The following is a 72,089-nucleotide window of genomic DNA, read 5'->3' as shown; positions in this document are numbered from 1 at the left end:
CTCTTCAGGAAGCGTTTATGGTAGCCACAGGCCACTGACCGGCCCGGCTAGGGGCACTAAGGGTTAACAGTATTTTTATTACAGATCAGGACAGGAAGGATCTGGAGAGAATCCCCTCAGGTAACATGCAGGGGGAGAGGCCTGATGTTTTGGCTATTTGCCATTAAAGCTCATTAAAACGACTCCATGGCTATGTCTAATTCTAATGAATAATTAATGCTAAAACGTTAAGGGCTTCGGAATCTTAATAGTGACGGTGACAGAAGGCATGGGGACCAGACTCTATGGCTGTCCAGTCAGTCCTGTTCTTGGCTCCCTTTAGCTTCTTGCCCTCAACCGTGGGGCTCAACCTCCCTCTCTCACGCGGCAGTCCGTGACACTCTCTCAGACTCACGGTGAAAATAACCACGGAGGGGGAAGAAGGCAGTAGCACAGGCTCATTGTACAAAGACCGTACTCCAGCTTCCACGATGACTCAATAACGTAAGTAGAACTTGCACTCGAGCCTTTGGGTATCCCCCAGAGGACACCTCAGTGAGTCGGGATTTAGAAACAGAATCCAAATGGACATAACTTCCGGGTCAATTCTATAATAACGGGAGTCTCTGTTTTTCTACTTCCGTATCAGTCCTATATCACCAAAATCAGTAATTACTAGAGCTGTGGAAGAATTTTCGGAACGCTTCTAACTCGAAGAGGCATTGGCACGCTTACCCCAGTTTCCACAACTCCTCAGTTGGCGGCAGTGACATCTCATTCCCCTTCTAGCGGGGTGGCAAAGCTTAGCTCACACTGCAACGCCTGTGTTCATGGGGAATATATCTGTGTTGATGAGGTTGAGCCCTCTCTCCCTCCTCCTCCCCTGCCATCCCCCCCTTTCTACAATGCCCTGAGCTGGAAAAACCGTGGGCTTTTACTTGACTTTTCCTATGTTATATTTTCTTACCACTGTGGAGCCCTGGAGTAGGCTCACCTGACACTGGGAGATAAGGGAATTTAGCAAATCTGCTCTCAAGACAACAGCCTGACTTGTGAGGCTTTAGTCGGACTTACTTTGAATTTCAAAAGCTGAATACTGCCTACACTCACCTTTACATTCCTCCAGTAAATGTTATAATCTATCCCCCCAAAGATGGTTGTCTGATGGAGAAAAATCCTGCGTCTGGAAAGGTAAAGAGGAAAGCAACAGTATTTAAAAACCAATTAACCCTCTTACACACATATTGATATAAGACGACTTGCATGCCCTTCCATTAAAAAATGCACAATGTAGCACTGGGATTTGGTATGGAGATGCACTGGAAAATGATCATTAATTTCTCTTTTTCAGGGAGACTTTAGATGACCTATATCTGGCATTCTACATAAGAAGTAGAGAAGCAAGGCAGGAATACAAGAGGTGTTTTACAATTCTGTAGACTGGAAATACCAACATCTTTTTCAGCAACCACACACACACACATACAGACACACAGACACACAGACACACTGGCCCCAGGCAACAGTAAAGCCTAATTATGATACCCACCCCCATTTTACAGTAAGCGCCATGGAGCAAGAAATAATTCTTTCTTTTTTTTATGATTTTATGTATTTATTTGAGAGTGAGAGAGCATGCGAGCTGGGGGAAGAGCAGAGGGAGAGGGACAAGCAGACTCCTTGCTGAGTGCGTCCTGACACGGGTCTCGATCCCAGCGACCCGGAGATCATGACCTGAGCCGAAATCAAGAGTCTCACTTAACTAACTGAGGCACCCATGGGGCCCTGAGCAAGAAATTATTCTAAAGAGGCAATAAGACAAATGAGAAAAAAAGAGTTTCGAGATTTAGGAAAATTTTTTGGATGTCATTTTTTTGATAGCCTCTGAATCTTTACTTAAAATTCTTCCTATGTTTTTATTGCAATATTGTATGAAAAAGTTTTAATCCAAAACTTTATACATGTCATTTGTATACATTGATATATCATAGCATATATAATCATATCATATATATCATATACACACATAGTATATTATGTATTATATAAATATATATCATATGTGTGTAATATATGTAATCTATTTTTATATATATTAATTAGGTTATATATCATATATATTATACTACATTATATATATATAAATCTCCCAGCAGGCAGACTTTCAGAAAGCCACTTCTGAACCAGACTTGTGCTCCTTTAGTTAAAAAGTGAACTTAAACTTCACATTTTAGCTAATTAAGCAAAACCTGGTCATGTGATCTCTGTTAGGCTGGGAAAACCTGGAGACACTTCTTCAAACAGCAGAGAAACCATCATTCATTTCCAAATAAAAATCACCTCATTACTGCTTCTCTCCAGTGACTGCCAAGTGACGGTGGTGTCTGTCCATCTGTTTCTGTGCAGGAACAGACAGGAACAGGAAAAGACAGCGGGAACCCCTTCATTTAGACTCCTGGGTCTCTCTAGATAAGTCTATAACAGGGAGGGTGGGAGGCTTTTGACAAGCAAGACTACAAGGGGTTTACTATCCAGCAACACTAAAACCCCCAAGTGGTGGAATCCTTCACATGTTTTACCAAGTTTATTGGGTCCGAAGACCCTCTCTGGCTCACCTGTAGACCTTCTGAGAGAAGCGTGCTGAGTCACAGGTGTGAGCTTTGCCTGAAGGGAGAGGGCGTACCTTCCACCAGATCCTTGAAGAGTGTGAACCCACCTCTGAAAGATTAAGAACACTTCTTCAGGATAAAGACTTGGGTATATTAGGAAGGTAATAGGGGTCACTGACAGTTGTTGACTCTTCACTGTGTCTCAGCACCCTGCAGAGCCCACAGCCCCCAAAGTGGTCTGTCCGTATCCCAAGGATCAGCAAGACTACCCGTTGAGATAGGCACAGAAAACATGGAACTTCTATTTATATTTATTTTTATCATGACAAAGAGAAAACTTAGCATGACAGGTATTTAATATATGGATTTATGCCAGCACCCTCTCTCAATCCATGCGTTAGGTTAAGGGTCCTGAAGAGGGGTGGGGTTCCACACCATGTAGGGGTTCTTGGCAGTGCCCCATCATTTTCTAGTTTATTGTGACTTATAATTTCCATGAACCAAGTGGATTTACAGGCTGTATTTTTTAAAGACTAGACTTTTTTTTTTTAAGGTTTTATTTATTTATTTGTCAGAGAGAGAGAGAGAGCACAAGCAGGGGGAGTGGCAGGCAGAGGGAGAAGCAGGCTCCCCGATGAGCAAGGAGCCCGATGCGGGGCTCAATCCCAGCACCCTGAGATCATGACCTGAGCTGAAGACAGATGCTTAACCAGCTGAGCCACCCGGGTGTCCCAAGAGTAGATGCTTTATACTTTGTCATGACATATGCATGTGACTGAAACGGTTGGAATCACACAGAGGTTCTCACATTATCTCCAGGAAATGTGTGGTAAGAGTTACTGAGCTTAGCAATGAATTACACATTTTTTTTTCTAAACATCATCCTTTATTTAAATGTATATAAGATAGTTTTCATTTTTTTATTAAGGATTTGAAGATAATCAATGCTTAATAATTATTGTTGTGAAAACAAAAAAAACCCCAAGTATTTACAAAAATTTATCCTAACCAAGCTAAATTGCACTCTAAACCATACATACCACTTAATGCAAAAATGTTTCAGGTTTTATATCCAATATGCTTATTTTATTTTGACGAATTACACATTTTTAAACAAAGATATATGTCTCAAATGTGCCACTTTTTTTTCTGTAATAAAATGTGGTTGTCTGTCAATAATATGCTATGTAGATCTTTTTTTTTAATTTTTTTCAAATCAGCACATTTTGTCGGCACCTAGCAGATAAATGTGACCAAACAATGAGAGAGAAAATAGGTGTTTTGCAAAAAAAATCTCTGGTATAGAAAAAGTGTTTTTAAAAAGGATGTTAGATGTGTTTTCATTGTTATAATTTTTTTTTTTTTGCTAAAAATGTTATCTGTTACCTACCAAAGTTTTTCAGTCTAGAAACAAACCCAGAAACAAAATATTCTTATCCATTTATAAATCTTTCAAATAAAGAGATTCACAGTATTTTGAACCTGTTCAGTAAAACAGAATGATTTCTGATTATTTTCAAAAATAACTGACTGAAACCAGAGAAGATAGACATTTCCTAACTGAATTTCAACAAGCTTTTCCATAATTGATGTATAGTTTGCAAGTTTTAGTAAGTGGTAGCCAGAAATTTATCTTTCATTTGGATATCTATAAATTAGTGAAATATATATAAAGCTGTGTTGGTCCCTAAAACAAAGTAGAAACAGACCTGCCAATGAATTACAACACTGTGTGAAAGCAAGATTTTTTTAGAAAAATGAAGCATTTTCACCACATTACTCTCATAAAAATATTAGTTCAATAAATAATAGAACATGTTATTTAAGTAATAATTTTCTGAGTGCAAAAATGTGTTCTGTATTACTCATGAAACAGAATGGAAGTATTTTTAAATATTATTTATTTTAATCATTTAAAATCGTGTATGCTTTATAATGTGTATAATAGTTTAGTGGCATGCAATTTACTTCACAAATGTAGAAATACTTTACACACATATTAAGATAGGCAGGCTCAAATGTTTTTGCTGATAAGGAACAATACCGAAGAGATCGGGACTAATGCTGTAAGCCCTTGACATATATTTTCCTAATTAATCCTCGTATTAGCTCTGTGGATGGTATAGTATTATCCCAACTCTACAGATGAGAAAAGGGGACCGGAGACCTTCAGAGATTGTGGATGCTTGACTGGAAATTTGAAGACCTAGAATGTGACCCATGTTCTAGACCCATGTTCTAACTACTCTACTTAGAGAAATGTCTTAGTAGTGGCAGGCTTAAGACCCCGGAAAGACTCAAAGTTAAGTCTAGAGGAAGTTGACAATGGTTACGCCGCACAGGGGTCCAGTTTTATTTAAGGGCCTGTTTCTTCACATCTTATTCTAATTGTGTATCAATATTGATTTCAGGTTAAGGTTGAGGCTATGGGTTGGAAGGTAGGCTAATTATTTTGGCTGTTACCCTCTCCTATGGGAAAACCTATAGTTTGGAACTCAAGGCACTAACCAAAGCAGCCCACATCAGCCGCCGGCAGGGTGTCATAATAGCAAGCAAAGAACTTCAGAGAAAATAGTTACTTCATTACTGCCCATATAAATTTAAGCCCCCCCCAAAACGATAGCCATATGACACCTACAAATTCTATAGCCAACTACAGAACTGACTGGGGAGCGCCTGATTGGATCTTCGCTCTATCAAAAACAGTTCCAGAACCTTTTATCCAGTCAATTTATGTGGGATGTATAGGAACTTCTGAAACGTGGGTTACTCTGTGATGGGCAGTGATGACTGCAATGGGGCCATTATTGTCCATCATGTCAACGAGTGCTCTTTAACAAGGAGATTACTGACAAGACGGAGCGTAATGACAACGAGGAAAATGTTAAAATGTTACTATCTATCATGTCAGCTCACTGTCCACCGCCCGGCTAAGGTCGGCTTGTTACAGAACCCTCATAGGCTAGCAAGCTGAGGCCACATATCTCAATGAAATAACCCCGTCATTTTTATTTTATTCTTATTTTCAAAATATACCCAAAGGCCGCGAGCGCTCTAACGTGTCAAGGTTTCAGGCAGCAGTGAATTTCCGTGGCAGTTATAAGCCTCCGAAACCGGGTCCTATAATGGAAAAACTGACAGACCCTTAACTATAGCAGCACTAACAGGAGTCACTAGGATAAAAGCTAGCTGAACAAACCACGATTTGGCCCAATTATGAGAGGCTGCCACAAGCTCCAATAAGCCTGATGTTCATTCCGACCTAATAATTTGTGCACTTCAGGCTGAAGGTATTGGCAGTTTCTAAGTGGGTTCCTTCTCCCCTGAATGTCGGCTGCGGGGTGCGTCCAGGTGCCTGGTTTTGACAGCCAGGTCCCCATGCCTGGGAGATGGAACCCGCGAGTACGCAGTAGGACTTGTCAGAGAAGGAGAAAAGGGTAAGTGGTGGATCGTGGGTGACAAGTGAGTGCTTCACTGGCATGGCCAGGGGACAGTCATGGTCGGCAGGTATACAAAGGCCGTCAGAGAGTGGCTGATAGAGAGGAATGGAAGCCAGAGTATGCAATCGATGACCATCCATTTCCACAGCCTGGGGTCAGGCATGGAGCCAGTTTCCAGGGGAACGATCTAATTATTTCCTTTAAGGAACTGCTAGTTTAGCGAGAGATAAAAATGTCAAGAAATAAACACAAATTGTGTGTGTGTGTTGCTCTCCCCTGGGCCAAGATCGGATGGGAGCACAGAGTACCTTGACTTCCCCACACCACTTACCACCATATCATCCGTCTAGCCATCCACGCGTCCACCTGCCCATCTATCTGTGCATTCATTTGACATTGACTGATGGTCTTACGTGTGGAGCCCACTTTCTTCTAGGACTCAACACCTTCTCCTTCCCGTCTCTTCTCCCTACTTTCCTATTCCTGTTTGAAGTCTTGGAATTCTTCCATTCACCCTTCATGTCTGCCACCTCCACATGCTGAATCTTCCTTCCCAGTCCTGGTTGCTTCCATTCCCTCCTTCCCGTTCCCATAGTTACCACCCCGTCCAGGCTCTCAGGTGATGAGTGTCTTGTGCGTATGTGTGCTCAGTGTCTGCCTTGGGATAGGATTAGCTCACACACTGACCATTAGTAATCTGGTCTTCCATGCTTCCTGTCACTCTTTATCATATCATCCCACTTCATTTGTCTACGTTCTCCTTTTGATGGTTTAGTAACTAGTTCCATGTGTTTAGAAACCTTGTCTTGTCCACTGCTGACAAATGAACTCCATGCCTAGATGAATTGTATGCTTTATTACTCATGCCAGGAAATATTGAATGGATGAATGAATGAATGAATGAATGTTTCCTCCAAATTCAGCCCAGCCTCATCTCCTACATAAAACTTTCCATGACCTCCCCTTCAAAGCTCTGAATATTTTATGCACATTTCCTGTGTGTTCCAAGAATACCTATAACATAACTCTATCAAAATGCTCACAAAAGCACATTCTAAACATGATTTACTTGTCAATCTGCCACACTTGTCCTGAGAACCTGAGGGTGGGGTTGTCCTCTCCCATTTGACTCTGTATCCCTAGGGCCTCTCACAGACTGAAGTACATATTTGTTGAATGACTTCTTAAATAAGCAAAAAACACAAATGGGTAAAAGGAATAACCATGAGCTGCCATCATATGTACAAACTTTGGCTACCAGGATAGTCAAAGAGGAAAAAAATGTCATCACTTAAGACAAAAGAATTTTCGATCAATTTGGCTGTCATAACTATGAAACTACTTTGAATATAGATTTGATGTTTTCAATAGAAGAAACACAGTTATCTGGATTGACAACTGTTTTGATTCAAGCCAAGAATAAGCCTGAGACCCAGAGTGTAATAAATCATCTGCATCACTGTATACCAAAGGCCTTTCAAGCAAGGATACATATGAGCCATTCACAGACCCTCGGGCTCAAGGATGCTCTTGAGAAATCACTGGCACAAGGAAGAAAGGAGGGATCTGTGGGAGCACGTGGTTCCTTGAGAACAACGTAGTTGACTAAAATGGCACAGACTTGAGTGAACGTTCACAGTTTATTAGATTGGTATCTCTGGCTTTTGGGTTCTACATGGCTCATGAAATTGGCTATTGATTTGGTTAGACATGAGTCAGTAACCAGAGGCATAATCTTCCAAGACAGGATCTCAAGGACCTTCATGTGATTTGTACTTATGTGAAAGCTGCTCTTCCTCCTGTCTTTCTTTCTTTAGTCATTCCCTTCCTTCCTCTCAATCTCTTTCTTGTGATACTCCATTATTGAATACCCAAATATACTTTGGGCTCAGAGCCTGGTCTTTAAAGAAAACAGTATGAATATTTGCTCCCAAGAAATGTATGATCCAGTTGGAGAACTAATTAAGTACACATACAATAATAATTCAAATATGTACCATTCGAGCGGTTCTGAAGAGCGATCATTCAGTTCACAGATATCTCTTAAGCATGCACCGGAAGAAGGCATATGATGGGCATCAAGAACATAATGATAAATAAGGCACCATCCCTGGTCACCAAACAGTTTCCAGCCTATCGAGGAAGATTGGCATATAAATATATTATTATACAATTAGCAGTATTAAGAAAAATGCTCTAGAATGACAGATGAGTAGCAGGTTACTCAACTGGGAATTCAGAAATGGCTTCCTGAAGAGACGGCTCCTGAGTGGAGCCATTGTTGTTTTGTTCATTTGTTTGTTTTGAAGTTTTTATTTTAACTCCAGTTTGTTAAAATATAGTGTTATCTTAGTTTCAGATGTACAATATAGTGATTCAACAATGCCATACAACACCATACAACAATTCTATACAGCACGTGCTCATCACGACATGTGCCCTCCTTAATCCCCATCACCTATTTGACCCATCCTCTACCCACCTCCCTTCTGGTAACCATCAGATTGTTCTCTAGAGTTAAGGGTCTGTTCCTAGGTTTGTCTCTCTTTTTCCCTTTGCTCATTTGTTTTGTTTCTTAAATTCCACATATGAATGGAGTCGTATGGTATTTGTCTTTCTCTGACTGACTTATTTCTCTTAGCTTTATATTCTCTAGCTCCATCCATGTCATTGCACACACACACACACACACACACACACACACACACAATGGAATATTGCTCAAGCATAAGAGTGAAAGCTTGTCCTTTGCATTATGTGTGTGTATCTATCTATCTATCTATCTATCTATCTATCTATCATCTATCTATATCTTCTTTAACTTTCCCATCTTCTTTATTTATCAATGGGTACTTGGACTGCATCCATAATTTGACTATTAAAAATAATGCTGCAATAAACATAGGGGTGCATGTATCCTTTTGAATTAGTGTTTTTGTATTTCTTGGGTAAATACCCAGTAGTGCAATTGCTGGGTCATAAGGTAGTTCTATTTTTTAAGTTTTGAGGAACCTTTATACCGTTTTCCACAATGGCTGCTCCGGTTTGCATTCCCACCAATAGCGCACGAGGGTTCCTTTTTCTCCACATCCTCGCCGACACACGTTGTTTCTTGTGTGATTGATTTTGGCCGCTCTGACAGGTGTGAGGTGATATCTCGTGGTGGTTTTGACTTGTATTTCCCTGATGATGGGTGATGTTGTGTATCTTTTCATGTGTCTGTTGGCCATCTCTGTGTCTTCTTTGGGGAAATCTCTGTTCATGTCTTCTGCCCATTTCGTAATTGGGTTATTTGTTTTCTGGGTGTTGAGTTTCATAAGTTCTTTATATATTTTGGGTATTAACCCTTTAATGAGGAACCATTGTTAATGTAACTCAGCTATCAAGAGCACTTAATATGTGCCAAACATTGTTCTAGACACTGTCGATATATTAGCTCATTTAATCCTCACAACTATCCCGTAAGGTAGGTACTATTATTACTTCCATTTTATTAACAAGAAAACTGAGGTACAAAGTGGTTAAGCAACTTGTTCAAGGTTACACAGCTTATAAGCGTTGGAATTCGGATTCAAGTCCAGACAGTTTGGTTATTGAGCCTGGTGATTGTGCTACACAGCTAACGGCATTCAAAAACACCTCGAATAAAAATGGGAGGTGAACAATAATCTGGCAAAATATTTTCATCACCCAACTTTGTTAACGCTATAAAAGTTTTTCAGATTACTTTTAAGGAGTTAAGCATTCCAGTAGAACAATGGAAAGAACATCAAAAGGAAATTCCAGAAGAAGAGATAGAAATGATCATCAAATACATGGAAATGTTTACTCTCACCTAAAAGAAACACAAAATAAAATGAGATCTCTACTTTGCCCACAAAATTGGGAAGTATCATGTAATTATTGCTATAGTCTTTCCAGAAAAAAAAAAATTGACCATGCATCAAAAGCCTTAAAGTGTATATCTTTTGGTTCAGTAAACACACCTTAAAGAATTTATATAAAGGAAATTAAAATTCATGTTCATACAATTTTATCAATAAGGCTGTTCATCACAGTAAAATTTATGACTATGTAAAATTGGGAATAATGTACAACCCAACAATGGGGGATCGATTAGATATATTGTAGTATTGCCACACGATAGACTGCTATGTAGCCTCCACAATGTAATCCTGAAGCAGAATATTAAATGACATAGGAAGTAATTCATGATTTATGATTAAGTAAAAACAATCACGTTCTAAAGTAATAGGTAGAAATATTCCCACTTTTATAAAAGCTACATTTAATTATAGAAAAAATGTCAGTATTGTTCATCTCTGGGTAATGATAAAATGGAAGATTTTTATGTTCTTCATTTCGTTTATCTGAATTTCCTAATTAAAATGTATTGTCTTTGTAATAAGGGGAAATGAGCAGACAACTCTTTTTGAGGTGAGTTATGTGATGAGAGCAGGGAAGACATCTAGGCAGAGGAAATCGTACAAACAGTACGGCTTGGGGTGTGTGACAGGAGAGGGGAATAAACGCATTTTTTGAGAAAAGGTAAGAGAGATAGCAGTGACCCTGTGTGCCAAATGAGGAACATGGCTTAGTTCTGAAAACAATGCGACAGTGATAGGTATTGAGCAGAGAGGTGGAGGGAGATGGCCAGAGCTCCATTCCAGGACAAGCGCTCTGCAGCAGCGTGGTGAGGGAAAGCTTGGCGGGAGCCCAGGGGTATGGCTTTGCCACGGTAAGGAAGGGATGGCAGAGGGTTGACCAGGATCAGTAAGAGTAATAGAGGAGAAGCAATGCATTTGGAGAAACGAAATGTTTAGGAGATCATTTAGGTAGTTTAGGAGATGAATTCAAGACTGTGAGTGATTAGGGACCCCAATCAATGCTTGCATTTTCATTCTAGATACATTGAACTTGAGGTTCCTTTGACACGCCAGATGGCAGAATGAACAGTGCAGACCAAGAAGAGAGACTTCCGACATGGGTGACCATGGGGAGTTTTATCTGGGAGGTGAAGAATGGTAGATAAGAAAGAAAATGCAGGAGGAGTAGAATTGCTAGGGGTCTAGATGCTACATGCTAGTGAAGACAGAGAGAGGCACAGGATCCCGGATTCCCTTAGCTCGTGAGGCAGAGTCATCAAAGGTAAATCCAGAAAATCGAGAGCCTGATCAAAAATGCTGGGGCTCTTGGGTTGTTGTTATTGTTGGTTGTTTTTTTTTTTTTTTTACTGTGTATGTCTGTATGTGTGTAATGCTACAGAAAATAAAGCCCTTTTGAGGTTTTTTGGGCCACAGAAGTTTCACATTAGAAGTAGTACTAATTACACTGGCAATTGTGTCAACAAAATAAAAATATTTATACTCACCGTTTTAAAAACACTTCCTGTTTTAACACATTGTACGCTTACTGTGAGTCAGGCATTGGTCTCGTTTATGATTTAGAATAATTCTCTGAGGAAGGCTTCCTCACCCTCATTTGCAGATGAGGAAACTGAGGTCCTGACAGGTTAATAAATTTGCCCAGAGTTACATAGCTAGCAAGTGGCAGAGACTGGTTTCAAACTCCGGTCAGTTAAACACCTAAGTTTATAGAAGTGACGGGTAGTGATGAGGAAATCTAAGAAGGCCTCTCTGAGACATAAAATTTGAGCTGGAAAGCAGACTAGTGTCGTGGGAGCAGAAAGGGCATGGAGGGAATGGGGTGTGAAAGGAGGCCACGGAGGAAGGCAGGGCTGGATGCTGTGGGACATTCAACTGATGTTGAGTTCAGATTTGACTCAGAGGGCAACAGGAACCCAGCAGCAGGGCTTAGACACGTGACATGTGTGTGTGATGTGGTCTGGTTTATGATTTTAAAAGATTAGTACTAGGAATTAGCCAGACAAATGGGGATGGGGTGCAAGAAGGGAATTTTATGAAAAGGAATAGCACATGTGAAGGCACAACATTGAAAAGAACTCTGAATGCGTAGAATCAAAGTTTCAAGTAAAAGAAGAGGACAATGAGGCTGATGACCAGGATTTTCCAAGATCTTAGCTAAGAGTTTTGAGCTTTACTCAAGGAAGGGAACTGACGAATTTTCAGCAGAGCAACGACATGATCAGATCTGCATTCTAGAATCTTCCTTCAGCAGCTACGTAAAGAACAGCAGGCCAACTGGAGAATGGGAGACCAATAAGCTGGACAGGAAGTGATGAGAGCCTGAGAAGACAGGGTCAACAAGGAGGTCCAGAGGGACAGTATTTCAGAGAGATTAAGATGGGAGAATCCTCAAGATGTCAACAGGTATATAAAGAGAAAGTTTCACTGAGTCATAGAAACTGTAGGCCACACGTTCTAAGTGCTTTCCTAGGACGGGAAGCATATGGAATGGAGGCTAGAAGAATGTGGAATCCAGGAAAGATGTTTTTCAAAGAAGCAGAAATGATAAGTGTGATTTTGTCTTTTAGGCCAGAGCTAACACAGAGGAAAGGGCTGAATATATAGCCCTTTGATTGACGAGTGCGGCTCTCCAGAGGGAGGGGGATGGGCGTCCTGCCACTGCCCGCGAGCCAAGGCATGGTGCCTTCTCAATCATCCCTGTTCCATGAGCAGCTTCTCCTAGGCTTGCAGTTTTGGTCACCAATTCTGTATTCTGACATTTTAACTTCATTTACTAATACTAACTTCGGTTTCTCTGTCTCTGTCTCCCTTTCCTCCTTACGCAACTTGCTCCCAGCCCAATCAGCTGTAACCCACTGGGGTCACCTCAAACATGGTGCTTCTCTTTTCAACACCTGTGGGTGGGGCAGGGTCTCCAGAAGAGGCCAACTGCTGAGCTGGTTTTCATAGATGTGGCTGAAATGTGCATCTTATCTCTAATCCTTACTTCCTGTGGTTTAAGTACTCTTATCTCTGCTTTTCAGATGAAGAAACTGAGGCTCAGAAAAGTTTACTAATTTACCCAAGTTCATGCATTCGGTAAGGTAATTGAGCTGGGATTAAAGCTCTGGAATGTATGACTTAAGCCCACTTACTACGTGGTGGAGGTCATGGTCCAGTGGATTGGGGGGCTGAGGCTGGAAGCAAGGAAGCCTGTGGAGAGGTTTTGCGGAAACCAGTCCTAAGTGGGTAAAGGAGTAGTGGCAATGGGAATAGAGAGACAAGGATGGAGCTGCACTGGGAAGCACACTTTAGGTGGAATGTACCAGACTGTCCTGGAGAGTTGTAAGGCAAACATCTCGAAGACTCTGTCCAAAAATGGCATTATCTATGTCCCAGATCTTGGTTTCTAAGTAACATTCCAGCCTTGGCTGATTCCAGGGCTGGGACAGAGAAAGTACAAGGTGAACCTGGGATGTCTTACTGTGCCAGAAAGTGATGAAGTGCTCAAAGATTAATGAGATCATGTCCAAAGGACACAGGAACCCACGGGCTAGGAGGGATCTTCACTGGCCGAATTGGAAACGATTTGAGCAACAATCAAAAATAAGGGGTAAATAAAACAAAGAGAGTCCATGTACCCATGATGAAATGAGGGGAGGGAGAAGAAAAAGGAGGGGCAGCTATTCTTTATAATAAATGTAGAAGATTGATAGAATTAGAAAATCAGCATTTTGCAATTTCTAAAGTAATAAGTGATTTTAGGTAGGCATTGTCAAAGGATGCTAAAACTTTTGGGTGGGTGTTTGTTGGGGAATAGAATATTCACACAGACTGAAAGTACCACCACAGAATACCTATTAACTACAAAGGTGAACATGTATTTTTACGCAAGTATCACATTGTAAAAAGACAAAATGGTCACTATATATCTCTTTATGTGATGCAATGGGAAGGATAAAATATCATTTATGCAATATTCTTGCCATATACTTAACCTATGTCTAAGCGTAAGGAAATAAATCCAGGATATGGGTTAATCTGCAACGCAATTGGCCTGGACTCTTAAAGTTTCAGTATCTTAAAGACAACCAAAAAAAAAAAAAAATTCAAGAAGGGAGGGTGAATATTCTAGGTTAAAGGAAACTAAGGAGACGTGACAACTAAATACAAAGAGAGACTTAATTGGATCCCAGATTTGTGAGACCATAAAAGGTCACTTGGGGATAACTGGATAAATTTGTATATAGATGACATTTTAAAATCAATGTTTGGAACTTCTAGATTTGTTTGGTATGTAAGGAGCTTGGAAGTCACCACTCCATTCCAACAACAAGGGAAAAGCTGAACAAACTGAAACGTTAACACATTTTCTTAGATCTGTAAATGAAGGGAGATCAAAGTGCCGCCCCCACACTGGACAGGCAGACAGGTGGATACAGAGAATCGCAACTTAGCAGAGCAGGAAACCCATGTGTAGAAACCTCTGCAGAAACCAGGGCCGGAGCAGGCAAACCTGAACGATAATTGACAAATTGCTGGAGGCTCAATGTGGACAAGTCTGAGAGCCAAAAACTCCAGGGAGCCCTTACACTTTCTGAGTTTTACCTGTAGGAGTTCAACCAGGCTCTCACAATGAATATCAGAGAAAAATCCCTTCTTGCTTCCAGCAAGGGAAGGAGAAAAGTAACCATTTTGAAATATGTCAGAGCATTCTGTTTTTTTTCTTTTACTAATACTATCGTTATTTTAATTTTATTAATTTTTTTTATTTGAGCGTAGCTGACACACAAGTTTACATTAGTTTCATGGGTACAACATAGTGATTTGACAAGTTTATATGTTATTCTGGGCTCACCACAAGTGTAGCTACCAGAGGTCCACATACGATGCAGTTACAATACCATTGACTATATTTCTTAATGCTGCGCCTTTTATTTCTGTGACTTATTCATTCTGTTCTTCTTAACAAAGTTTGCCCCCAGAAGAAACTAGTGAACCAGAGACTAACATGCTTGGGTTTTATCAGAGCCTAATAGCTAGAGAAAGGGAAACATTCCACTCCAGCCTGATCTAGCCATTCTGTTTCAGCTGGTGGGGTGGGTGGGTGGGGAGTAGTACTCAGGAGCTCTTGTGAAGTTCACAGTGCAGAGACACAGACTCACTAAAGGACTGAGACCTAATCAAAGGATTATAGGATGCTTCCCTCCCACACCCCACTACCACATTATTAAAGGCCTATTTATAGCAGTTCCTTTTACTCAGTACCTCATATCTGGCTAGCAGGAAGAAAAAGTTACAAGACATACTAAAAGGTAAAAATCACAGGTGAAAGAGACAGAGCAAGATTCAGAACAAAGCAGATACGGCAGGGATGTTGACATTATCAGACTAGAGACTTAAAACAGCTCTGATCGATACCCTAAGGCCTCTAGTGGATAAAGCAGAGAACAGATGAGAAATGTAAACAGAGAGATAAAAATTCTAGAAATCAAAAAGAAATACTAGAGTTCAAAATCACTCTAACAGAAGTGAAGAATACATTTGATGGGCTCATTGGTAGACTGGACACCGTTGAGGAAAGACTCTCTGAGGTAGAGGATATCTCAATAAAATTTTCAAAAACTGAAAAGCAAAGGGAACAAAGACAAAAAACAAACAAACAAAAACAAAACAAAACAAACAAAAACAAAACAACAACAACAAAAACCAGGACAGAATATCCAGGAACTGTGGGAAAGCTGCAAGAAGTATAACATACGCACAGTGGGAATATCAGGAGGAGAAGGGAGAAAGAAGTAGAAGAGATATTGGAAGCAAGAATGGCTGAGAATTCCCCCAAATTCACGTCAGACACCCAACCACAGATCCAGGAAGCTCAGAGAACACCAAGCAGGATAAATGCCAAAAAACTACACCTACACATATAATTTTCAAACTACAGAAGATCAATGATAAAGAAAAAATCTGGAAGAAGGCGGAGGAAAGAAATACCTTACCCACAAAAGAGCAAAGATAAGGATCACGTCCAACTTCTCAGACACCGTGCAAACAAGAAGAAAGTGGAATAAAATATTTAAAGTGTTGGAAGAAAAAAGCCCACCAACCTAAAACCAATCTTATGCTTCCTGGATGTGATATTGGTATTATCATTACATAGAGGAACGTCCAGTTCTTAGGAGACAGATGCTGAACTAGTTAGGGATGCAGCATAATGATGTCTGCAACGCTCCTTTCAAATATGTATAGGGATATTTTCAATTAGTAAATTTTAAAAACATGTCTATTATGTTAATAATAATTATAGTAGAAAATTACCTACTTCATAAGAACAAAAGAAGTTAAGTTACAAGAATGGTATCTTCTGATCTGAGGATCGTAAGAGCATTTCCATCTCACCAAAATCCTAAGCTCTGCCTATCCTAAGAGGGAAATAGTTTATTGATCAAGATAGTGTAGACTGTAATGCTAGACGGATTTATAGAAATAGTTTAGACCCCGAGGAATCCCACTCCTACATATTTATCCCGATGAAATGGAAACTCTATTCGCACAAACACGTACATACAAGTGTTTATAGCTCTATTTATAATCATCCAATCTAGCTGCATCCCCAAAGTCTTCCAGTGGGTGAATGGATAAACTGTGTAACATCCTTACAATGGAGTACTACTCATCAGTAAAAATGATGAACTACTTATATATGTAACAAGATGGGTAAATTGGAAAAAGCAAAGTAAAAGAAGCCAGATTCAAAAGGTTACATGCTGTATGATAGTCTTTAAAAGACAGAACTATAAGACAGAGAACAAATTAATGGCTGCCAGCAGTCAACTACAAAGATATGGCATGAGGGAGATTTTTGGGGTGATGGAACCATTCCGTGTCCTGATAGTGGTAGTGGTTATAGAGCTCTATCAGGTGGTAAAATTCTTGGAAATATACCCTAAAAAAAGATAAAATTTACTGTATATTAACTTAAAAAAGGAAAAGGAATAATAATTCTGTAACACTTGAATCTAAAATTTCAAGATAACATTCAAAGACCAAAAAAGTTAGCCTATTATAACTATATTTAAATAACATTAAGGGGCGTCTGGGTGGCTCAGTCGGTTAAGGGTCTGCCTTTAGCTCAGGTCATGATCCCGGGGTCCTGGGATCGAGTTCCGTGTTGGGCTCACTGCTCAGTGGGGAGTCTTTCCCTCTCTTCCCCGCTCATGTCCTCTCTTGCTATCTGTGTGTGTGTGTCTCTCTCTCAAATTAATGAATAAAATCTTTATAATAAATAAATACATACATACATAAAATTAAAATATTATATCATTAACATCTGTAAAAATTCATCAAGCTATACTCTTATGATTTGTGTACTTTTCTGAATGTGTGTTATACTTCAATATGAAATGTTTAAAAATATAAAGAATAAAATCCATAGTTTGTTTGCTCTGGCAGATGTGCCATTTTACAAGTGAAAATACTGTTTGGGTTGATTGAGTAATATGTTAGAAACATCCCCTGCAGATCCAGACTTACGACATGATTTCAAACAACTAGAATCCTCTTTTTGTTACTTCAGACTTTCCTTCACTTCAAGGGAGAGTAAAGGGGCAACACTCCACCTAACTAAATTTATGGCATGAAGGAATAGATGATTCAAATACTCTGGTCGTCTCAGCTGTTTATCACTTAAACTATCACATGACATCTGTGTGTCTACTGATATTGCCGATAGAACAAACTACCACTTCCCCTCGCCCTTTGGAAAGTTACGTTATTATTTCGTGCAAATTGAACTGCAAGTGCTGATCTGGCCAAGTAATCGAGCCTCGCTGAAATGCCTGGCAATATGCAGATTCTAGAGTTGAATAATAATACAATATGTCTTACATTTATGTCATGTCTTACATGTCTGTGGGGTGGAATGAAGGACGAGGAGATTTACTGAGTGTTTAGTAAATGTCAGTCACTGTGTTTGGTTGTCTTATATTTGTTCGTTTATTCAATTCTCAGAATTACCAATTTAGCTCAGGATATGTAACCTCTTTCTATAAATGTGGAAAGTGACGCTAGACTTTTCCAATTGAAAATGAATGGTGTTAACTAGCACCCCACTTGAGAGCCTCAGAACCAGAATGAGCAAGGCAGTCTTCAACGTACCCCCACCGCTGGTATCAGGAGGCCTCCCAGACCAAGAGTGCTCTCTGCTCAGAAGACAGCTTCACATGGAGGTTAGGCGCCATTTATAGGGTTGACAATACTTTTCGCTGTATGGCTGGGTCCACGGAGCTCCTGAAATATGTGTTTGTCTGAGGAATGTAGGGTATTTTTCTCCCAGGAAGTGATTCCATCAGTGGTTGCCTGAGGCCATTAGTGTCGCTATCCTCCTATCTCGGCCTCAGGAACACCAGGCCCCATAAAAATCCTATTGCTTCAGTTACTCAGCCTAAATTCCACAACGTGAAGGAAATTTATCCTCAAGTGACAACCTCCTTACCACAGGACTTATGGACCCACATACTTGGATTTCTTCCATGGACCAATTCCAGCTGTCCCACCTTTTGATGATTTATTTCAGATACCTTCCAGGCTTTCGCTAGGAACTCTACCATGAAAAGACAGCAGGAATTCTAGGGAGTTGTCATGGCAACCTCTAGACATCATCTTCAGAATGCCCCATGGCTGTTGAGCCCAGATTTATCACAATTATGTTTATATATGGAAGGCAAGCTCTTGCATAGGCAACCAGACCCCAGTAAATGGATCTAATTTGTAATTATATGGATCACTCCAACACTGCTGGCAGCAAGATCTTAGGAACCGCTGTTGAACGTTGGCTTCTTGGGGGCTGCTTGTCATATTTACATGGGGCTACACCTCAAAAACCAATGGGGACAAAAAGGCTATCCAATCTTCGCATTTTGTCAAAGAAACACTTCAGAGGTAAGCTTTACGAAGGCGTGTGATGGGAAATTTGTCTTGGCTACCCTCTCCTGCCTGAAGTGAAGAGAGTAGCCTGAGTATTTTGGAGAGGCTCATTTTTATTTCCTCTTTGTCTCATAATCCATGCTTAAAACAATGGCAGCCCAGAGCCCAGTTACAGGGTCTGTGCTTCCCTGCAGGATGGCACGGGATCGGCCCAGCGTCTTGTGCGGTGGGTGTTTGTCTAGCATTGTCATCACAATTTTTATTGCACCCCATGATGTGCACAGATGTGCTTGCTAAGCATCCCAAGAGGAAAAGAGATTCTGCTCAATATCCCCGTTCCCAAACGGCACTACCTTATAGAATCGCTTTCTGGGCTACCTCCTTTGGGATGCTGTAACCATTTAAAGTCTCTGGATTTTGGTGTTTTAACAAGGGTTTAATTACTAAGGTAAGTGTATGCACCTGCTAGGGCATTCCTAATTATTTGATAATGGTGCAATCTTTCTCAATACAGCCAGTTCTGTGGTGTAAGCTACACTAATGAAGCACGCGGAGAAAACACATTCCCCCGATGTTGGGAAAGCTGATTTAAATTAAATACATTTGCAAAGGACTGAGTTTTTACCAGTGGCCTCAACAATTATGCATCGGTATTTCATGCTGGAAGCCAGGATGCCCGGAGCCAGAATGAGGCATTTCCTAGAACTTTTGTTCTTCCTAGTGTCTTTAAGTGAAATAGTGTCACTCTTAAAATTTTATCTTTTCCACATTGCTTCGCCTACCCCTTCTTGTTCCACTCTTTCTTTTTCTTTCTTTCTTTCTTTCTTTCTTTCTTTCTTTCTTTCTTTCTTTCTTTCTTTCTTTCTTTCTTTCTTTCTTTCTTTCCTTCAAGAAAAACCAGCTTATCTCTTTTGTTATTCACTTGGCAACAACTGATAGCCGCACTGTTTTGACAATGCTGAAAGTTTTTTTTCTTTTCCACCTGATTCTTACCATTGCCACATGTGGTCTGTGGTGGTTTAGTAATAAGATCTTCACTAGAACATCTGCAAATTAGCACCTTGCATTGCAACGTCTCTGGAAACTTGCTGATGGTTTGCAATTGTAGTAAGTCAGAGTTGACACTATATCCAAGTGTTTCAAACTTTGTTGCTTTGGACTAAAAACAGAAGATTCCAATGGGCAGATGGCTTCCAAATCGCTGTTAGGAGCTACATTAGCGAAAGGCAGCATCTCCTTTCTCAAGCGCACACATTCACTTTAGCACGCAACGTTACTTTGGGAAGAAATATGCACCATTCTAAACGGATTCCAGCTATTCTTCTCTATTCCTAGTCACTTGCTTTTTTGTCCAAAATGTTTTGGTGAATCGGGCCAGTTCACCAGTTTTCAGAAGGCCATCACTAACACTGTTTTCCACATAAGGATAAAAGAACACCCTTACTCATTTAATCTTCTGGAATTTTTATACAAACCAAATTGATTTTTCATCATTTCCCAATAAAACAAGAACATTCCTTTAAATACACCAATGACCCCTCTACTGAGGTTTTAAACTACTTAAAAATGACAGCCAAGACAAATGAGCGATGGGTAAGAACACATGCAAGTGAAAAACTTGCAAATTAGGGTCAAAGGACTCATAGAGTGTCCAGAACCCAACTTGGAGGGCTCTGAAGGACAGTTTTCAATTGTGCCAAGGTTCAGATGCTTCACATGCCACCATAGTTACGTGGAGCTTAAATCACACAGGTCTAGATTATGCCGTCCTTGTTTTATCACATCATCAAACAGGGCTAGAGAATGTAGCAACCGGGGACCCGTAAGAACAAGCAGAGGCCTGATGGGAAGGGCCTGGGTAGTAACAGAGAGCATAACTTGCAGTGCCAGGCAAATCAAAAGGCGGAGGGGGCCTCCCAGCTGATTCCTCAGTGTCCTAGAGATTTCTGTTATTAATGTGGCTTGGGGCATGTACTGCTGATAATTACTGCTAGCTGGAATAATTAATAAGAATAATTGCTCGGCATGGAAAGGGAAAGGGAAGCTCTGGGAGGAGGAAGAAGCAGGCTGGAGGAGCAAGAGACTCCCGGAGCGCATTTATATAGACAGGAAGTTCAGCAGCAAGCATCCTGAGAATCGAAGCGTTGTCTGGATGCCAAGGGCAAAAGTTAAGAGATAGCCAGTAAGGCTGAATTTGATTGTCTTACCTTGGAATGCAATGGATAAGAAACCTGTCATGGCTTCAGTGAGAGGGACTCCCTTAGGAAATAATAGGTGGAGATTGTGTAAAAAAAAAAACCAACCAAACAAAACAAAACAAACAAACAAAAAAAACCCAGTGTGAAGGGAATTAAGAAGTGGCCTAAAATGAACAGACAGGTCTGTGTATCTGGTATAAACCCCATAAAGACAGCAGGAGAGCAGCAAAACGGAAGGAAAGTAAGAAATGGTGCCCCAATGAGAGCTTGGGAGAGTTCCTCCCAGCTTAAAGGAAGAAAAACATCCATTAGAAACCAAGCATTGGTGTTGACAGTGTGTAAAAATAGCCACAATTTTAACGTAATAGGGTGAATTTTCTCAACACCACGTGGAGTTGCCAACACAGTTCTTGATATTGTAGCTTTCTATATATTACACTTAAATATTCCCCCAAAGGCAGGGCAAGCAGATGCTTGGCAAAACTTAAAGAGGTGAGGAAACTGAATGTGAAAATGTAGTTGTGAGCAACACAGGGAATCTGGCAGCCAGAGGTCTGATAATGACGTATGAGCCCAAGCGCTGGGTGTTCCCCCCGACCCTCCCCAGGAGACAGGGCACCATGTGCAGTGTTGTGTTAGGAGATAAGAAGAGCTCATAAAGGCAAGGGGTGACGATTTATGATTCCTTTTTCCTATAGGAATCATACAGGAAGATCAATTAAAGCCAAAAAAGATGCATTTACCCAATTATCTCCTACCCAACATTTGATGTTAGGTACTGCGTTTTAATAGATAATGACCTTAACCCCCTCTTCATCAATGTCACATAAATGGATTATGATTGTAAGGCCGAAGAAGAGATGCTTCTAGACAGCCAACGGCAAGTGTATGGTGCTGGGGCCTTTCTGAGATCATTTTGCTGCTCAGAGTGGGGGTGATACTCCCCTCACTAGGCCCCTAGCAGCTTGGGGTAGGAGTCCCTGCCAGGTAGGGGGCCTGCATGCTCAAGGACAGCTGTTGCTCATCTCGGGTTGAGTGGCTTTGTGTCTTCACAGCATTTACGGAATTCTGAAGGGCAGAATCCTAAAGGACCAATTCTTTTTAAAGGATGAGGCAGGAGGATGATAAATAAACCAGATATGAACTAGGGTCCCCGTTTTAGGCAAGGAGACAAGGCCAGGTAGTGCCACTATGTGCTGGGAGGGCTGAAAGGTTCTAGAGGAAGCCCAACTGCTGTTTGAGGAAGTTTTGCCCACCTGCATGTGGCACTTCATGGCAAACAAGAAACTGAACTAGACCTTGAAGTTGCCCCCAGATCTCCAACTAATGGCACTAAAGAGTGTGGAGACCAGACACGAGATGGGGTTGGAGGTATTTATTAATGGCTATGACAGAGTTAACAGAATCCGGAGCAAACCCTGAGCATGTCTTGGAACCCGAGGAAATGCTGCTGGTTAAAAATGCATTCAGTGTTTGTTTTTCTCACAGCTTTGAAAAAATATAGTTGAAAAGTGTGTGTAATTACTGGCACAAACAGCTGAATTGGAGTATGTGGACCCATGCAGGCTAGGGAGTAGGGCAATGGTGGGAAGCAAGGAGGGGGCTTGAGAAGGAACCTAGCTTTGGAGAAGTCATGATTCTATCCTTAACGAAAAGCAGAGAAGACACTCAGCACCCTTACCATCCGATCTAGTTATAGAATATCCAGAATCCCCAACTCAAGATTCTAGTTTATGCTGAAGAATTGAGAGAAAACTTAGCAAAATGCAGCAGAAAGTTTGAAGGCTTCAAGGTCAAATACACATGGAACTAAGTCTTGGCTGTGAAGCTCACCAGAGAGTGACCTTGGACAAGTAGATACATCACTTCCATTGAGTGCAGACAATATACCCACCTGGCAAGACTGGCATCAGAATTAAAATAAAATATGTAATCCATCTAGCTCATTGCCTGCTATGTAATAGCTACTCAGTTTATATCAGCTCCCAATTCCTTTACCCTTCCTAGATGTTCAGGGCCTTGCTCCCCTAGTCTTCCTATCACACTCTTCCCAGGCCTCCACAAGGGAATAAAGAACAACTGTAATTATAAGAGGTTTAAGGAAGAGGATCCCTGACTCTCCTACCTTTCAAGGTTTGAGCATGAAGTCATTCCTCTCTCCTGGTTATGGTTTCACCAATTCTCACTCATGTTCCACCAGGATAAGGCCCTGGTGTATCCAACAAATATTTACTGAATGTCTCCTAGGGGTCAGGAAGTATGCCTGCCTCCAGCATGACCAATACCTTCATCTTCTCAAGATACCAAGACTAAAGCTGTCACAGGGAGAAATATATTCAGGTGATCCCTTGGCCACATGCTTCTGAAAGGAGGCCTGCCCAGTGCCACAGAAGGGTGCTAACTTCCGGAGGTAGTGGTAGGAGGAGATCTCCAGTTGGTTTGGAAAAAAAGATCTTATCCCTTAAGTCCAACAGTTCTACTGTGCTTCTTATATGCCTGGCATTGTTGTAAGTGCTTTCTGTGTACTAACTCATTTAATCCGCTTAACAGCTTTTAAAGAGAGAGATAATCATCACTCTACTTTAGAGAGGATGGAACTGAGCAATACAGGTGCTAGGGACCTTGTCTAGGTCACAAAGATAGTTTGTGGCCTAGCAGTCTGGTTCCAGAGTCTTACCTCTTAACCCCTACAGCATGCAGTCATGCCATCGTGGGCCCCTATCTACTTCCGTCTGAGTCTACAAAGCAAGCCAGGTGTGTTGTGTCTTCCCCATCACTATAGTCAGACTTTTCTTTTTAAAGATGCTCTTCATGTTTGTTTTCATCTAATTTAATCCCTATTAAAGTGTTCGCTTGGGAGCAGACGGTGCTATATGCTATTTTGCAGGGTACTGGAGCTGGAAAAACACGTGACCTTTGTTAAGGTTTTAGGCTAGTTAGATGTCTTTTCTGAATTCTCAATAGAGAGGCCCAAGAAGGCAGTAATAAGTTCCTGAGTTATCAGGAGACCAGATTCAGCCAAAGGAAAACTGTCAATTTTCAAGAAGGGTCTTTTTGTTGAGACCAATCCTGGGTCTGAAATGGTATCAAGCAATGTTAAGGCGGTACCCAGTCCTTCTAGCCTAGTAGAGAGGGGAATGTGAGTTTCCCAGATGCTTTAGGATACATTCCACCCATGAATGGAGTTGCAGGGCAATCTGAAGTCCCAAGGGAACCAGTTCCCAAATATAAGTTTTAACTTGTTTACCTTGAACTTGGAGCCTATTACAATAGTGCCCTTGGGATTCTGCCACTGGCATTCAATCTATCCTCATCTTCTAGGGATTGGGGCATGTCTCTTCCCAGCTTTGCTTAAGCCTGCATTATTTCCCAAATGCTTCAAAACTGAGCCAAATTAACCTTGTCCCAGAGGAACAAACAAAACCCTGGCAGGGAAAGGCAACTTTCAAATCTCTTCTCCCCATGGTCCCTCAGGGAAAAAGCCACATCAGAGGGGACCAGTTCTTTAGCCTTCTTGTCTCCCCATTCTAATGTCTGGCTCACACCAAATAGCTTTTACTCTCTCTCCTTAGCTGTTGGTCCTTTCTTCTCTCATTTCTGTTTGCTGACCTTGAGATCCCTCTCTCCTTTCAGAAGGAAGGCTCAACTTTGTAGAAACAGAAAGAGAATAGTGATGTTTTAAGTTTAGGCACATGAGGGCCAGAATGAAGTCTGTTTAATCCATTGTATTATCTCTAGTGTTTAGCAAACTATGTGTTACAATGAATTAATGGAATCGGAAGGCAGAACATATTCTAAGAAATAGGGGAATAAACATTTCTATACACCCAACTACAGAGATATTGAGTGGCTTAGTTATCTAAAAATATCTTCCCTCTGAACATATCTTGTGTTCCTGACCTAAGTTAAGTGTCCTCCATCAGTACCTGTGAAAATTTTTCTTAGAGACGTAGGAAACCTGCAGCCATCTACCACAGAAATAGATATGGCGTAATGTGGTGAGAAATAGTCTGGCCATTATTTTGTTCATGGCTCCCTATCCATGGAGCTAAGAATAAGTCTCTCAGCCCATTGGGATCTCAGTTTCCTTTTCTTTAAAATAGAATGTTTGGGCTAGATGACCTCTAACCGTGTATCGGTTAGGATGCTCTGAGGTACAAATGCCAAATGAATCAAGGAGAAGTGACTTCAATAAATAATGAGAAGTCCAGAGGCAAGATGGTTCCAGGGCTGGTTGGTTCAACTACAACTTCCAGGGTGAATGCCCTCTCTCTTTCTCTTTTTGCCATTTCCTTACATTTATATATTTTCCTTGTAAGCTGGTTCCTTTAGAGGCCGAATACGACTGCTACAGGTCTTATATGCAGGTGGCAACATTCAGAGTCAAAAATAGGAAGGACTCTATCTTGTCTCCCTTCTTAAGAACAGACCTTCCTTTATGTCTAATCAGAGAGATTGTATCACAATCACTTGGTAGAAATCCACAAGGACTTAGATCGCTCTCTACTCACTGCCTTGGGCTCGGGAAGGGCTGAGCCTTCTGTGAAGGGCAGACCAGCTCCAAGAAGCTGAATAACATGGAGGTCTGGCAGCAAGGAAAAGTACAGGACGACCGTTGGCTGGGAGGCCAAGAGGTATCTGCCACAAATGTCATGTGATGCAAAGCAAATAAGAAAGATGAGAAGCAAAGTTTGATAGAGGTAAAGAAGGGTGGAAGACAACAGAAAGGCTAGGCCCCCACATAAGGAATCCTTGAAGGCAGGACTGCCACATGCCACGAATGTTCATCTGAAGCCGGCCTAGGTCTGAGTCACCTAGCCTTATTTTTAACTATCCAAGCTGTGGGTGGAAGAAGCCTTATACCATTGTGTTGGGAGCGAGGAGGTTTTCACTCTGGCATTTCAGTGGATTCCACTGAATTAGATGGATTATGTTGCCTTCTTCTCTACCACGGCAGAAGTGACAGTGCCACACCCCCTTGGTAGACCAGTTCCCTTGAGCGTCTCACAGTGGCTTCCCACTTTCCTCCATGTCATGCTCTTGTCTCCTTCTGGGCATTTGTATGTGTCATTCCACCTGCTTGAACTCCTTTTCCTCCACCTCTGGCTTATCCTTTTCATCCTTTAAATCTCAGCTTAAGTGTTCCCTTCTCTGGGAAGCTGTCTCTGATCCCCAAGATTCGGGGTCACTCTGACCTCTTGCATTTATGCCTTTGAGCTACTAATTGTACTTTTCATAATTGCCTGTTTCCTGGTCTGTCCTCCCCACCAGGTAGCATACTTCTTGAGAGCAAAAAACCATGCCATGCGTGTTTACTCCTGGCACACAGTACAGAGTTACAACGTGTTTGTTGAAATAATGAGAAAATGCTCAAAAGGAATTGGCATAAAAATAAGTTAGAATTGGCGGTCAAGATTTCGGAATCACCAGTATCATTGAACTTATTAATGGGAACATGAAATAATTTGGTTGTAAAGACCATCACGTCTCCCCTCGGATGGCAGCTCCGTGTCTATCGTGGAACATAGGAACAATACCTCCTATGGTATTAGTGTAGAGAAGACTCTATTGTCTTTGTTTTTCTCAAATTCTCTTTATTTTTCTTTGTTAGATTTAATACAGCCCTCCCTATCTTCTTTTCTTAAATTCCAAATTGATCTATACTGGTAGTACTCCTGACGGTGGTAGTGAGTATGGGGTGAAGAAATGTTGTCTTCTGTCTTTCCTTAATCCCCCCTTTTCCTTTTTTTTTTTTTTTTTTTTTTTAATTTCCTTCCCTCCTTCCACTCATAAACTATTGCAGCTACTGTATGACAAGCACTCTGCTAGGTTCGGAGGTGCAGTGGGGAAAAGACATGCTCTCTGCCTTCATGGAGTTGACAGTGAGTTTGTATTTTACTTCTGCAACAGCTCAGAGAAGGAGGGGAGAAGGCACTTCCCACAAAGGGTAGGAAATTCCCGCATGGCAGGAGAGATTCGAAGGTGTATCACTGGCCCTTCTCTTATGCTTCCCCCAGGGGCACAGGAGTTTCCTGTCTGCTCAGTGAAAGGGGAAGAAGGAACTGAGCATGCCCTGTGCAGTCTCTCTCCCTCCCCGCCCCTCCTCTCTCTAACTGGCCTCACCCAGACCCACACTCTCCACCGCCCTGCAGAAATCAGCCCAACCCCCTCACCCCGCCCTCTGAGAGTGATGCTGTGTTGCTGGGACGTGGGGGCACCATGGGAGTGTAGATAAAGTGACAGACCACACTTACTTTAGAGCATCAGAGAGAACCTTCTTGAGGAAGTGACTTTTAAGTTGAGACTGGAAAATGAACAGGAGAGAATAAGGTGAAGAGGGAGGGTTTGCCTGGGAGACTATGTGGTTGGGAGGAGCGTTCTGAGCTTGGAGAACTCGTGTGAGGAGTGGAGGTAGTGCAGTTCGATCTCCTGCAGTTCCAGTCTTCTTGCTGATGTCTTACTTCGTGTTATAAAGATCTCTGTTTGCGATAGAGGAGGCATTTATGTGCTTACTCATTCATTCATTCAACTCACAGCCCCTCTCCTAGGTGAAGGGAATATAATTCTAAGTTAGACACGGTCTCTAACCTCGGGCCGCTTATCATCAACTGGGGATGCTGATACACAAATAAGTTTGTTCAGAAAACCACATAGGAGCTCTGCTTAGAAGACACAGGTAAGGATTTATGGGGCGGTGGAGAGAGGAATGTTACAAGAGTAGAGAAGAAATAACTCTCAAGTGTTGGAAAATGGATGTGTTTTTACTAAGTGGAAAAGAAATCCTCATGTCCATTTTTGATGTTTTCCTCCCCGCCCTTTCTGCCTCAGAGATCTGATGATTATATGGTGTCGTATTCTTCTGCCATAAACATTCTTCCATTTTTTTAGCCAGGGTGAGGTCACCATGAGACTATGTCTGGTGTAAATGGGATAGAATCCCAAGGCAAATCAGAATTGAAATGAGATCTCTTTAAGAAGAAGGAATTAGCTTCGACATAATAAAATAGTTACAAAGTTGCAACGTTGTGGGAGATATGTAAAGTGGTTTACATCACTGAACTGTCCCAGATGGTAAAACATAAGGCAAGCCTGTGTCTTAAAGGGGATGTACGGCGGATATGGTTACAAATGTACAGCATGTGCCCAGTGCATATGTGCGAAAGAAACTTAACTTTTCAAAGCCTGACTTGTTCTGGTCTCCCGGACCAGGAATGTTTATGATCATGGCAACTCAAATATACCCACCATTTCCAGGTTCCTAAGGGTAACAGAGCATCCAAAAACCGGGGACAGCTTAAAAGAAAATGTGGTCACTGGAAAAGAAAAAAAAAATGTTACCAAATAGGCAAAAGAAAGTAAAGCGCATTAGACTCAACACCATGCATCAGACAGCACCAATCCTAAAATGCCTGTAAAAATGTCCCTTCCAGAAGGGAGGCCAGTGGAAGGCTTCTGGTCTGCCCTCTCAGCATGGCAGGGCCGGGTCCCCTGGGGGAAAGGAGAGCACACAGTGGTGTGGGAAATGAAATCGAAGACGCCAGGGACCCTGATTTGGTTAGCCCAGTCACTCCACTGTGAACCTCGGGTCACACGCAGTTAAGGGCGGAAGGGGAAAGGCAGGAAGCATTCTAATGAGAATTCAATTAATTCAAGGAATCTCAGAAACCAGGTGTAAACTCTGCCGGATATTAAAAGATCCCTGAGAGGAGACAGGGTTTCGGAGCGCGTCAGATCAATTTGTGAGGAGCTGGCAAATTGGCAGCCGCCCCGCTGGAGCCCCAGCTCCCCCGACCGAGGGTCCAAGTCATTAGCATCTTTCCGCTCCGAGCAAGTGCGCGCCGGCGACCCCTCCGGAGGCTGGCGCAGCGCGGGCCCGCCCGGCTGCACCCGGCTACCGCGGGGATCCCCAGGATGCCCCCCCAACCCCACCCCCGAGCCCCGGAGCCCGAGCAGGGGCCGGCCGGCCGTGAAGCAGCCCCGACGGGCCCCGGGCCCCGCGGGAGGACCTGGTTTCCTGCGGGTGCTGGACCCACGGCCAGAACGCGACGCAGGACCGTCTGATGCCGGGGCTCGAGCAGCGGGAGCTTAATACCAACCGGGGCAGAGGCTGAAAACACAGCTGAAGAACAAAGTCCGGCCCAAGAGAAGTGCTGAGTGGGGCCCCCGCAGGGGCCACTCCGAGGGCCTTTAAGGGCTTTATGTCCGCATGATTAGCCGAGATGAAGGGGCCAGCTGCAAACTTTAATTTCCCGATGACACAAAGGAACCATGAACAATATACAGATAGGATTTGAATTTGTAATAAGCGGTGGCCTAATCCACAGCAAAGGATAGTCAGTGTAGACAAAAAAAAAAAAAGGCCAAAAAAAAAAAAAAAAAGCTCCTGAAGTTTCTTAGGTTCCCTATTCAGCCCTGAGAGTACTCTGCCCAGAGTTGTACTTGAAGTACTGGGGCTGGCGGTGGGAAAACAGCAGCACACTGTTGTGCTGGGACTCTGAATTCCTAACAAACCTCTCCGTTCTCCTAGCAAGAAGACAAACTAGAGTTTGTCTAACAATGTCGTGTGCACCTGGTCGGGAGAATGGTCTAGATAAAGGAATAGCGCCTTAGTCCACTGGGAATATTTTGTGGGGCACCAACCTTTTTTTTTTTTTTTTTTAATTGAACTCTTAACCTTCGGCCAGGGAGGGGAATTTTTAAAAAATGATCACCGCTTTCTTCATTCTAAGATAAAATACATTTGAGGGTTTTGTTTTGTTTTGTTCTCAAGTGCCATTGGAATCAAATTAACTGCTGGAGAAGAAAATCTCAACCTTCATCTTTGTTCTTACCCTTTCAGCTCTAATCATCTTGAAGTGTTAAGGTGAATTAAAAAAAAAAAAGTTTAGGTCAACAGGAAGTGTCTCGTGATGGGGACTGGCTTTAGCAGCACAGGGAAAGCCAAGGGACAAAAGGGGCCAGATGTTTTGACAGGGCACTGTGGAGCAAACAGAGTATGGGAAAGGGAAAGAAGCATTTCAACAATTCTCAGAACAGGGGGCTTTTTGTGTTTAACACATGGAGAGATCCTGCCGCAGAAGCTACCCTCTAAGAGGCAAAAGATGAGAAATTTGCATATGCATCAGTCTTGGGCATGCAACATGTTAATCTTATTAATTATGAAAACCCCCTACCGAGGGGGCATTTGCTCGGTGCTAGGAACTTTCCTTACATCATCTTACTTAGTCTTTGCACAAAGAGGCTGCAAAGTTGGCTTTATTAGTCCCATTTTACAGGTGAGTCAGTTTAGGCTAAAAGAAAATATTTTACATTCTTCCTGTTACATGTAGCAGCTAAAACTGCATGACTCCAGACCCAGGCTGCAGCCCCCTGGCAATACAGAAATCATAAGAAAGATACTTGGACCTCCGGATGACTGCCTCATTATCACCAGGATCTGACTCTACCTAGACATTGCTCCCATTGCTAAAAGCAAACCTGATGGAAGGGGGGGGCGGCGGCAGAGTGTATCCTGCTCTTCCTACTACCAAGACGGTCATCCCCACCCCAAGGCAAGTAACAATCACAAAGAACTTCCCAGTCACCGTTTTCAATTTGGACTTCTTGACAATGTTGACAGAATTCCTTAGTGTGGCTTCAGGGGAGGAATGCTGTAAGAGGGCTTTCAGTCCCCGAAGGAAGCATCGCAGAGAAACTCACAGCTGGTTTTTCTTCTTTCCTTCTGCAAACACAAAAGGAACGGGGGCAATGTGTTTGTTGGATAAAAAAGAAAACCCTTCTGTGTGAGATGTGTATACGTGTGAGTCAGTCTTTGGAAGCTGTGGTCAAGTCCTAACCCTCAGAAACCCTATCCTGCGCTCTTCTCTTTGGTACTGAAGGTACCTCGAGGCTGGAGCTGGCGGAGTGGAGCCTCACCAGCTGCCAGGATCTGGATCTGATGGCCTTCTGGGCACAGCTGTTGAGGAGATTGGGCACTGTTCCCGAGGGGAATGTGTCATCACCCAACTGCCTGGCCAGTGATGACGGGGGCCGGGAGGGGGGATGAGTGAGGTTTAAAGCTCAGAGGAGCCCATTCTCACGCATTCTCCTTTCACTGAATGTTCTTGTCTCTTTGTCCAGGAGCTCTGCCTGTCTTTAGCTTCTCCTCTGCTTTCTGTCCCCTCTTTGTCCTCAAGATTCTCTGTCTCAGAGCAGGCTGCTTGGTGATCCTACTGGGGAAAAGTGCTCTGAATAGACGACCAGCCCCAGAGTGCTTCCAATCCACGATACACCTCAGAGCGATGCCCGGAAAGGTCTGTGAGAGTCGAGGTGCACTGCAGGCCAGCTGCCAGAGCCCTGTGCCCTCCATCCAGCCTTCCTGTCTAGGACAATTGAGCTAATTAATGTGAGCAGAGAACAGTTGAGCTGCTCATGAGTGCCAAGAAAGTGTTGGGGGTCCAAGACAAATGACACTTGGCTCATATTGTAAACAGCTTAAGTTTCGGTGTTGAAAATTACTTTGGTTTTACTTAAATCATCTTCTGGGCCATGCAGCCGATTTTGAGAGTGGACGTACCACCAAGCCACCCCATCTGCAATGAATAGTCTCTCCACTTTATTGTACCCGTGGTATGAGGTAGAAGTGGCAGGATGGGGGTGGGAGTGCCCACAGCCCATCCAAGGCAAGGCATCGTGGAAGAAGGAGCGAGAGGGGGAACATGCGTAGGACAACTTTGGTTAGCCCAGGTAAGAAAGAGCAAAGTAATCAGGTTAAAACTGTATTTCAATTTCCTTCTCTGAAGGATGTGTTACTAAGTGGATTAATGTGTCTTTTCTTTTATCTGAAGATCTGTGGTAACTCCTATCTCCTGAAATGAGAAGAGTCCGCTGCGTTTCAACGGAAGTAAATGGCCTGGCATTATAGGAAAATGGTAAGGGAATTTGATAACATTTTAGGAGAAAATTTGTACCTGTGTATGTACTGTTTTAGTCCCTGAGATCATGCTCTTCATCACGCGAAAAGGCAGCCGAGGTAGACACGCTGGGGTCCGAACCCCCGTGCTGCCACTTGCTGGCTCTGACCCACCCATGGCTCAGTCGAAGCCTCAACTGCTTCCCTTGCCAGGGGAGGGCGATCTGAATACCTACCCCGAGGGGTTGTTAAAAGGAACCAATGAAATCATACGTGGTCTAATGTCGGTGTTCAGGAAGCAAATCCTAGCTCAGATAATTTCTTTCTTAGATCGTTGGAAAATTAAATAGGCCAATGTGTTAAGGGACCTGCACATAGTAGGTGTTGTAAATATTATTCCTCTTCCTCTCCCTCCAGGGCGGTTAGATTTGTTGAGACATTAACTTTAAGACGATGCTCACGTTTACTTTCTAGATTTTAGGTCATTTGTGGAATTATCTTGGGAATTTTAGTATCCCACCTACCTGCTGCCTTTAAATCAACGTGTCTCCTGAGGGACCAACTTCTGTTTCACACACAGAAAACAAGCAGACGCAACAACTACAAACAAATTCTACACGGAGTGACCATGTTGAGGACCACGTGTGAGGATCGTGCCCGGGTTCTCCCAGGCACCAAGTCATCCGGTCAACTTCCCACATGTCCGTCTGGTTCAGGGTCATAAACCAGAACTCCTCGGCTTGCCCCTCAGGCCTCGGAAATCTCTTAGAGCAAAGAGTGTATCTATAGGCCTGGCTCTATGATTTATCATCGTCCTCATGTATTCTAAGTCACAGGGAGAGGAAGAACGCACTAAATGCCAAGGTTTTAAAGACAGTGCCTCACAGAAATGACCATAAATAGCAGCTCAGGAGGCCACTTACATGAAGTTAGGCCCGTTTAGGACTAGGGGCTATTACAGTGTGAGCTTATCATAACTTGATTCAAGTGCAATAAGCAAGAAGTGGAGAAGATGACCAGTCAGTCTGAGAAAGCTGAGCGGAGATCAGATAACCACATTAAAAAGATTAAAATGTCCAGCCTGCTATAAATGCCTGCTAAAATCCTAAAAAGGAGTCTAGAGAGACCCATAAAATCATAACTAAGAAAGTAAGGGAGCCCTGAAGCTTTAACCAGATGTTCCTGTGATATGAATGACTATGTTAGTAAATTTTCATCCTAGCAATACAGCTTCGTATTGATCTTTTGCTTTTATTAGTCAGTGCTGCTATGAGATTAAATATTGTCTGGAAGGAAATACAGGCTTCCCTCTCTAGAAGTCTCTTCTCAGTAACCCAGTGTTTGTTATCGCAAAGCGCATGAGGGAGTTTATAATGAATTGCACAACAGAGCAGGGGCTTGAGTCTATAAAAAGAGTTATATAAGGGGTAGCCTTATAGAAAATAACCTTATTTGGGAAGCAAGCATCGTGTGCCCTCCTGAGCGGGAAACCTACGGAGAGCTGTCTGAAACAGAAATAGACACGAGTATTTATAACCAGGAGCACAATCGCAATATACAGTGCTAAACACTTAATCTATGGTTAGATTTTACTCCAGATCCGAGCTGAAGTCAGCAGAATTAAATCTTCAAGTGTATTTCAGCAGCCTTAAATCCTTCTGATACTGTTAGCGGTGGCAGGGTTCCAAAATGCAGTCTGTTAATAAGACAGTAAAGTATAAAATCAAGTTATCTCCTTCAAGGAGAAAAACACAGAGCAAAGGAAACGAGTCTTGTAAAATTACATTCCCAGCACTCAGGCCTTTTCTACCTGAGTTCCTTTCAATTTATTCTTTTACTACCAGACCATTCTCCTTGACAAATAACAGAAAAAGAGAAATCATCTCCCACCTTTTTTTTTTTTTAACTATGAAAGGAATAGTACCCCTGAAAAAAGGTTTAGGATTATTCCTTCTTATCTTTACAGGTCAGAGGAGGTTAAGATTTTGCCAATCAGCTTGCAATATGCAGTTTGAAGTCTCCTTGGGCTAGCAAAAAGAATTCAGCAGCTGTTACCTTTTCTTTCTCACTTAACGTAACTTTTGGTTTACCTGAAGCTAAAAAGAATTTATGCAGCATGCACAGGGGTATTGTTTAGGTCCCAAGACAACTGTTAGTTTTCCCAGGAGCAGTATCAAAAGCTTGTTACACTACCAAAAGGAGGGAAGGAGGGAAGGAAGGAAGGAAGGAAGGAAGGAAGGAAGGAAGGAAGGAAGGAAAGAAGGAAGGAAGGGAGGGAGAGAGGATGGGAGGGAGGGAGGGAGAGAGGGAGGGAGGGGAAGGGCAGGTACACCCACTACCAACACCCTTTGAACTCATGACATTGACCTGAAACACTAGACTTGCTCAAAATGAATAAAGTCTGAACGAAGCCTAAAACTCCTTCTCCATGCCTGCTCTCACAGCCTAGAGTTTGTGCACATCTGGAATGAGAGACCACCCACCGCGCTGAGATCCCTGCAGGGCGCGTTGGGTGAGTTAAGTAATAAATTTTAACCTTAACTCTGAATTTCTTTGCTCTCGTGAGTTTTAGTCAAGCTCCCTCTTGTTGCATCAATACGTATAACTGTTGGCAATTTCATGTTCTTTAGGCAATCTTTTTTTTTTTTTTGCCTGTCCAGGAGTTAGAAAAAGATAGAAACTCCCTTGTGTTATGAAACTAATGTGATACAAGAAATTGAGCTGTAGCAATCCATTGGGCAGATACAAAAATACATGAAAGTATAGATTTCTACTCCACTGCAAAACCATGTTATAGTTAGCTAAAATTTAATACAGTATATTAATGTTTCCCCTCTAAGGTGTCTCTTCATAGGTGATTTTGTTTTAGTTTCTTTATTTGCAGATGAAAATGTCTGGAAAATCTATATGTAATACTTGGATATAATGCCCATACATAGTGGATAGCGTATACCTTGATACCTTAAGACAAAGACACACACGCAAAAAATTGTATCACAGAGAATCATGAAATTAAGTAGAACAAGAACATTAAGTATAAATGTAAATGAATCTACAATTAGAGCAAAGAGACTTAGAAATTCTTTTTCTTTTTTTAAAGATTTTATTTATTTATTCGACAGAGATAGAGACAGCCAGCGAGAGAGGGAACACAAGCAGGGGGAGTGGGAGAGGAAGAAGCAGGCTTCTAGCGGAGGAGCCTGATGTGGGGCTCGATCCCACAACGCCGGGATCACGCCCTGAGCCGAAGGCAGACGCTTAACCGCTGTGCCACCCAGGCGTCCCGAGACTTAGAAATTCTTAAGCATTATTTGTTGAGCAAAACAAGATACATAAATTATTGTAGAGACTTCTCTCAGATAATCGCCTAAAATGAAACCCAAAAAGCTTTAATTCTCCTCCCCTAATTCTTCTGGATTCCTTACAGAGCCCTACATTCTAGTTATGACATCAGAGTTAACCCCTTTTAGATCATAATTCACTCTCATTATCCTTTAATCACTTAATTTAATGAGTGTAAGAAGATACCATGGCTTTTTAAAGTTGATTGGAGAAGCATTCTAATCTAGGTAGAACTCAAGAGATGCCCTATTTACAGCAACCCAACCACAGATCGTGGGTGACTTTGGCAGATGGGGACCTTTTTGTCATTGTTGTTCATTCCATTTGCTTCAGTTTAAGGTGTTGTTTTATAAGCTCGTCCTCAAATTCTGCTTGTCTGACCTAGTCAGCGCCTACAGTTTCCAGTGTGTGGCCATTACTATATGGTTTGAACCACTCCAGTTCATTCTTCAGGCCTAGCTTTTAAGGCTTGGCTCCAAACTGTCCTTCTAAATCCTGCTGGTTGAAATTAATCGCTCCCCTTATACAGCCTTCTGTTTGTGCCTACCTTGACTAAAGTGATTTCTGTAAGTGACTTCGTGCCAACTTGTGAGCCTCTTAGATGCTCTTTGCATCCTTTCTTAGATCCCAGTCCCATAAAATATCCCTCATAAATGTCCCCTGAACTGAACTGCCTTTTCTAAAAACTGGGAATTAAATCCACCCATAGGGAATGGTATGAAGACGAATGAGCAGAGGACAGGAACATATTCTAGGGATGTCAGAGATGAAGCCGACACACCTGGTCCCAGGGCCTTGATAGGGTGTATATGTGAAACCAAATAAACTGCAAGAGCATCTAATGAGTACAGTGGGTGTTCTCATCCTCTAGGTGGCCCCTGGAGAGAATGTTAGCACCATGAGAAGAAGTGGAGGAAGGAAGAGAGGCTGCTGTTGACTCCAGTATAATAAAGACGAGTTCTCTTCCTCTCCATTCCTCCATTCTGCATATTTCAAAATGACAATGAAAGAAACGATTTACAGCTTTTACAGCTGACTCCACGTGCCCCTCACTGTGCAACTCCTATCTCATCAGAGATGAAAGAGACCTCTTTTTCCATAAACAGCTCTGAGCCCCATTAATATTGTTCAATGCCCACCTACAGCAGTTTCTATGGCTTGTCTTGTTCAATGACACTAAAATCCTGGCAACGCAGTCACTCCTCTGTCTCTGTACCACCAGATCAGAGCGCCGGAAACAGTCTCCAGCTGGAGCGAATTGGGACGCACAGAGACCTAGAAGGGGGCCCAGTTGTTGCAGTTTGATGCTATCTTCTGATGTTTCCACTATAACTTGCATCATTCTGCAGTGATAAGATGTCATCTTAACTTAAGATCAACTTGAGGTCCGACCATCACCTTATTGCCCAATGGTGCTGTTTCCTTCTCACCACCACCCGAAGAGAGAGGGTCTCAAACCTTAGGAGATGCTCTTCCCACTCAGTCAGTCTGGAGCTGTACCTAGGGATCTGCATTTTATTATATAGTCCCTCCCACGTGATTCATTTTACTTGGTTGTTAAACACAGTCCTTTGAGTGAAGAGGAAGCAAGATTAAACTGGGTTGTTTTCTACCCAGGTTTGGGGGCAATGGTTGGTAATAGATGGGTGCGGGGAAATGAGAAGAAACAGTTCCCTCATTTTTTACATTTGAGGGAAGAAAACTTTAAGAATATAATAATATAATTAAATTCAATTTAACAAAAATAATCTCTTTCTTCATCAAAAGCACTGGGCTGGTTACTGGAGATTCAGAAATTGAATTTTGGGTCCCTGTGCTCAAATTGCAAACACAACCCAAAAAGAATCACCATTCGGGCTCAGACGATGGATCATTGAGTTAGTTCAATTCTCTGTCTCAAAAAAGTACAAAATGGAACTTAAGGCAGAAGGTCATAGTTTGTCCTTGATGTCAACCTTCTGGTAAGTGTCCTCTGTCTCCTAATAAGCTTAGGGGCCAATTGTCTCTGCAGGAACCACTGGTAACAGGACCCAAAGGCCCATCAAAGATCATCCAGCCCTGTCTCCCCATGTCATGGATGAGAAAACCGAAGCCCCAAGAGATTAGGGACTTGTGAAAGGCTGCTGCTTACTCTGTGGCAGAGTTTGCCCTTAAGCCAGGTCGTCCTGTCCACTGCTTTTCTCACTTTACCATATCATAAGGCTTGGAGTGAGGTTGTCCATTAGTCCATTCATCCATTTATCCATCCATCCATTCATTGTACAGATATTTAGTGAACACCTACCGCATGCTGAGTGCTCTACACCGAGGACGCGAGGCTGGAGATGGTCCTTTGTCTGTCTTCACAAGCTTATAATCCAGGGGGATTGAGATCAGAAAACAGTTCCCATAAAGCCAATTTTCTTTGATTTTTGTCATCAGCTCTCCTAAGTGTGAAGGGAAATCCGTTCTTTGTCTTCTGACATGATTTTCAGATTTAGGTCATGGATCTTCCCAGCACTTGGCTTCACTGTCGCATCAATTTGGATCTTTTTTTCCTCCGTCTTCTCCTTGACACTTTTCCACCACTGTTTCTTTCCAGAGAGGAGGCAACAAGTTGTACAAAGTGTTTTAGGAATGGATGCTTCACAATATGGGTAAAAGTAAAGGGTTTTTTCCCCTCCCAACTTGCCTTAAGACAATGGCCTTTGGACCTGCAGTGACTCTAGAATCATGGGTCTCAGACTCTCTTCTAGTTTCCAACAGACCCAACAGGTGATTATCCCAGAAATAGTTTGGATTTCTTTTTCTCTCTGAGCCTCACCTTTCATTGTCATGCAGGAAAGCACACATACTCTGTCTGTTCATACAACCTCTCAAGACGGTTATACAGTTTATTCCTCTTTAGCTGACATTTTACAAACAAAAGATCTTAGTTACCATTTTTAAGTTACAACATTTCGCTGAGGACGCCCCGCATGCCCAGCTGGCCTTGTTAAATTACAGGAGAGAATGAAGGGGCAGTTTTAACCTCCTGAAACTCAGTCTTCTCTGGACTAGCCACTCCCCTTAGCAGCTGACTTTATTCATGAGCTCATCCTCTGGCTTAACTCTCAGCCAAGGCAAAGCCAAGGTAGCAAATTGCATTTTACAGCTATAAAACCTAAAACTTTATCCCACAGGAGTCACAGTGCCCTGAAAGGACTCACATTTGTATTATAAGTAAAATGTCAGTTGCTTAGAAAAACAAGGGCCCACAATGCACCACTTCTTGCATCACCTTCAAGGATGCTAAATTGTTTTGTCCATATGTATATATTATTTAGTAGTTTCCAGGAAGTATCTAATTTATCACCCAATTAAAGGATAAACTTTTATTATTTTTTAAAAGAATTTATTTATTGATTTTAGAGAGAGGGAGCACGCGTGTGTGACAGAGGAAAGGGCAGAGGGAGAGGGAGAATCTCAAGCAGACTCCACCCTGAGTGTGGAACCCTACCTGGGGCTCCACCCCAGGACCCCAAGATCATGACCTGAGCCGAAATCAAGAGTCAGAAGCTTAATTGACTGAGCCACCCCGGTGCCTCAAGGATAAACTTTTTTTTTTTTTTTTTTTTTTTAAAGAATAGAGACTACATCTCTTACATTCTCTTAAAAAAACTAAAGACCACTAATATATACTTTTTGGACACAGTGGATGTATAGTAGATGCAATTTAACTAATGATCCATTTTGTCCTTAAATCCTAATAATGTCAGACATTGATTAATTGTTGAGTGACTATCATATACCTAATGCTAGGCTATGTGCTACGAGGCGTGTATCAGATGTATTTGACATGGCCCTGTACTCAAAAATTTTGCAACCTTACTGAAAAGGAAAACACACATGAACTAATTGGAATAATAGGTCTAGAAGAACCTTAATGTCTCTCCAGTTCAGTTTCCTCGTAATAGATATCTCTGCCATTCACAAATATTTCTGACTCTGCTTTTTTCTAAGTACCTGGGGCAATTGGAACTCTCAATCCCTTGAAATTTGGGTAGACTGTATGACTTGCTTTGGCCAAAAATTGCAAGTGAGGGTATGTGTGTCACATATTGATGGAAGCATGTGAGAGCTGGGACACAAATCTCCATTTCCCTTCTTTTTCTGCTCTAGCAACTAGGGAGGAGACATCATGGCTGTCTTAGTCTATTCGAGCTGCTATAAAAAATAGCCCAGACTAGGTGGCTTATAAACAATAGAAATTTATTTCTCACAATTCTGGAGGCTGGCAGTCCAAGATCAGAGTGCCAGCACAGTTGGATGAGGGCCCTTTTCCAGGTCACAGTCTTCTCATCGTATCTTCACATGGCAGAAGGGCCAAGCTAGCTCTCTGGAGTCTCTTTTATAAGGGCTCTAATCCCATTCATGAGGGCGGAGCCTAATCATCTCCCAAAGGCCCCACCTCCTAATACCATCACCTTGAGCATTAGGTTTTCAGCATGAATTCTGGGGTTCTTTGGGGGGGGCATGATGCAAACATTCAGACCATAGTAATGGTGAAAGGGCAGAAAGCCTGAATCCTGGTGTGCGGAGTATGGAGGTCAGCTGCTCTGGGCCCCTCCAAGAGCCTTTGCAGGAGCTAGAAAACCAGTTCTGGTTGTATTAGGCCTTGAGATTTTAGGGCTGTTTGTCACCAGAGTATAACCTAGCCTATGCTGACTAAATCCAACATGTACTAGATGGGAACGTTGAAGTGTTAAGCTGTGTGGTATGAAACTCAGCGTATTAAGAGTTCAGTACAAGCATGCACTGGGATGCTGAAGACTCCTTCGTGAAGGATAGCTACTTGAGCTTCTCTTGAAGGATATGTATGACTAATTTGGGGAAGTGGTCGTGGCCTGGGCAGGGGTGTTAATGGTGGCAGTGATGAGACAGTCCAGGTCAGGAGAAAATGAGCACCTAATTATACCAACAGCAGTCCTATCTTACTATGTATAACTATTGGTGCTAAGCACTTTATTTGCGTTGTCTAACTTAATTCTCACAGCCATCCCAATGGAAATAATGATAATAATAAACAACTATCTCAACCTTTCCTATGAGATAGCAATGGTTACTATTTCCATTTCTTTAAAAAGTAAACCAAAGCTTAGAAAGTTTTACCCTGAATATCTGAAACTAGCTAATGGGTAGAATCTCTCCGAACTTCTCCCCTGACTGAGCAGAAAGGGTGTCTCTTTTCTTTCAAAGAGTCCTATTTTCACTTTGCAGTGAATCCCACCTCCTTTTCTCTGGGATGTTGCCCTAGGGGCTGTCTCTCCATTGCTCATTATTTGTAACTGCCCTATTTCTACTGGTCCATCCTTCTACCTTAAAAAAAAAAAAAGGTGAAGAACTTAACAATTTAAAGTAAAAAACTGTTTTAAAAAGTATAAAACCAAAATAACTGCATCCTGATTTGCCTTCAAGTTATCATGCTCTCTGTTTTCACCTCCTTAACCTATTCCAGAACCTCCCGTGGGTGAGTCACCGCTGACTTTCTGGTTGCCAAATTTAAGGGATGCACTGAGCCTTGGTCTTACTGGGCCTATTGACGAGGGCTAACCTGGGCTTCTAAGGCTCTATTCTCTTCTGGATCTTCTTACTCCTTTCCTGTACTTTTTAAATTCACATTAAAGATTCCTCTTTCTCCACTGGCCCTTTATTTACTTTTTTAAATAATTTTTTTATTATATTATGTTAGTCACCATACAGTACATCCCTAGTTTTTGATGTAAAGTTCCATGATTCATTACTTGCGTATAACACCCAGTGCTCCATGCAATACGTGCCCTCCTTACTACCCATCACCGGCCTATCCTGACACCCCCCCACCCCGAAGCCTTCAGTTTGTTTCCCAGAGTCCATAGTTTCTCATGGTTCATTCCCCCTTCTGTTTACTCCCCCTTCTTCCCTTTCTTCTCCTACCAATCTTCCTACTTCTTATGTTCCATAGAAGACGGTCCCATATTCATGTCCTTAGTCCTTGCTTTTGTCAATCTTCGTGGGCTATGAGGACAACCTCATCTACGCTTATGACTTAATTACATGCTAATAGGTTACATTCCCCCCAGTTCTAAAGCTCTGGGGAAATTCTCTCTCAAGGACTTCATAAATATGTATTCTACCTCTTTGTTCATATATCACAAAGGCCCCTTGAAATAATTAGGTAAACAAACAAACAAACACATCCCTCACCACCCCAAACCTTTTCCTCCTGAACTCCTTATCTTCATAAATGACTCCATCGACAACCCACCCCCTCAAACTGCAAGCCTGCAAGGCTATTTCCTCTTCTTTCCCAATAATTAGACTCCATAGCTTGAATCTGCCATCTAAATAGTTCTCAATGTCTACAGCTTATTTTTGCCTTCCCTGGTGTATGTTTAATTTAAGACCTTGTTGCACCATCTTCACCAGATCACCTCCTTAATCCCTCCAAAGCAGTCTTCACACTTCAGCCAGAGAATTGTTCCTAAAGTTCCAATATGGTCATGCCATTATCTACATTGTTCAAGGTGCTTCATCACATTCCAGATAAAATCTGAATGCCTCAGTAGACACACACAGTCTTTCATGACCTGATCCATGCTCAGGTCTCCAGACTTGAAAACACTGCTTCTTGCTTCACGCTTAACCGCTGAGCCAAGCCAAAGAGGTGGTAACATGGGAACAAGTCTCTCTGGCCTTCTTGGTGTGGCTTCCTTTACTCTACTCCTACCCCTTACTCCTCCAAGTGGCTTCCTCTGGAATTTTTCACCTGGCTTCAAGTCCCAGTTCAAGAGTGCCCTCCCTGGGTGCTCCCACGTCCAGACCCTTCCTGTAAGCACGCATCTCCGATGCTTCTATCACATTACACGGTGATCGTGTGCATGGTCCTCTCCCGACGGAAGGTACAGGATTAGTGGGTGCACAGGCTACGTCATGCTCTCTGTACTCCTGTGCCCGAAATAGTGACTAAGAACAATATATGCTCAGTAAATATCATTAAATAAACGAATTAGTGACAGATTCTATGAAACAGAATTAAAATTACTTGCAAAATGATATATTTAAACATACTATATCAAAATTTAGTTATGTCATATGAGAAATTACTAAAACTTTGGTTTGCATTTCCTTCTACAAATTAAGGGGGACTTCTGTTTTTACATAGTCATCGCATAGCTTGGTTCCATTTCTCCTCTCATATGTATTTAAAAGACCACCAGCCTACCTGCATTTCACAACAGATACGGCATTAGGCTTTTGAAATAACGCACAAAAATAAAGTCAACGTGTGTCTTCAAGATTTATAGAATGCCCACTCTTGGTTCAGAGCCCCATAGCTAGGAAGGAAACACAGGGCAAAGAAATGGACGTTCTCTTTCCCTGTTGCCTTATATTTTTACTTTGTTTGTCTCATTTGTAGTCTAGAAGTTGCTTCTGAACCACAGGTAGGCATAAAGACAGCTTGATCTTTGAGGATTACTGATGTGTCTAGAAGGTAGGCTGCATAACTCAACCTGTTTTCTAGATGAGTGGAGCACACCAAATCATTTAGTGCCTTGATGAAATTAAGAGAGCTAGGTGTACTTCGGCTTCATAAGGATACATCAGATTGGAGCCTATATTTTGATTTTGTGTGCGTGTGTGATGGTACTGTAAATTCTCTTTCTTCATTTTCTCAATCTCATTAACTTTGTTCTCGGTTGCTTCATTATTTTCAGAGCTGTCTTCTGTAGCTGTACTTTTCTTTTCTAGCCAATTCATCTGTCAGCTGTTACAGTATTTTTTAATTATATTTTTCCAATATTTCTTTCCTTGTCATCATTTATTTTTAATTTACATGCATATATTATTTTTACGATGAAGCACAAGAATAGCTACATTTTATACACAATGTATAGTTAGAAAACTTTTTATAGGGTTTTTGCCTCTTGTGTCTCACAATGGAATCCCAATTCTTCTGTTCTTCCCAGATTTATGCAGAGAAAAAGCCATTCGGAGGCACATAGACCCATGTTGGTGGGCTCTGAAGGTTGGATCTCAATTAGTGATTGCCATGGATTATCTAGTTCTGATTTGGAGGCTCTGTGTTTTAAGATGCCATCACTCACTCACAAAGCATTTAGAAAGTGAGCCGTTAGTAAAACAAAACAACAACAACAACAAAAACCTTTCTTCAAGGTCATGACTACAACAGAACAATCCCCTGGCATCAAGTGCTATGATGCATGATGAATACCCCAGACAAGGGGAATCGTGAGAGAGAAGGGAGCAGGGATCTAGAAGAAGTTGAGCTATAGAGAGAGCGAGTGTTCTGGAGGGTAACCCAGTCATCTACACTAGATCTCTGGTTGAATTTCAGCTCCCAGTGCGCGTGTTGTGATTCTTAGCATCGGTATTACTGGGACTCTAGTTCAAAGCCTGGATATTCCCTGGGTCCATCCCAGGGGACAGAAAAGAGCAAAATAATGATAATAATACCACATATCATTAATGGAGTGCTTACTCTATGCCAAACACCATTCTATGTACCTTAAATATGTACTGTATCATTTAACCTCAGAACAAATCTATGAAGTAGGTACTTTATAATTTCCATTAAAAAAATGAGGAAACCAAGCAATGAGGATAAAACAGTTTGACCAAATTCACACAGATATTAATAGGTGATAGATATAGGGGTTAAACCTAGCCTCTCTTACCCCAAAGTTCTTGATCTCCACACTGACAAAAATTATTGGGAAAAATATATAAATATATAATATATAATTAAGAGAAATAGTGGAAGAATGATTCCTTCTCTTCCCCCCAACTCCCTACCAGAAAAGTGCTTCAGTCTTTGGTCTTCTCTTCTTTACTTACACTCAGATCCTTATTGGGCTCAGCCAGTCTTATGGCTTTGAATAACAATTATACATTGACAAAGTCTCAAATTTATATCTTTAGTCCAAATGTCTTTCATGAATTCCAAACTCATATATCCAATTGCCTTCCTGACATCTCCACTTTGACGCCACATAGATATCTCAGACTTAACACCCCCAAACTGAACAGGTCTTTCCCCAGTCATAACCCTTCCACAGCCTTCCACTTCTCAGTTAACCGCACCTCCATCATCCCAGCTGTTCAGACCAAACCCCCAAGTCTTTCTTGACTTTTTTACCCCAATCCAATCTGTTGCCACATTCTGTTAGTTCCCTCTTCAAAATTTTTTCAGACTCTGACCCCTTCCCCTACCACGCCTATGAAACCTGCCTAGTCCTGATCACCATTCTGTCTCACCTGAATTATTATAATCATCTCATAACTGGTTTCTTTCTTCCAACCCCATCCATTTACAGTTTATTCTATACGGAGAAGTCAGAGTGATCCTTGTAAAAAGTAAGTCAGATCATGGTCATCCTTTGTTGAAAACCTGCAGTGGCTCCAAATTTCACTTAGAATAAAGGCCTGTTTTATAATGGACTAGAGAACCCTGTGTGATCTCAAAAATGTCTTAAGAGGAGAGGATATTTTCTCCTCACCTTCCTTCTCATCTCCTCCCCTCCTCCTTCTTCTTTTCTTCTTCTGGCTCTGCTTCATTCTCATCCACATCTTACTGCACTGTTGACTTACTCCACAACACATGTTCTAGAACAACAGGGAATTCAGTACTTGGCAATATCTCGTGAATGGAAAACAGCTTTCCACCCTGCCATGAAGATCAGAGGTATGGAATTCATCCTTGACTACCTCTCCATCATTCATTATATTCGATTAGTCCCAAGACCATAGTCATGGCTCCCAAGTCTATTTCTTCCTTTCCATCTCCACGGCTGCTAGTGAGTACAAGCTCCCTTCATCTCCCACCCATATCCCCTCAACAATGCCCTCAGAGGTGTCCCTTTCATTGGTCTTTCCCTCCATCTATTCTCCATCTTACAGCCAAAGTTGTATTTCTAAAAGGCAAATTGGATATCATTTCTTGACTTAAAGATCTCCATTGCTTTCCCTTTTTTTATAGCTTTATTTTTTAACCTTTTCAGATCAAGGATCCGTTAGAAGTCTGACAATACATACGAACTTTCCAGAAAAGTGTAAGTACCAAAATTTGCATTAAATTTCAGATGACTCACAATGCTCTGCAACCATCCAAGAAAGTGTTCAGCTCCAAGGGATTCTATGTTCATGAACCTTAGGCCATAGGAGAGTCCACCAAAGTTTTTCAGTCTCTGGCCCATAACCAGCAGCCTCATGTCTCACGACTACCTTTATCCTTCCAGATTTAGTTCAAGGGAAGTATTTCCTAATCTCCTGAGGAAGTTAATCTTTCCTCTTCTCTGTATCCAAAGCATATATAGCAATTATCACATCAGGTTTTAAATATTTCTAAACATTTTCTCTCCCTAGAATTCTCAATTCTTGAGGAGAGGGCTATCTCATTTTTATTTATATCTCAGTCCTACCACAGACCCTAGGACACAGTTGATATTCAGTAAATATTTACCAAGTGACTATATCAAAGGTTTTTTTAAAAAAAAGGAAAAACAGTGATTTCAATGTTAAAGATTTGGCCACCCTTGCTTCTTCCACCCTTTCTGATATTAACCAGAAAAAAGATAACTCAGGTACAACAAGTTACAATTATATGAATTATATTACAATTATATATATGATGGTAATTATATACAACTGAGGTAAGTTTTCCCTCAATTCTGAGCTTTGCCATTACAGTTCTTTCAGTTGACCTTTGTTATTTCCTAATTCCAGGACTGGAATGAGTTTTTGTCTCTGGTTCCTCTTTTGATCTCTAGAGAAATAAACTTTTGTCCAGTTTTAACCTTTTTTTGTCCCAATATATTATTAGGAGACTAAGCTTCAAGACCAATTCATCTGCTCATCAGCTCTTTAACTCTGGGTTTGCAGACTCTCTTCACTCCGGGCTGTAGCTTACAGCAGTGTTTCTCATGGAATGGTCCATGGATGGTCCTTGGGTACTTCTTCAAGGTACAGGTTCTGGGACCTACTTCAACCCTACTAAATAATACTTTTGGGAAGCAGAAAGATATTCTGGATCTAGCATTTTAAACTTTCCTAAGGGAACACGGTGCGTGCTGAAATTTGGGAACCTTAGACCTAGAACTCACTTCCATTCTCTTCCTATTGCATGAACGTGGATCTGGGTTTCTTCCTTCCCATCTTCACTTCCTTTTGTTAACACCATACCTTAAATTCGCTGTGACTAGTGAATACCTTTACTTGGTTTGTTTATTTCCATAAGCAGGAACAAGATTAAGAGTAAGAGGTTGGAGCCAGAAAAATGTGGGAGTAAGTCTCCCTTCTGCCACTTATTTGCCGTGTGAGATGAGCTGGGTAAATGGTAGTTAATGGTAGTTATTAGTAATAGTAGTAATAATAACCCTGAAATTTGTCATTTTCTCAGTAAGATATCTTTTTCATAGTATATGTATGTTTGCATGTAGATATGCATATATGTGAGGAATAAGTCCTACTTAATAACATCATATATTAATATAACTATAATATATATGAAGATAAGAGGTTTCTAGTTAGTAGATCACTTGCCTCTCCTTATTTACCTGTTCAGTTTGTCCTGTCATCTGACTCCCATCTGTCTGTCTAGCATTTCAACCATTAGTCTTAGCTCTGAAGTGGAGGTAGTTGAAGATCAAATCTTATTCAGCCCTTAGAAAATCACTTCATTCTATTAGGAGAATTTTTAAGTACTTAGATGAATCACTATGAAGACTAATTTTGAAAACTGTGTTTGATCAGTGGTACAGTTTTGGTTGATAGCTCTGCTGTTCCCAAAGGAATCTTAACAAAATATTTTCAAAGAGAAACACTGTGAAGTAAGAAAAGATTACGGCGGGGGGAGGCAAACTTGGGGGAACAGTCATGCTCAATGAGAATTCTTCCTAAGGTTTCTCATTCATGAGACAACTTCACGAACTGTGAGCCATGTCAATGGAGGCTGTTTAGCAACCAAACCAAACAGTGATTCTCACAGACCTCTTCGATAACGTGGGGAAAAAAATGGTTCAAGGAGATTCGCAAAGATTTTTTTATGTGGTGAAAAGAAAGGAAAACAGTATAAATTTGATTTAAGTCAGACTTCCCTCTCTTGAACTGACATTTGTCATGATCACAGCCATCCTGATGTCATCCAGAATTTCTTCATCGTTAGAAATCTCTAAATGAGAGTGAAGCTGTAACATGAGTTCCCATTTGTTAGCTTGAAGATTTCAGCAGGGATTCCACCAGCTCCTGAACTATTGCTACATCTACGTGATGGCTTTTGGGAGATTGAATTGAATAGCACAAAGAACTGCAGTGTTTGGAACGTTTCAAGTGAGCCTCTGAAACACAATAGTATTATGCTGCATCATCAAAGTCTTTATTAGAATGGGGGTGGGTTGGAAAAGAAGATGTTCAGGGGGAGTCTGAAGAGATGGGGGCATTGTTAACTGTGAGACCAGGTTTCCAGAAGGCACTGTAAACAAGTAGGGAGCAGTGGGAGATTGAGTGTGGAGGAACGAAATGCTGGGCAGGGTGGGGATGACAATCCAGAAGAGAACAGCGGCAACAGGATTGGCGAACAATCGTGTATCTCCTGAGAAGGCTTCCCCGGAACCTCCAGTCAGCTTTTTCTTTACTGATGAGCCTTCTCATGCTTTCATTTCCTGCCCTTCCGCACTCAGATTCCATCATCTATCACTGCAGTCACTCTTCCGATATCCTCCACCTCTTCATCCCATTGTCCTTTTAGAGCCATCCATCTGGCTAAATCCTGGAAAATTCGATTTGCTTTTCCCTGTGCATGTGCCCAGGACTGCAACCACTGCTGGAGAGAACCGTGACTGGGCAGTCCGGGGTCACTATAAACCCAGGTGATGCAAATTCAAAGATGCCAGGCAATCATTTTTTCTTATGCTCTGCTCTGTCCCATTCTGCATGGCAACTTTGTCAAACCTCCCAGATCTTTAAATCTGAGTCCCCTCAGCTTCTCTTTACACCCTTAGCAAAGAATCACCTATTTTACTGGAAATATGGACAATGTTGGATGGGAACACCTCGCTTTCTGCTCCCAACCCCACAAATGGAGTCACACTTTATTCACCCCTCACGTCTTCCCTCCTCACACTTGGAAAGGAGAGTTCTGGATGAAATGACTTCTGTCAGTTTTCTTTTCTCTGTCCTATCTCTTCAACTTCTGCCTCTCATGGTTCTTTTGGCTCAGCAAATATTTCTCTCATCTTAACCTTAAATGCTCTTACCTTCCCCTTACTTCCCCAAAAGCATATTTTTTTGTTTTTTGTTTTTTGAGAGAGAGGGAGAGCACAAGTGGGGGCAGGGGCAGAGGGAGAGGAAAAGAGAAAGTCCCGTGCAGACTCCCTGCTAAGCACAGAGCTGGCCCTGGGGCTTGATCTCAAGACCCTGAGATCATGACCTGAGCAGAGATCAAGAGTCCGACGCTTAACTGGCTGAGCCATCTGGGCACCCCCCCAACCAAGCATCTTTTTTTTTTTTTTTTAAGATTTTATTTATTTATTTGACACAGAGAGAGACAGCCCGCAAGAGAGGGAACACAAGCAGGGGGAGTGGAAGAGGAAGAATGTAGGGCTTGATCCCAGGTCCCTGGGATCATGACCTGAGCCAAAGTCAGACGCTTCACGACTGAGCCACCCAGGCGCCCCCCAACCAAGCATCTTGAAAGAACTGTTTGCATTTACTGTTTTTACCTTGTTGCCTTCCCCTCCCGCCAGACCATCAGGTGGTTTCTGTCCCTTTCTAGTCACTAATTCCAAGAGCCATTTTTGAATTGTTATCTGACTTGACCCAGCTACTCCCCCTCCACCCCACCGCCGTAAAATTCTTTGTATTTTGCTCCTAATGTCCCAGCCCTGCTCTTCCCACTCTCTTTTCCAGGCTTCTCTTCCACGTCCATCCTTTAAAATGTCAGTTTTTTGTTTAATTTAAAGGTGTTAGATATTAGCATCTGTGTGTCAATTGTCATTCATGACCCGAGTGTCCTTGTTCTTTATCTAAATTATTTGTGAGAGGTATTTTAAATCTGAAGTTATCGAAACTTCATAGGCTTTGTCATAGGCATTGAAAATATTCCAAGTTTTTCACTCGTTTTTTAATTATAAAGAAAATGTTAGTTTTATGTAGTAAACTCTGTTGACCTTTTCCTTTATAGTTTCTGGTTTTAGTGCCATGCTTAGAAAGGCCTTGTCTTCACTCATATTACATAAATATTGATCTCATTTTTTTGTTTTTATTTTTTTGTAAAGAAGATTTAGGTTCACAGCAGAATTGAGAGGAAGGTGAAGAGATTTCCACCACACATGCAGAGCCTCCATGACTATCAACACCCCACCACGGTGGTACGGTTTTACAACCCACAAACCCACTTTGACATGTCGTTATCACCAAAGTCCATCATTTATATTAGAGTTTACTTTTGGTGTTGTACATTTTATGAGTTTGGAAAAATGTGTAATGTTATGTATTCATCGTTATGGTATCATACAGAATATTGTCACTACCCTAAAAAATTCTCTAAGCCCTGCCTATTCATCCTTCCCCCTGGCCTCTAACCCTATCAACTATTGATCTTCTTACTGCCTCCATAGTTTTGCATTTTGCAGAATGTCATGGAGTTAGAATCACACAATATGCAGGCTTTTTAAGATTGGCCTCTTTCACTTAGCCATATGCATGTAAGTTTCTTCCAGGTCTTTTCATGGCTGGGTTTCTTTTTAGCCGTGAGTTATACCCCACTGCCTGGATGGGCTGCAGTGGCTTTATCCGTTCACCTACTGAAAGACATCTTGGCTGTTTCCCAGTTTCAGCAATTATGAATAAAGCTTCTATAAACCTCTGTGTGCAGGTTTTTGCGAAGACATAAGTTTTCAACTTCTATGGGTAAATCCCAGGAGCGTAGGAGTATCACATGGTAGGAGTATGGTTAGCGTTGTGAGAAACCCCACACTGTCTTCCAAATAGTTGCACCATTTTGCATTCCCTCCAGCCATGAATGAGTTTGTTCCCGCACCATCCTTGTCAGCATTGGATGTTGTCCGTGTTCTGGATTTTGGCTATTCTAATAGGGGTGTAGTGGTTCTATTTTTCTTCTGATCGTTTTATGGTTTGATTTTTGAGGTTTAAATCTATAGTTTATCTGAAGTTTCTCTGGGTGGAACTTTATTATGATGTATAAAAGACAGCTCACTTTAATTTGTTCCAAATGGTAAGCCACTTGTCCTAAAATAACTTACTGAACAATCCTCTTCCAAAAATATTTTAAATGTCGCCTTTTTTGTTCTATCAATTTCTCATAATATTTGGATCTATTTCTAGACTTTCTATTCTGTTCTGTTGATCTGTCCTATTTTTGTACCTATTCCTTAATGTTTTTAATAATGTAGATTTATAATGCATTTCAGTAACTTACAGGGAATATAGACTTCTAAAACTTTTTTTATTGACTGGTTTTATACTTTCATTTTTTTCAGATGAACTACAGAAGCATTTTGTAAGTCATAAAAAAATTTGCTATTTATATTTTGACCATAATTTGTTACATTTGTAAATTAATTTGGGAAAAATATGGACAGCTGTGCACTTTTAAGCTTTTCTACCAGATGGTAGGTCCCCCTTTTTTGGTTCCCAGGAAAAGATTAAACTGTTCTACCTATAAGTTTCATATTTCTTGTTAATTTCGCTGTTAGTACTTTCTATTTTTGGTTTTGGTTGCTATCATGAATGAGATTTCTGTTTTCCATTATATTTTTATATAGAAGATTTATGTGATTATCTTGATTCCAGATACTTTACAAAACATTCTTAGTAGTTTTAATAATTTTGTAGTTTGTTTTGCAGGTTTTTAAAAAATGTTTTAGTATGTAATTTGCAAAACAGATGGTAACTTATCTGTTTCCAATAAATATGCCTTTTAAATTTTGTTTTATATCTGACTACAAAGTAATTTCAGAAAAAATATTAAAAGGAATGGAGATTTTCTTGTATTAAATTTGAAAGTCTCTGACTTTATTATTGGGCAGAACATTGTTTAATAAACAGATTTGATATGTATGTATTTATTGGTATGCACTTAGAATGTCTCCGGAAGGTTAACCAGAAACCAGTAACAGTGATTGTGTCTGGGAAGAGATTTGATTGATGGGACAGGAAGGTAAAGAAATATGAATATACCTTTGCATTTTTTGAATTGTGTATCATTTATACATATAAACCCATTCAAAACAGAAATAATGGAATTAACAAATCAAAGCAACATTGTTATCTTATTAAGAAAGTATTTATTTAGTCCTAGTTTCTAAGGCTTTTTAAAAAGATAATCAGCGATTGGTGGTGAATTAAACACATTTCTTTTTATATTTATTGGCCTGATCACATGTTTTTTTAATTTGGTCTTTTGCGTATTATATTTAAAATGTGTCTAATATTAAATCATTTTCATTGGTTATGGTGGTTTTTTTTCCCTGGTAATTATTTTATCTAGCATCTTTGTATCTATAGGCATAAAAGAAATTGTTTTGCCGTGGGGTGAGTTGTGTTGTGTTGGTTCAGTTTTGATGTGAGTATTGTAAAACAAATTGACAAGTCCCCTACAGTTTTCTATACTCAAAATTTATTAGAATGGAATTTCTCCAGTGCTTGAAAAATTGAAAGAACTCAGCTGGTAACCACCTGCTTCTAAAGCTTATTTTGGAAGAAAAATTATAATAAAATCTTCACAAATTTTTTTATTGCTATGATTCTATTAAGGTTTTCAATAATGCAAATAAGCCTTCATATTTCTCAGAAATTACTGACTTGAAAGACACCTTCTAGTTATGGTATGGGTATGATTAAGCCTAGACCACACTGTGGTGACAAATGATGAAAATTATTAAGAAATGAATGTATTAACATAAAGAGTTTCTTTTCCAATTATGAAATTACAAAATTTCTTTTATAAATCACCAACTCTTGCTCTCATCACAATGGAAACACATATTTATATGTGTTTATATATAATATGAATTTCTCAATTAACTCACGTGGATGTACGTGTTCATTGATCACGTAAGACAACTCTTGAAAATATTTGGTTTCCAGCTCAGAGTCAGTAATGGTAAGAACTGGAATGACAAATTTATCTTACTCTGGAGAATAAATCTCTGTAACTCAGCCATATCTCTGTCACTCATGAATCATCAAGCCTTGGCTTTACTTGTGGGATAAATATATCTGTTATGTATACCTTCTTGTCCTTTTTGTATAAGTATATATTTCTTTCTTTGCATCCATTTTTATTTATATGCGTCCTACCTCTGATACTCACAGTGGAGACTTAACTTGGAGCAAATCAGCGAAAGCCCCCGGTATTCTTTTCCTTTTGCTGCATAACACTGCTGAAGCAAACCAGCCAATTTGCCAGGGTCTTTACTGTATTTTCTTCAAAGAAGAGGCCTGAGCTGGAAAAGGGAGTGAGGTGAGCATTTGAGGAAGATGACAGCGTCAGTGGATTCCTGCTGCTAGCTGGAACACAAGCCTGGTGACATGTATTTGGTGTCATTCCGATGTAGATTCTGACAGAGGCCAATTTATGGTCCAATTTATGTCTTGACTCTCATACGAAGGCCAAGCAAGCTATAAAACGTAATAAGAATTTCTTCAATCAATGTCCAGAGGAAAAACAAATCACTCAGTTACTGACACAATATTGCATCAACACTCGGGTGAAGTTCTCACAACTGTGTGACATGCCCCCGAGCTACACGGAGCACGGAGACTGCAAACCTGCCTACCCGCCTTGGCAGCCCCTCGTCCTAATGCAGGAGCTCCGAACCTTTATGGCTGTTAATAGGTCATCGGCTCTCTTTGGCCTTTATTTGCCTTTATTCTAATAGTACTACCACTGGACGGGGGTGCCTAGAAAAGGAGAGGGACATTAATTATCTAAATGAGCTCTTATTTTCCTTCCTTCCAAGATTTCAGTTTCAGACTTATTTCTGACCTCCTTGCTGTGAATTCCTTCATTTCCTCTCCCCCTACCTCCTTCCCTTCCTACCACTTCGCCCTTTAGAGGGAAGTTATTTATTTCTCTCTCGGCAGATCATTCTAACTCAGGCTCCTAGTGAGGTAACACAGATGAGTCCCTGGTCACAGTTTCTGTCCAGCCAGTCGTGGGCTTGTGTATGTTCCCTGTGTCTCTTCGTTTAGATGTTTTCCAGCCAGATACATGCCATTAAGCAAAGTTACAGGTTGGTGCAGGGAAGGGTTTCGGAGAAGAAAGACGGGGGAAGCAGCTCTCCATGAGGTCTGTTCTAATTTTTTCTGAGTTGTTCCTTCCAAGTCCTGTTTTATGATTGTCACTGTGCAAGACACACACACACGCACGCACACGCTCACACGCACACAGTGAAAAGCTATAGGAGCAGCACTGTGCCCTATTTCAAGTGTGGCTTCATCTAGGTGCGCACTTCCGGCTGGGAGTCGGGGCCATTTTGTTGACTGGTATAGGGACCAAGTGGCCAACTTGAGGAGACACTTCCTGTGTGAAAGTGTCTGCCTTCAGAATATTAGGAAAGTGGCAGGGCAGCCGATGAAAACAGCACAATTTAAAAGAGCTCCTTTTCCCCCTTTCTGTAAAAGAACAGGGGGAGTGCGGCAGATACAGACTGTTGAGAGACCTTCTGGAGTCCTGGAACGCAGGCTGGGGGCGCGCCAGCTCACGCTGCAGGCCCGCACTTCGTGGCTAAGGAACGGGTTAGGAAGGCCCTCCCGACTTAGCGGTGCTCCTGGAAAGGTCGGTGCTACGGCACCTGAGGGAGTCCTGCGGTAATTATCATTAGGATTTGGTAATACGTGTCTTACATTCCTAAAAGGGAACAAGGCTTCATCCAGTCAGGGCACATCTTCTCCATGCACACTCTGAGAAAGGATGGCCGCATGCACTTGGCCTTGCCTGAAACCTTCCCAGAGCCCACTGGTCCAAAACTAGCCACTCTTTCTTGTGTTCTGAAGGCAGATCCACTGTGATCCTCAGTTTCAGGGTAAACCCAGGGCTCCGGGGGCCAAACCAATACAACCAGGTGGAGTTTAAACAAACAACACAAAGTAATATTCAAAAGTGAGTATTTATTTAGAATGGGAAGGGAAATCACAACCTCTTAGAGCCTCGGCGATTCAGATGCCTTTCTCCTGAGACCTCTTTGGCATTTTACTGGTTGTGTTTACGTAAAAATGACTTCTGGTTACAACCTGGCTTTCACTCTCCACCAAAAAGTCTTTCTCTACCAGCAATTTCCAAGATTCGTGGAGCTGGTGCAGGGGAGCAGTTCTGGAAACTTACACTTCTGTTTTTTATATTGTCCTCAACAACGTGCATCTCTTCTTCCAGATCATGAGACGGAGCCCATGTGTTCTGTCCTCCACCTCCCGCAGATGCGGTTGGGTGCCCTGAATAGCGTGGATACTCAGTAAATGGGTGCAGAAGTGCATTCTGAGCGGTTTCACCGTTGACTTCTGTTGAGTAATTTTTCTGATTATAAAGGGACCCTGTGTTCATGAGTACAGTTTTGAAAAACCCAGAAAATGATGTAAAGAAAAGAATTAAAATATCAGTAACGTCATTGCCGTTAAATGTTGTGCTTCCTTCTGATCTATTTCACTGCATTTATGGTTTTTTGTATGTTACAGAATTTAAAGTATCCTGCTTTTTACTTTTATCATTTTCTAATTTCCTATGCCATGAGGAATATTTTGAAAGCCTGACTTTTAAGAGTGAATAACATCTCATTCTATAGATGTACCATGTTTTCATAGTCCTTCCTCTAACGTGACTTAGTGCCCTATGTCCTGCGTAGAGAGGAACTCTTTCCAACAAACAAGCATAATACTCTAGAGAATCCTTCTAATGTCTTCAGTCTTCCCACTGTGTTTGTTGGCCTTTAGGGTGGAGATAATAGAGAAAGCTGGGAGTTAGGCTTCAAGGGAGTGGAAAGAAGAAAGAAGTAGAGGGTGCATATCATTTGCTATGAAATTTAGATTCCCACAAAACAAAACTCCCTCCACCAAATAGTTTATTAAACCTATTAAATAAAAATTAAGTAATAGTATTTTTTTCTCTATCCTTACAACCCAACAAAATGTTAAACACAGATTTAGTAGATACATAGATAAATAAATGGATAAAAAGCACAATAGATTCCATTAAAATAGCACCCTGAGACATGGTTTACCCATTTAATTGGAATGATGGCCAAGGGAGAAATTTAGAACAGAGCATTTCAATGACTCTAAACAAATGAATAAATGGTTCACTTAATTCATTTCAATGTCTGGGCTGGTGGTACCCAAAAGTCTATTCAAAAAAATGTCCCATTGTATTGCTCCAGGGGTTGCTTCTTTCTGCCCTGCTCTGAATATATACGGATGTTTAAAATTCATGTCTGATATAAAAACCATCTATACAGATCATGTTAAATGTCTAGGGTTCTACTTTGGAGGCTCAGAATTCTGACCACCACCACCAGAGGAACATGATCTGACTTTAAAGAAGTCTGCCTTAGGTTTAAAGGATACCTCCCCAAGCAGGAAGAGTTCTAAAAAATGCTTCACATATAAAGCATTTATTTGTGACTAAGCTATACTTGAAAGAGACTCGGACGTGGATTGCACAAATATTTTGGGGCACGTACATCGTGCCAAAACTCCAACAGTGTGCCTTCATATTCTTCAGCTCATTTAATTCTTAAGAGAACCCACTGGGAAAAGATTCTTAAACCCATTTATATGGGTAAACGGAGTAAGACTCAGAGATGTTTAGGGATGAGCCCATAACCCTCATCTGCGGACCCATCTATTCATTTAGGACATCTTTTGAAAGCCTGCTCTGGGCGAGGCCATGAACAAGGCTCTTAGGATACAGTCTTAAACCAGTCATTACCCCTGCCTTCAAACTGGTTACAGTCTGGTGTACAAAACAGTATGGAAACAGAGTAGATGAGTAAACAATGTGAAAAATGCAGCAATAGGTGTAAAGTAAGTAGTGTCATGGGGTCACATTTATGCTCAATCGATTTTTGACAAAGGCACCAATACACTTCAATGGGAGAAAGAAGAGTCTTTTTGACAAACAGTGCTTCAGATCCCCTCAAACAAAAGATTGAAGTTGGAACTCTGCCTCACATCACATGCAAAAACTAACTTAAAATGGATGAAAGATCTCGATGTAATATCTAAAATTATAACATTCTTAGAAGAAAATACAGGCATAATTCTTTGTGACCTCAGATTAGGCATTGGTTTCTTAGATATGATGTCAAAGGCAGAGGTGACCAAAAAAAGTAGGTCAATTAGATTTTATCAATATTTAAAACTTTTGTCTTTCAAGCGACACCATTAAGAAAGTGAAAAGACAACTCACGGAATGGGGGAAAAATTTGCAAATCATATAACTGATAAAGGACTATTATCCAGAGCACATAAAGAACTCTTAACAATTTAACAATAAAAACATAAATAGTGCAATTAAAATATGATATTTGAATGGCTATTTCTCCAAAGAAGATATGCAAATGGTCAATTAAGTACATGAAAATATGTCCAACATCGCTAGCCACCAGCGAAATCCAAGTCAAAACCATAACGAGATACTGCATTACATCTATCGGGACGGTTATAATCAAAAGGACAAACGATATCAAGTGTTGCCCCAGATGTGGAGAAATTGGAACTCTCATACATTGCTGGTTGGAATATAGAATGGTGGAGCTGTTTTGGAAAACAATTTGACAGTTCTTTAAAACATTAAATATTTAATTATCATATCAGGCAGCAATTCCACTGCAAAGTACATATACTCAAGAGAAATGGAAACATATGTAAAAACTCTATGTAAAAACTTGCACATGAATCCTCAACATTATTCACAGTAGTCAAAAAGGGGAAACAACTCAAATGTCCCTGACTTAATTAATGGATGGATAAAATGCAGTATGTTCACAAGAGGGAATACTATTCAGTCATGAAAAGGAATGAAGTACGTGCTACAAGATGCAAGTACCTTGGAAACATGCTGACTGAAAGAAGCCAGACACACAAGGCCACGTATTGTAGGATTCCATTTATATGAACTGTCAGATCCATAGAGACAGAGAGCAGATCACTGGTTGCCAAGTGCTCAGGGGAGAGCAGAATAGCAGCGACTGCTAATGGGTATGAGATTTCTCTTTGGGGTAATGAAAACATTCTGGAACCCAGAGTGGTAATGGTTATACTACTTCTGTACACAGTAACACAAAAGGGTGAATTTTGTGTTAGGTGAATGATACCTCAATTTAAAAAAAGAAAAAGAGAACGAGAGATCCTTAATCACCAAAGAAAGGTCATAGATTATCAGCTCTGACAATACAGTGGTTGCTCAGTTCTACTAAACGCCATTTCTCATGAAGGAGGCAGTGGACTATTTCTGTTTTATTCATGTTTAACTACTAAGATGAAAGATGTATTTTCCTCATATACGTTTTTCCCACGTACATATGCATGTACGGACTTTTGCTCTATGCTGCAAAACATCTTGCAATAAAAATTAGCATAAAAGGTCCTTTTCTTGACCTACCTCAAGAACGTAGGCCTTGGCTGGGAACCTGCCAGAGCGAAGGCCCAGGCCCAGGCTCACTGCTTATCCAGGGAACTTTCCAGGCCAGGTGATGGAGCATAGGAGAGAGAGGCCTAGGCTGGTGCAGTCACCACAGACACTTGGCTGGCCATTCACTTAGCCGTCCTTGAGTTTCTTAGCAGCAGCAAAAGAGACCACCTAGTATGGTGGCTGCCAGTCCTGTCCAGCTGTCATTCAGTCTCCGAACTCTGAGGAAAGCCTGTCTAGACAGAGCAATGATACTTTCACCATATGAAGCTGCCAGACCATCATCTTTTAAGAAAACCAACAAATAAAAACAGAACAACAAACCCCAGTACAGTAATTAGAGACCAGACCTCATTTGAATCCTCTGTAATGAAACTCAGTCTTTTCTCGTTTCTTCAAAGGCATTTGGAACAATTCTGAATGAATGAGAAGAGCCATCTCTGGAGTGAGATTAATCAGGGCAGCTGCCGCCAGCCCAGCACTGAGCACACAGCGCTCAGGGCCCCAGGGCCCAGGCCCGGGTGGTGCCAGGGCTGACGGGGCTGCAGTATTTCAGGAAGGCTAGGATGGGGATGTGGGGAAAAAAGAAAAACGAGCTCCCCCGCTGAAAGCCTCCTGAGGCTTTTGTAATCCACACACATTCCCACAATGGCCGGGAAGGCTTCCCACTCGTCCTGGTGAAGAAGATGGCTCGGGGCCACTTTCAGTCTTTTCCTTTCATGGGACCAAAAAGGGGGATGGGGAGAGGGGAGGAGAGACACACAGGTGGGCTTGCCACAATCTCCCCTCCTCCTGGAATGCTGCAGGGAGTGAGAACTCTCTGTGAACTGAGGAAGGTCAGGACAAGCTGGCAATGAGCTGAGCTGGCTTTCAAGCCAGGCTGCCAGGGTGGGAATCCTGACTCTAACCCACTGAGGAGGGATTTGGGGTCAACATTTAATTTCTTGGAACTTCAGTTTCCTCATCTGTAAAGTGGTCTAAATTCCTACCTCCGAGTTATCAGAATTAAATGAAATAACATGCTTATTAAATGGGAGATATTATTTTAAACAACACTGATAAAATCCCATTATCTGTGCTCATAAATCCCTCTAGTTTTAATCCTCCTACTTCCTGCAATGTTTTCTAACTTGGCTTAGACTCAGCTCTAACAGAGTCCATCCAGCTATGTTCTTTGTATCAACACAATTTGATGAATATTTATAACGGTCTGCATTAAAATCCTAGAGATCAGACAGGGCTGTTTTCACATTCCTGACCCAAATATATATACCAGCTGTGTGACCCTAAGAAAGAGGGTTAATCTTTCCAACCCTCATTTATATATATATACTTTATAAATGGAGACATTAATAAGATAATATGTCTGAAGTCTTTGGACGAGTACCTGGAAAACAATTAGTATAAATAAATGATAATGTCATTCCCCTCTTCATCCTCCTCCTTCTCATATATACTAAATTACCTTTATTCATGTTTCTTGGATAGTTCAAATCAATGAAACTGTTTTGACAAGTTCAACGACCAGCAACCTGATGGATAGCTGATCTCACCACGGTAAACTGCACAGATGTGATCGTGGCTGGGCTGGTATATACATCCCGGGACGGTTATTGCAGTCCAGTATCTGCTAAATAGAGAAACCGGTCTGGAGTTTTAAAAGCAATATCTCCAGAAGAATGTCTGCGGGTATACCCGGTCTGCCTGTCTGTCCCTATCTGTCTGTCTCTCCCTCTCATACACACATACCCCTTCCGGCTTTAACTTAGCCCTTCCTTCAGAAGTATTCAGCTTTGCCTTTCATTTCTTTCCATATAAATGTAGAAATAAATTTCTCCAATTTACTGAAAAGTATCTCCCAGAGGGACCGAGGGAGGCAGGAAATGAAACTGTGGTGCTGAAATCATTTCAGCACTCGAGCTTTACCCCACAAATGTAAATTTAGGGAATTCCACTTGTCAAAGTCCTCTTCGAAGCTTTGAATAATTGGATCCCAATTATTCTTAACCACATTATTCAGGCCTATGTTCAACTTAATATCTAAATAGATTACATTTTTTGCCACCTACTAAAATTCCCCAAAGTGAATATTGCCACATTATGCTGTTCAGTGAAGAGTGAAATTTCTGACTAAAAATGTTTTTACTCCTACCTTGAGATGGCTGCAAAATCCTCCACGATAACTAAAGCCGTGAGAATTGGCATCACATTTGAAATGGTATCAACTTGTAGTAAAAATATGCTCAGGAAGAAGGCATCATTGTACTTTCTACCAATCACTTTAATACCTGAGACATCGTCTTTCTTACTAATAGCTATTCCTAATGGTGATAAAGTCAAAACAGATAGCAAAGAATATAAAGGAAAATCATAGTATCTGGAAGCATCTTTCTGAACAGGTTGAATACAGTATAAATGACATGTTCTTATTCTATTTTCAAAAGGAGTTAATGTTTAAACCATGCCATGCACATTCTCTTGTTAGATATATATTTTTTGGTTTTCTGTTTCATATACCGTTATCAAATGGCTCCATTATATTTTTATGAGCTCTTAATACCAATTCTTCCCTCTTAACTTTGCCAGAGAAAGTGAGAGAGAGCTAACCTTGCAACAGTGCTCAGGACAGCCTCCCTCACCCCCCTTCACCAAAGGATTATTCTGTCTAAAATGTCAATAGAGCGCAGTTTGAGAGCCCCTGAATTACACCATGTTACAGGTCGGGACACTGATATGATGTAATAAAATGTCATACCAGACATGAGAGAGAGTTGGTTTACATTTCGTGATTAGTTGAGACAAAATTACTATATGGATTTATTGATCTTAATTTAGTATCATAAGCAATGGTGACAGGAAGTGGCTAAGGAGCTTGCTGGGTGATAGAAACAAACCATTCTAGAATAAAGTTTGGTCTTAACAGTTCTCGCCCTGGGACAGCCACAAAATGAACAATTCCCTTGAGGTAAGAAGTAACTATTTTTTTAAATTTATTTAAATTTTGCATTTTTCCTCATTTTAAATCCTAGAATTTTCAGAATAGACAGAATGAATAAACAATACTGAGTCAATGAATTCAAAGTTAGGAGTCTTTACACCCATAAAACATTTTAGGTACCATATAAAGTTTATCTTTTAAAAAAAAGATTTATTTAGTTATTTTTTAGAGAGAGCATGAGCAGGAGGGGCAGAGGGAGAGGGAGAGAGAATCTCAAGCAGACTCCGCACAGAGCACAGAACCCTACGTGGGGCTCGATCCCATGACCCTGAGATTGTTACCTGAACCAAAATCAAGAGTCGGATACCTAACCAATTGTGCCACCCAGGAGCCCCTAAAGTTTATCTTTATAGTAATTTTATACATAGTATGGCACAGTCACATACAGTTTGCTATTTGTATGTGAAGAAAAAGACAAACATGAGTAAAAATAATTCCTAATCCTCTGGGTGGCCCTCAGCCCCAGGCAAGGGTTTTTATGCATTTGCTTAATGCTCCCTCATTTCTCCTTGCTACTCTGGATATAACAGCAGGCTAACCCTTCCTTCCTTCCTTCCTTCCTTCCTTCCTTCCTTCCTTCCTTCCTTGTCTTCTTTGTTCTTTGTTTTCTTTTCTTTCTTTCTTCAGTACAAAGTTGACAATGAGAAAATTAGCAGGGGCCACTGCAGTCAAGAGATTTAGGAATGATTGGTTAAAAATAATTCCAAATGTCAATTCGACTCTACACACGAGCTCTGTATGTCTTTTCTTTTTTTTAAAGATTTATTTGCTTATTTTAGAGAGAGAGAGTGTGAGCAGGGGAGGGGCAGAGGGAGAGAGAGAGGCAGACTCCCCGCTGAGTGCAGAGCCTGATTCGGGGCACGATCTCACGACCCTGAGATCACGATCTGATCTGAAACCAACAGTCGGATGCTCAACAGACTGAGCCACCCAGGGCCCCAGCTCTGCACGTCTTTTATTCCAGGTGTGGGGGGGATGGGCCACTTGCTATGTGGTTGGTTTTCACAACCACCCTGTGTCAGCCAGTGTCACTTGTTTTTGCAGGAGCTGCCTAGATTGTGGGTTAATGTTTCACATCTCTGCAGGACTTCTAAACAGGTGAAAGGCGGGTGACAAGTGAGGAGAAAGCCTACATCGTCCTCCAGGATGCTGCAGGGACACCACTTGAGGCAAATCATTTTTCTGCTTAACCTCTCAGGTTCCTCCCCTTCTCCTCCAAGCTGTGGCTTGGATTTTAAATTCTGGATCATAACTGTCAGATGGCTGCATCTTCTATTTCAGGGCATGAGCCAATCATGGCACTAAATGCTGTTTCCTCTCCAAATGGCCACCAACGTCAGAGGTGGACAGTTTAAAGAACATGTTGCATGTATTTTCAAGATCAACTTACAAATACATTCTTCACAGTGGTTGAATGCAGATCTGCAAAATTATGGGTAGTTTTCTTTTTTGTCCATAGTTTGTATGTACTTCCCATATTTCTTTGGACATAGCATAGCTTAACGTTAGGTCTTAAAAGATAATTCATTTATAATGCCATTACTGTTGTATCTATACAATGGACAAGGAGAAATACAGCAAAAGGTGTCCAAACTACTGAGAAATATAAAAATTTAGACTTCACTATTTGAAAATATAACAGAAATAATTAGCACAAAATTACGTGTATGTAGATTTCCCGAATGCCATGTTTAAACTATTCTTTTGAATGGACACAGACACATATGCCTTTTCCATACAGGTAGAATTCATTAGTAGACCAATCTCTTTAATGGTTAGTCGTAAAAAGTTAGAAATTCTAATTTCTTAACATGTAATTGTTCGGGAAAGACACCTTGAAACTCAAACACACAGGAGGCTTTCGCTACATTCAGGCTATTGCGGGATAACTGTCGATTCCTTCAGCAACCACTCTCTTGAAACCTGAAATCTCAAGGTTTGAGACACCTAAGTTGCACTGATGGAAGAGATTGCTAACTCTTCATATTAAAAATTGCCCTGATAGGAAATGTGGACCGACTAGTATGAGAAGAGGTGAGTAAATTGTCTCCAAAAGGCTCTTGCTATAAATGTGCCAATTTTAATTTTAAAAAAGAGTGTTTTAAAGCAAAGACTTCCAAAGTGCAAAAAATTATCAGGGAGGATGACTAGAAATCAACTTTAGATTTCCTACTGCAAATACTACAGTATTGACTAGCTACAAAATATATATATATGCTATATGTAAATGTCAATGTATATACTTGCCATGTCTAGGATAGAACTGTTTGCATTGAGCTAAGGATTTGTACTGCTTCTGTGAAATCACTGCAACAAAAATGTAAATTGTGTATAAAATGAAATGATCTTACTAACCCCATAAAAACAGAATGCCAGGCAGGACCATGGAATCGCTACAGTGCTAAGGTTTTCCTATTCACACAGCACATTTGCAAAGGAAAAACAATAGCAAAAGGAAAAAAGTAATGTAGGACTTACATTTTTGGCCAAGATAAGTAGCAGGGAGCAGATTTACTCTACCCCAAAACAATAGACACAGGAATAAAATACACAAAACGTTGGTTTGCAAGACACTACATAACAGATAACAAAGGACAGTATCCTTGAGAGACGGCAAACAAAGTGAGCACTGAGATCTCCCCAGCATACTGTCTTCGGGAGTTTCCAGGCCATGGTGCAGGGATAAAGAATCTTGGTGGAGCCCAGCAAATTCCCTGAATTGAAGGCGTGCATCTGGGAGTCCCAGAAGACTTAGGGACCCGCAGTTCATCAGACAGAGTAACAAAGAGTAGAGCGCTGAACAGAGAACGGTCTGGAGATCTACAGAGTCTTCCTTTAGTATTAGTCTGAGTGCTGATCAGAACATTCATATAGTTTCCTTATAGGGAAAAAAAGAAAGAGAATTTAAAAAAAGACAGAGCATCAGTGATTTGTTGGACAATGCTTGGCCACCTACTGTCTGCGCAATTACAGTTTCTGAAGAAAAGGAGACGGCACAGAAATATTTGACCACAATTTATACCTTAAGAAATAGAAAAGGTGACCAAATTAGACTCAATGTAAGTAGAAGAAAATAATATAGACCAGTGGAAAGCAATGAGTTGGAAAACAGGAAAACAATAGAGAAAAATCAATGAGACCAATAGCTTGTTTTTTAGGAAGATCGATAAAATTGATAAACTTCCATCCAGATTAATTATTAAAATAGAGAGAACACAAATTATCCACATGAAGATTGAGAGGTGAAACTACTAGAGATTCTACATGTATGAGGGAAATGTCATGTACAACTTTATGCCAATAAATTTGACAACTTAAAGGAAGCAGGCCAATTCCTTGAAAGACACAAAATACCAAACTTTGTTCAGGAAGTAGGTAATCTGTGTAGCCCTACATCTATTAAAGAAATTGTATTTGCCTTTTAAAACCTTTCACAAAGAAAACTCTAGACCCAGTGGCTTTATTAGTGACCTTTGCCAAACATTTAAGGTAAAATTAATATCAATTTGGGTTTTTTTCCAGAAAATTAAAGATTATTTTTCAACTCAGTTGATGAAATTAGCTTTGTTCTGATAACAAAGATACCATGAGAGGAAGAAAAAAAAACTGCACATGGATAACCCATGTGAATACACATGCAAAAAATTCTGAACAAAATTTTAGCGAATTCGACGCAATGATATGTAAAAATGATAGTACATATTACCAAATGGGTTTATCCAAGGAATGCAGGGTTGGTTTGACATTTGAAAAATAAATCATTGTAAGTCACCCTATCAAAAAAGAACAAAGGAATAAAACCCCATGCATTCATTTATTCCTGATTTTTTTGAAAAAACACTTAGCAAACCAGTAATAGAAGTGAATTTCTCATCCTACATCTTGCTTAATAGTTGAAGACTAAAGGCTCTCTCTCTAAAACCACAAACATGATTATGATGTCCGCTCTGACCTTCCCTATGTAACATTCTATTTGGGGCTCTAGATCGTTCAAATAAGGCATCCAGATTGAAAAGAATCAAACGGTCTTTATTCTCAAAGGATATGATTAGCTACATAGAAAATCCAATAGGATTTACAAAAAAGCTGCCAGGACTAATAAAGGTCAAAGGATAAAATATGGATATACAAAACCAATGCTATTTCTATATACTAGATACAAACGATTGTAAACTGATATTTATAACTTAAAATAGCATCAAAAATCACAAAATACTTAGGGACTGGTCTGGCAAACGATGTAAAGACCTATACACTAAAAACTATGACAGAATGGCACTGAAAAAACTTATAGAAGGCCTAAATAAAAGGGGAGATATCTTGTACCTGGATTGGATGGCTCAATATTTTTTTTGAAGATTTTATTCATTTGAGAGAGAGAGAGAGAGCACACAAGTGGGGGGAGAGACAAAGGGAGAGGGAGAAGCAGGCTCCCCGCTGAGCTGGGAGCCCGACTCAGGACTTGATCCCAGGACATAGAGATCATGACCTGAGCTGAAGGCAGCCGCTTAACCATCTGAGCCACCCAGGCGCCCCAGATGGCTCAGTATTTTTGAGATATCAATTTACCCCAAATTGCTTCATGGGTTCAATGCAATCCCAATCAAAATCCCAACAGAGTTTTCATAGAAATTGCAAACTTAAATTCATATAGAATCTACCTTAAATTTTGGACATGTAAAGGTCCCAGGATAGCTGTAACAATTTTAAAGATAATCCAGCTGGAGGACTAACACTGCCTACTTGCAAGACTTACTAGAAAGCTTTGGTAATCAAGACAGTCTGATATTGTGTAAAGACACATTGACAGGGTGGAATAGAGTTTAGTAATAGACCCATTCATACATGGACAACTGATTTCCAACAAAAATGCAAAGAAAATTCAATGGAAAAGGGATAGTCTTCAATAACTAGCTGAGACAACTGGATATCCTGGGCAAAAGAAAAAATTCAAAAAAATCCTCATTTAGCATCATATATAAAAACTATTTCAAAATGGATCATAGATCTAACAATAAATTTAAAACTATAAAATTTCGAGAAGAAAACATTGGAGAAAACCTTTGTGACCTTGTGTTAAGCCAAGGTGTCTTCGATGTGATACCTAAAACATGATTGATAAAAGAAAAAAAACTGGATAATCAGACTTCATTGAAATTAAAAATTCCTCTTAAGGGATTAGAAAATAAACCACAGATTGGGAGAAAATATTTGCAAATCACGTATCTGATAAAGATAAAGTCCTAGTATCCAGAATATACAAAGGACTTTTGAAACTCACTAATAATGAAAAATATAATCCATATATAAATCCCGTATTAAAAATATGAGGAAGAGGCTAGAACAGACACTTCACCAAAGAAAATATATGGATATACGGGGCACCTGGGTGCCTCAGTCGGTTAAGCGTCTGCCTTCTGTTCAGGTCATGATCTCGGGGTGCTGGGACTGAGCCCTGCATCAGTCTCCCTGCTCAGCCGAGAGTCTGCTTCTCCATCTTCCTCTGCCCCTCCCCAAAGCTCACACGCTCTCTCTCTCTCTCCAGTAAATAAACAAATTTTTTTTAAAAAAGAAAACGTGGTTATCAAATTAGCACATGAAAAAATGCTCAATATCATCACTAATTAGCAAAATGCAAATTAAAACCACAACGAAATGATGCAATCATTACACACCTATTAGAATGTCCAAAATTAGAAAGACTGACCATATCGGTGGTTGGTGAGGGTACAGGGGGACTGAAATTTTATATACTGCTGGTGGAAGTGTAAAATGGAACAGCTGCTTTAGGAAATAGTTTGGCATTTTTTTAAAAAGTTAAAGATACATGTACCATCTGATCCAGCCATTCTACTATTGGGTTTTTTACCTGAGAGAAATGAAAGCATCTATCCACACAAGATCTGTACACAAATGGTCACAGCAGCTTTATTGGTCACAGCTAAACCCTGGAAGCAGTTCAAATAGGCAACACGTGAATGGAGAAACACACTCTGATACACCCACACAGTGGACTAGGACTCAGAATAAAAGCAAACGGATGCCTCACCACACGGACGAATCTCACAAGAGCAATGGTAAGTGAAAGAAGATAGACCACGAAAGAGTAGCTACTGTGTGATTCCACTTACGGAAAATTCAAAAAATGCAAACTAATTGATTGTGACCGAAGGCAGATCAGTGGTTTGCCTGGGGACAGGAACAGGGGATGTGACGATGCTCCCAAGAGGGGAGAACCCCAACTGCCCAGACGTGGGCAACTGCTGTTCCTTTGCACAGGAGAGCACCTGGTGGTGGGAAAGATACTCTCTGCTCAGGATGAGATAGTTTGGGTGCACCTAAGATTGCTGAGGATGGCCATTTATTTATAATACAGGGAGTGGAAAATTAGGCCATTGTATTTCTGCACAGGGGAAGAATTCATAAAAAGTCACACAGAATTATTCTTATATAACTGACAATGACATCGTTGTAAGGTGGAAACAGAGCTTTATTTGTCTTACTTAAAATGATATATAGAGCACTTGTCTGTTTATTCCACTGCAAACAGCTTCTGCAAAAACAGCCGTAAATCCCTGGGGGTTTCTACTGATAGTTATAAGTTACTTGAGCAAAATCTCTCACGGAACTTGCTGCCTTGCAGGTATCCATTATTCTAAATTCAAAGACCTTTTTCTTGTTGTTTGTTTGTTTGTGTTGAGTGTGTTTTTTCCCAAAATTATGTTACATGCAATATTACTTTAAAAAATATAAAATGTGTCAGAACATAGCTACTTCTCAAATAGGTAAGTGTATATACCTCGATCAAAACACGCACAGCCAAAGGGGGAAACACTCAATAAATAGGCTTCATAATCAAATCTGGCTCAGGTTAAAGGGAAGTTAGTTTGATGGATTCAGCTGGGGCGCTAGTAAATAACAGCGTCTGTAATTAAGCTACGCAAGCTTCGCCCGCCTGGCAGCTGATGGGCGCCGAGGTGCGAGAGTGACGACCAAGGGGCAAATTCAGAGATGAGTAGACAGCTCGCCCACCCCCCTGCTAGTCCCTCCTCAGGCCTCAGCCCCTTTCACCCAGACCTGAGCCACATACGGACTCAAATGTCCGTGGCACTGATTGGCAAGGCCTCTGTTTGGCAACGGGGGAAGCAAGAAGCCAGAATCAACAAAGGCTGAAGTCACTTGTCCCCTCTTTTGTCACAAAATCTGGAAACTGTCATTTCTGTTTCCCATATAGATCCAAGTGTATGTGTGTGTATACACACTCATATGCACACACCCCCACGTACATAGGCCCCTAGAAGAAAACACCATAGCCGAAAGAGCAGTGGCTTTGCAGCATGTAATTCCGGGTTCAAAGGTTAGCTTGGCCATTTTTTTTTAGCTTGTGACCTAGAGTTTGAGAAAAAATAATTTTTGAGCCGATACTATGTCCCCAATATATTTGGCACTGTGAAGATAGTCACTGCCACAAAGGGCTCCCCATCTATCTGCGATGGAAAAACACCTAAATAATTTTAATGTCATATGCCAAACGGTAAACTAGAAATAAGTAGGTGTTATGTGATCATGCGGGGGTAGGAGATTTCAGATTCAACCTCCCGAAGAAGAAAATAGAATCAAATTCTATCGGTTGAGGAACTTAATGTTCTCGAGCCTCCCTTCCCTATCTGTAAAATGGAGCGTATAATATGTATTGCTTTGAGAAATAAGCAAAACATGATACGACGTTTCTAGGAAGAAATGCTCGTTCCTGCCCAGATGGCCCTCTTCCTTTCTCTTATCTCTCCAATTAGAAGCGTGAAGTAAAAGAGTCCTTTGCCAGCAGCGTACAAGCACACCCCACCCAGAAGGATGGGAAGGAGAGAGTATTGCCAACTGAAATGAGAATTCTTTATTTCTCTTTATGATGACAAATTGATTCATAACACTGAGAGAGAAGAGCTCTTGCTCATGCATTCTGAACTACATTTAGTTTTCCTCCCTCAATTTCTTCTTTCATCATGCTTGTACGAAAAGGAAACCCATTCCTCCCATTTTGAGAGGTGATTCTATTTACCCATGGCTCAGGGCACATGCGTTAGGGCCTTGGCCTTCCCTGGTGTGGTGGACAGACAGGCGCTGCTCAGATACTCCTCCAAGGAGGGGATGGCTGCCCAGCTTCAAGGAGGATTGTTGACTGATGGTCTCCAGCTGAAGGCTCCCTTAGAGCAAACCGAAGGTTTGAAGTGAAGGTCACCATCTTCTCAGGGTGGCCTTCAGCCCGAGGCGTGCTGGCTCATATGAATGACCCACAGAGACAATTATGGGCACCTCTTTTCCCAACACTGTGTTCAGTGACATCATGTGGGTGGCTTGAAATCAGCCACGGTGCAGGTATTTACACCCAGATATTAGCAAACACTACAAATCAGAAGTCCCCCCTCCACTGGAGAGCCATTGGTAGACATTTGCCAGGATACAGCTACCCCACGCCAGTGCCTGAGCAGCGGGGCCCGGACCCTGCTGCGGGAGCCTCTGATAAGCCCTGCTTGCTCTGGTGCCCCCTGTTGAACTTGCAAGGCTGTCCAAGCTGCATGTGGGCTCGTGCCTCTCCCCGTCCAGCATGCGTCCTCCCATTTCCCTTTCATGGGAGTTCCTTCCTGATAACCCCCCGCACTCCTAACTCCACTTCGTCTGCCCCCCGGAGAACTCAACCGGGGACAGAGTTGACAGTAGAATTAGCCTAAAAAAGGAGGTGCTTAGGAGGGATCTGGGGACTGGATAATCATCTCCTAGAGGATAATGAGACCTCATCCTTGGTGAGAGGTGGTGCACAGACAGCAAGGTCTATGGGCACCAACACAGTGTTAGGGAGGTAGTTAATAGAGCGAAGCTTCAGGTGGGTGGCTGACGGGATAAATGTGTGCACGCACACACACATGCACGCACGCATGCGCACACACGTCAAGTGGGGCAAGAATGGAGGAGCAGGAATCAGAGAGCGGTTGCCCCAGTGAGAAGGCATGATACCATACCCAGTTGTTTTGAGACCTGAGCTGTGTTCGGTCCTGGAACCCACACCTGGAGAAGCGGCTGGGTCTCCAGAGGGGAGACTATCGCTCCACCGCAGCAAAGTTACACTCTAATGATCTCCTCAGTCCTCCAAAGGGACCCACGGCCATAGGTGCAGACCTGCGGGAGGGGACAGGAGTGGAAGACCTTTATATCACATCCTGTTGCTCAGCACAAAGGAGTCCTTCTGGAAGAGGCACTAAATGGCCACACAGACAAAACAGACAACATGATAAGAACAGGTGATGTTGGCAAACTTTTATTAGTGGCCTCCCCAGTCCAATCCAGAGATGAATATGGAAGGAGTCCCTGCCTCTGACTTTGCAGGCTCAGTTCAGGCAACTCTTACGGACTCCCCTAGCCTACCACCCAGATGCCTCGGGGGCCTCACATCCCAGTCTCTTCTTTACATTTCTATGCACTTCTTTTTCTCTTTCGTTCTATTCCCAAGTTCCTGGCTCTCAAGGCTCTTAGTTTGGGGATCATGCTGTCCACTGTCCGATGACTTCGCCTCTTCTTCCATCCAGGTCCAGTCTATGTGTTTCATACAATCACCACTTACTGGTTTCCCCCTTCTCGTACTGGAGGCTTTCAATTCTATCCTTCGGAATGAGGTGTCTTGCTCCTATACTGTACCCAGGACTACCAATCTTGTCTATCTTCCCACATCTATACTCACAGTGCTGAATGGTCCACTCATTTTCTAAATGACCTTGCAGCTATGTCTTTTTGCTATCCAGACCCTTAGAACTCATCTAAAACCCTAGTTTTAACCTAAACCCTCAGCCAGGCCACTCTTGTTCCAACCCATCCCATAAGCTATGGCAATTTCTGATTCTGACAATAATTTCTCAGGCCTGGGGAAAAGAGGAACACATTTCTTGCCTTTCTTCTTCACCCACCACCCCACACCCCTATATAATTGTATGTACTCCCTGTGGACTACAAATTATTTCAGAAGCATCATGTAGCCTTTCTAAGCATCAAGAGTGATTCATGTTAAATTCCTACTTCAAAAATTGATCATTTATTAATCATTAATTGAGCACTTCCTATAACTAGCACTTAGTCACTTCCAAACAAGGAGACCCCAAAGAAACACGTCCATAGGGTTTGGGTTGTTCGCTTATTTATTTGCTTCACTACTTAATTCCTTCACTGCCATTTTGCCTAGGTATTCTGGCATTTTCTGGTATTTTAGGTTGGTGATCAAACTAGTATTCCTGCCTTACAAAAAGAAGTTTTCTAATGTTATTTAAATTGACATAACCAAGGACATTTTCAGAACTGTTACACTGTGTTTTTTGTCATTCCTCATTATTCTGACTCCATCCCTGACATTTATACTTTTTCCTCTTTTCTTCTTTTGGAAAACCTAAGTTTAGAGAAAGGGAGTGTCTTCTTTTAACCACCACTATGATCTCTGCTTGTTTTTCTTTCTTTTAAGGAGTTGAATGATTCTGAACGTTTCAAATTAGGAGTAAAAATGAAAAATTGAATTTTGAATGCAACCTTCCGAATATATACCAAGAGCTCAAACCGTCTGCAGCTGCATGACTCACTGTCCACATTAACCTGACTTTACTGTTCCACTGTCTGATATCGTTATTGCAGGAAACTCCTGCCAAAGATGACGTTTCAAATATTTTTATTTCAGAAATGTCCCCCAAATCCTCTTTCCAAACCATAGACTAATAGCTTACTCAACCAGCCCTGATTAGACTAAGTATCTCATTCTCAAGACTCATCAAACATTGCTTCAAGACTCTCTTAGAGACTCTGGCATTGCTGTGTCCACCAGCCCTAAATGATTATGTCACCAAGCCTGCCCTACCCCAACCAGGTCACCCTTCCCAGCTAACATCGCCTCTCCTGGGACCTCCCCTTTCTCCCCAAAACTTCATAAATATCTCACTTTTGTCCTTTCTTCTCAGAGATGCTACTGAGCCTTACTTTATCGGGGGCTATTTTGCTGCTGTTCAGAGAAACAGCAGGCAACAACAACATTTGGTGGATACCTGGCACTAATCTACCTACCACAGTAGTACTGCCAACGTGTTTTGAGTCCAGCAGGAGAGAGGGATAAATAAAAATCTGTAATACGAGACAGAATATAGTAAATGTTCTAAT

This window comes from Ursus americanus, chromosome 19, assembly GCF_024610735.1.
Source record: "Ursus americanus isolate L20-20 chromosome 19, mUrsAme1.1.p, whole genome shotgun sequence".
Lineage (NCBI taxonomy): Eukaryota > Metazoa > Chordata > Mammalia > Carnivora > Ursidae > Ursus > Ursus americanus.
The sequence above is the reverse complement of the archived record's forward strand: the minus strand, read 5'-3'. Positions refer to the sequence as shown.